General features: G+C 32.6%; 1 protein-coding gene across 1 annotated transcript; it reads left to right on the top strand.

The window, feature by feature from the left end:
* The first annotated feature begins 6817 nt into the window (after nucleotides 1–6817).
* LOC127725676 (hexokinase-2-like) lies at nucleotides 6818–33200 on the top strand. The gene is made up of 13 exons (XM_052232827.1): nucleotides 6818–6896; nucleotides 7067–7175; nucleotides 8313–8481; nucleotides 9324–9463; nucleotides 13684–13762; nucleotides 14441–14580; nucleotides 17302–17407; nucleotides 18624–18703; nucleotides 25616–25728; nucleotides 26294–26449; nucleotides 29637–29779; nucleotides 31492–31625; nucleotides 32120–33200. Exons 2-13 carry the CDS (start codon nucleotides 7113–7115, stop codon nucleotides 32189–32191), a joined length of 1395 nt encoding a protein of 464 aa, XP_052088787.1. The 5' UTR covers nucleotides 6818–6896; nucleotides 7067–7112; the 3' UTR covers nucleotides 32192–33200.
* Nucleotides 33201–72089: the final 38889 nt, after the last annotated feature.

Raw genomic sequence — 72089 nt, forward strand, 5'->3', positions numbered from 1 at the left:
ATTAATGTCGCTTTATAAAAAGGGTATTTATCATAAAGTTTCATTTCTTATATATTAAATATTAGTTTTCTTTGGGTTTTTTTTTAATGATTTAAAAAAATAAACATCTGTATTTGTTTATTTAAACATGAAGATTTTGTTTCTTTTCAATAATCAAAAATATATCTAACTTATGTTGTATTGAATTTATCAATAACTTGTCTTTGTTTTCTAATATTTTTTTTGTACAATTAAGATGGTACCAAACACCGTGACTAGAATTAATTTAGCTCGTTTAATTTTCATAAAATTTTGATAAAATATTTACTCTGACCCTTTGTCAAAAATATAAAAATTTCAAAAAACTTGAACCACACATTTTATCGGAAAAATTTCATTGGATATATAGCAGTTTGACAAACACTAATTTTGATCATTGAGAAGCTCTTATATTTCCTTAACAATAGAATGTGCTTAAAACGTTCAGCTGATTTTTACAGAGTTATCTCCCTGTAGTGTTATGTACCAGCTTAACTTGTTTTATTTTGGGAAAATGTTGTTTTGATTGGTGGGTTTTGTTTGGGTTGGGATTAAAAGATATTTTAAATATACAACTTATAACTGTTACAGTTACTTAATGTTTTAAAAATGTGTAAGGTCCTTGAGGTTCAGTCATCATGGCTTGGCTGTCACCAATTCATCAAAGACCAATCATTGCCTTGTTAACAGAGGCAGGACTTCACATGGTAATTTCTGGACTTTTGAATTTTAAATCAAAAGATAATTCTTACATTTCGGGTAGCTTGCCGTACAAAAGTAACATCTAGAATTTTTTAATACTTTGCAAAAAGTTTTTTTATGCCCCCGCCGTAGCGGAGGGGCATTAAGTTTTACCCTTGTCCGTTTGTATGTACGTCCATACGTCCCAAAGTTGGTTTCCGTTCTCTAACTTTAGTTTGGATCAACCAAATGTTATGAAACTTATACAAAATGCTTATTACCACAAAACACAGATCAATGTTGAATTTTGGTGGCGTCACTTTAACCATTCTAGCGTTATGGCCTTTTACAAATGGAAAAATTACTGAATTTTTTGTTTCCGTTCTCTAACTTTAGTTTGCATCAACCAAATGTTATGAAACTTATACACAATGCTTATTACTACAAAACACAGATCAATGTTGAATTTTGTTGGCGTCACTTTAACCATTCGTGAGTTATGCCCCTTTACAAATGGAAAAATTGCTGAATTTTTTGTTTCTGTTCTCTAACTTAAGTTTGCCTCACCCAAATGTTATGAAACTTATACACAATACTTATTACCACAAAACTCAGATCAAGTACAAATTTGGGTAGCGTCACTTTTAACGTTCTTCAGTTTTGTCCCTTTATAACTTTATATGATATGCAAGCAGGGGCATCATCTGTGTCCCATGGACACATTCCCCATTTATTTAATTCTGCTATTTGAGATAAATAAAAGGAAATGTAGGTCACTGGCATTTTAAGAGATAAATTTCTTTTATTCTTTCAGAATGTAAAAGAAGTAGTGTCGCTGATCCTTTTTTTGTTGTTGAAATTTTATTATTTATCAGTCTTTTATAAGCTTAAAAATCTAACATTTCAATGGGCTACTTTTACTACATATGCAAGGTCGGTAACTCTTGAAGATATGAAAAGTAGGAATTTGTTTGAAACTTTGTTATTTACATCTACCCTGTTATTAATGGTTGTCTCTGTTTTAATATTCGGTCTGAGAATGAATTTTCAATATCAAGCATACACATAAGTAAACAAAGAGCCTTTATAGATTGTATATTAATTTGTTTTATTTTGTTGCCTAACACACTCCTTATGTTAATTTATATTGTTATATATATTGTTATTGGATTTATGGAATAAAGTTAATTTTGTAAAAAGATGCTTCCTTGTTTTTTTTCTATCTGTGTGCACCTGATGTGTAGGAGAATTGTGGTATATAGTTCGATAGTTACCATAACAGATTGGTGAAATTTGTTTGCAGAGTAATTCTAATGAATGCATCACTATTACTGCTGTAGTATTTCATTCACATTTAATAGTTTACATTTGCTTGTTGTTGAATATAAAAATAAACAACTATCAACCAAAAGACCATAGGATAGGGATGTAACCAACTGAAGGCAACTATCAACCAAAAGACCATAGGATAGGGATGTAACCAACTGAAGGCAACTATCAACCAAAAGACCATAGGATAGGGATGTAACCAACTGAAGGTCACTGTTCAGCATTCAACAAGGAGCTAAATCCATTACTGTATTTTGACCTCAATTTTTTTAATGGTTTTGTGTTACTGACATATATGCTTTGTCTTCTTTTATTCATCTGACATTAGACAAATATAAGACATTTTTGAAGAATAAAAAATAGAACAGTTGTATGGATATGAGAATTCTTAGGTTCCTTTGCTTTTTCTGTGTTTTTTGCTGTGCATGAACTGATTTTATGTCATGGATGGATACCCCATATTCTTTCTTTTTCTATAAAACGTGTCAAGCAGGGCTTCCAAAACGGTCATATATTCCGGACTTGACCGAAACTTTCATAAAAAGACCGGCTGCTCTCAGCCTCAAACGGTCAAATAGAATTGGTGTGCCACATTTTGTTATTCAAGGCATTTTCATGAAACGGTCATTTCAATTTTTACCAACTATCGATCGATAAAAATGTCCGTTTGGGGCTTTGGGCATGTCCGTTTGGGCATTTTAGTTTATAATTGTGGCAATCTATTTCACAAAGATATTTCGGTCATAATTGGGTTTAATAAAACAGAAGCAGCATATTTCAGATACTTTGAAGTGTCTCAGTTAGTCTAATCCTCTGGGTACATAAATGTACGGCTTGGTCTTTAGCTTGTGTACATCAATAAAAAGTAGAAAAAACACGTTTTCTTTTATTTAAATAACAACAAGCTGTCAAACAATTATCCCTTGAATAAGTTATATTGAAGCCATAAATCATTCACTGATTACAGGTTTGTTACCTTTGATGAGGTGTCCTTAGCTTATCTTTATCAATAGAATTAATGATGCATAACAATGTACATAAAGGTAATCCGGTAAACGAGGTCAAACATGTAAGCGTGTATGGAACAACATCCTATTTAATTACGCTTTATAGATATTATTTTAAATGAGCATTCAGTTTTAAAAGTATCCTGATATTTAAAAGTTATTCTTCAAATAAGGATATTTATAAATGAATAAGTATGATATATATTATTTTATTTAACACAGTACATCGTGTTAAATACTGGGGTACTCTCAAGGGGAAAATTTACTAAAATATATAGGAAAAACCAATGGACAAATTTCAGTCAATAAATGATTTAACTTAGTTAAATGGTGCCGTGATCACTTCTAAATTATATCAAGAGAACAATGCCTGCTCCGAATTTATTCAGACAATTTCCGATGTTATAGAGAAAGAGGTGATGTCCGACGTAAAGTTAAGTCCCGCCGTGGGAATTATGATCGACTAAGGTGTAGTCTAGGTATTGACGCTTTAGATCAACTTATGAGGATAAGCTTAGTAGGTGTAGATGTTAAAGACTTTGACACAATGCATTTAGCAAGCTCATGAATGTAAAATCTTTAATTAGACTAAATGAACTCTAATCTTGTGCTGTGATCTGTGCTTCTTTTCAATGTGCTCATTGTAATATGTATTGCGTGTGTTTGTCAGCATTGTGCTCTTCTGACATTTTATTGTTGTTATATGCTTACATAAAATATCATGTTGTTATTCATTAAATTATTTATCAACTGAGTATGTTTTTATTTATTCCTTATTTTCTAAATCAGGTTGGGAAATTGTACAAAGAAAAATGTTATCACTGTTCAGTAGATTTTACACGGTTTAAAACAATATCCTTCATCGGGCCTCCTCAATGTTATCTATAAATACCGCATCAGTTGTAAAAGTCACGTAGTCAGGTAATCAATACACAAAAAGAAAAGTATCACGTGTATTGATGATCAAGTTGTACTGCAATTAAAGCCAACATCAACAGTTTCAAATAAGATGGCCTTAATTTACAAAGTGTTAAGTACTCACAGAGAGAAGATAGATTATATAAACAGAAACAAAAACATGAGAACAGTCAGGTACTGAAGCTGATTGATGCAATGATGGTTACTGTATTACGATACACAGAAAAATGACACAATACCGAGGATAATATTTTATTTATTTTTAGAATGAAGAAAACAAAACAGTTATAAATAATTTTATTGCATATAACACTACTAATTATTTAGACACATATATCAATTTCTGCATCCTCTCAGTTACATTTAAGTATACAGCTGATCATTGACCGTCAAAAATATTTCTTTGAAAAATGTCCGGCTGTCGTCAGGAAATTTTGGAAGCCCTGGACTGTCAAGATTATTTTTCAAAAATCTGTGCCAATGTCCATATTATGTATGACTTACTAGTTCAGAAAATCTTCTAAACCTGTCATCCTGAATGCAATAAAGCTAGGATCAAATCTGTCTCCAAAATATTTCTTTGGTGGTAATTGTGGAGGCATCCTGTCAAAATAAACAGAATAAAACTTGTTACAAAAGATATATGCTTGTTTTCTCAAGGGTTCAAACAAAGTTCCATGAAGATCAAATTTGATATGACAATAACAATAAAATTACTAAACATAAAAGTTTAGGACTATCATATCATTCAACTTAAATAAAATTTCTGCAGTCTGTGCAGCATTGCCAACAAAAAGCTGTTCTTATATTTCCATGGACCTATTTTAAATTATTTTCCAGAGTGGCAGTCATCTTTGAGTTCAGATCAATTGTAAAATTTAGGGTGTTCCTTCATCTGATTATCCCTACAGTATTGTAATTCAATCTTGAAAAAGCTTTTAGTGGGGATAATGACTTTGGGTGTGTTTTCCCTTTTTGCAGAATCATAAAATAGATATCAATGCATAATATCACTCTACACAAGGAGCAATTTCAATAAGAGATTACATAGTATTTACTTTTGCTTCAGGATCAGGAAAAAAAATACATTCCTGACAATTTGGTTTCATTTATCCAAGTGGCTCTGCAAACAAGCTATATATTGACATTTAACAAAAGTTTACAAATTAGACAGATGAAACGAAGGCACTGGTCACAAAGTAAAGAGAAAAAAGTCACATAGTGAGAAAGGGAACTCATTGTAAAATATGGAATTTCAGCTAGAATTACATACACTAAAGGGTGATGATTCTTCAGAGTTTTCCTCAGCCATTCAAACTCTGAGTATCTTCTTCTTGTGGTAGATGTACTCAAACAGAATGACTTATTAGATGTCTGTATTTGTTCTAAAAATATTTCAGGAAAGCATATAGTTGGTGCTTTATCCCTTTGTCTGCAGAGAGTGGAGTTCATGTTTAGGTTTACTATGATGATGGCTGTGTTTCTAGAGTTAACTTTACCCATTAACTGGAAACTTTTATGGTTCTGTGGTGATAAATATTACAAAAGATGGATTTTAATGTTCTTGTCATGTTGGTTCTACCATTCTTTTTGTTTTTATTTTTTTCCATATCTTTGGTGTTTCTGATAATAGTTAATGAAGACACATTTTATAACATGCATTAAATTTTATATGTGTTAATTTTGGTCCAACTGCAAAGGAAGGTAGATTAAGCAAATTTATACAATTTTACCAGACAATGATATGTTTATGTTTTGCATATGCGTCTTTTATAACTATATGTATAATTATTATTACAGCAATGGACAAATACCCATACAAAACTTATGTTGGTAGGTGTTTGCTTAATGTCTAGGTCAAATCTTTAATACAAATTCAGGATAAAACACATTATTCCATGCATGAATGACAGGAAAATATAGTGTATGAAATGATTAATCATTGATAACTCACCAGTAGAAATGTTTTCTGTAGTGATACCTGGAATGAAGTGTTCATATTGACTTCATCTAGGAATTGAATGCTTCTTTTTATAAAAGTATTGACCGAAGCACATTTTGTACGAAGTGCTATGTAAAAAAATGAAAATAACACGTTATAAATTTCATGCATCCGAGGCTGGATTTACCTTCATCAGGAATGCTCGAAGCCAAATATTTGAAAGCCAAGGATAAATGCATGATTGTGCTAGCTTAGAAGCTACATTTGTTTATACCAGTGAAGATATAAATATAACAGGATATACATTATTTATCTGATCAAACACCAGAGTAATGTACTTCTAATGTCTCATATGGTGTTATGTATTATGACTTGTGTTAATTTATCAGTTATTGTATTTGCATATATGTTTAACATGTCATTGTGATGATGAGCATTGTTTGCTTAAAGTATTGAAGAATTAAAAAAAAAATGTAGGTGGACTACAGTGCCTTAACACTCTGTTGTGTGTAAAATTAAAATTGGCATTTGTGGAGGACTGTTGAAAGTACAATTCGTTTTATATTGAAGGCTTTACTTTAATAATGTTTTTAATGAGAGGTTGCTTTTTTTCTTGTTAAAAACTATTTTGTATCAATAATATTCATAATAAGGAAACATTTTGAAAGCCAATGTTGAATTTTCCCCCAGTATTTTCAATTGAACAAACTTTTAGAAGGCTATATACAAATCATTGAGAATCAAACAATTTATCAAAAAAAATACATTCCCCCAACAAAAAATAAATGGAGTGCATAATCCATTTTACTGTTTGAGTATTAAAATTTCATTATTCAGAATTCTTGAGGTGTGCCTATATTGGCAAAAGTTATAAAGACACAGATACAGATAGCTCTTTATTTTGGAGGTAAGAATATTCATGTAAACAAATAGTACGGGAAATATTTCCCAGATAAGAAGTTTGAAGTTGGCTGATTTTTTGTTAGATTGGGTTGACAGTGGTATGTATTGAAAGAAAACCGTTCAATAGAAATATTTATTGATTTTGTTTATGCATTATCCCCCCAAAATGCTGAGTTTCGATGTAAGAATATAAATTTACTTATGTGAGCACTACATTTTGCATTTGCAAGATAATTTTGGCCTTGAACATTTTGTGTACTATTTTCAGGTTAACAACATACATAACTACTGTTGGAAAACTTGATAGAAATCAAATGGAATCGATTTTAAACAGACCAGGAATTCAAAAGATAAAGTCTCCTGATAAAAGGGAGAAGGTATATATATATATGATAACATCTTTTAGCTGTGCAGTTAGATTTATCTGTTAATATATTATTATATACTGGAAATGAACTCAATATTGAGCAAAAATGTTATCCAGGATTTAAGTGTGTGTCCCACTGTGTCAACTATTCGCTCGAGATAACTGACTTTAAACTTTTCCCTGTTTTACATTTAATTCCACTGTTTGAAAATGAGTTCCTAATTAAGAGGTTAAAAAATATAGTTTTTGGGGAAAAAGGAATGTTTGTAAAAGTCAGCATTTGCTCATTAAATTTCCAGTTTCTTTTAATGTGAAGTTCTTGACAGTCTGTTGTTATCTTAAATGTGATGTCTAATGGGAATGGCTATTTTATTCAATAATACAAGGCGCTGTTCTCCACTTCTTTGCCCAAGAGGTTTCCAACCAAGATCCATCATGGAGGTGACATTTCTCATATGCATATTTTTCGCACATGAACCTAAGCCGCCCTTTTATTGTATGCTCTTTATACGGTCAATATCTTTCTGCAAATATGGATGCCATACTCACGCAATACTGTGCAGGAGTAATCCAGCACTGAACGAACCAGACAGTTTTTTAATTTTTACCTAGTGTTATATGTTTTATATATTTGGACCTATTTAGCTCATTTGATGTTTTATTGTGTTAAACATTGACATATTCTGAATCAAAATATAATGTTGTTATCTTATCTTACATCATGTATATTAAGGCTTTCCTTGACCTAATTGCAAATAATTACTATGCCTAGGAAGGCTATATGAAATCTCAGCCAAATTGTTCACCCCTATACAGAGATGTGGTATGATTGCTAATGAGACAAATATCCACCAGATACCAAAGGACTTGGATCTAAACAACTATAGGACACTATATGGCCTTCAACAATGAGTAAAACCCATACTGATAGTAAGGTAAAAAAAAAGGCACGACAAAATTACCAACCTGAAGTTTTTTTATGGTGCTTTTTCAAAAAAACCTTTTACCCAAGGTTTACGATTACCCTCAAATGTTTTTGTTGAATAGTTGAGTGTCTTTCCTTTGTATATGAAATAAAATATACTCATAAAAATATTGACCGACATACATGTACAGTATATTTAAATTATATATGTTTGTTTTACAGGTTTGTGAAGCATTGGAAAGTTTAAGGTTTACGGAAAATGATGTTAAACAGATGATGAAAGTTTTTGAGGAACAGATTGATTATGCAAATAGTTTGAATGAAAAAGACAGGAAGAAATCAGATTTATTCTGGGAATGTACATATGTCAGTGACCTTGTGAAAGGAAATGGTAATATTACTGTCTATACAGTTTAGTAACTGTTGTACAATGTGGTTACCTGGTGCACATATGTCTGTGGTTATTTGGTCCATATTTACATTTTATGAATTTTTAAGCTGTCTTTCAGTTACACACAATATAACCAAGTAATTTTTTCAGTGACAACAGAGAAAAAACAAAGAAACAAAGAAAACACAGGTTGAATAGATTTACTGTGACAGCAACTCAGGTCAGGCGTTCCATTCATAATTTAACACAATATAACAAATATGAATGCAGATTGTCTTGATCTAGTCTGTCATTTGTATTTGAATGAATGGTACTGATAAAAATAATTGAATGGCTGTTGTGGTCACAGTCTCAATAGGATGGATTGTGAAATACATATTTACTATAGAGACCTAAAGGACAACTATATATTTATTTAAACACAAGTGAACCAACGCCTGGTAAATCTTCTGTCAGTAGATTCCATAAAGTGGATACCTTGGGTACATATTTATTTAATTGATAAAAAATTATTGGCAATTATGTCGAGTTTTCTGAGCAAATAGAAAAAATTGGGATGTAAAATCAGCTACCATGTATGAAGTTTGGATTATAAATCATTTATTTTTTAAAATTTATATAACACTGAGAACAAAGACCAGAATCCAAGTTTATCTATAGTCACAGTTAGTAGGGCATAAAAAGCAGAATAAAGCTCCTCTTGGAATCTATTACCTTTTTCGAACAAGGCTGTATAGACTAGTTATAGAAATACTAATGAATCAATGATTTATGGCACACATTACTGAATTGCTGTCCTTGAGTAGAACTAACTTTCAGGGTATTTTTTCAATCTTTTACAGAAAATGGTCGATATCTTGGATTAGATTTAGGGAGTACCAACTTCCGAGTAGTACTTGTTGATCTCCAAGATGGTGTAGCGAAAACTACGACAAAATATTATAATCTTACAGATGATCAACTTTCTGGACCTGCTGAACTGGTACTGTATTTGTATAAATATAATTTTGCTGTAAGAGTTTAAATGATAAAAGACTCAGGAATGTTATGAATTTATTTGAAAAGAAAAATGTTAAATACTGTATTATCTTCCAGACTGAATTTGTTAAGAAATCAATCATCATGATGATAAATCTGAAAATTGGAATTTTTTTATTAATTCCATTAATTAAACTGCTTGTATTGATGACCATTAATTTCTGTTTAAGATAAATCATATATTGTAGAAAATTGTAGAAATGGTTGTTTAATGAGGAGTGAATTATAAAATAAAAATTCTTCAATACAAAATTGTCTAAATAAAAAAGAAGATGTGGTATGAGTGCCAATGAGACAACTCTCCATCCAAGTCACAATGTATATAAAGTTAACAATTATAGGTCAAAGTAAGGCCTTCAACACAGAGCCTTGACTCACACCGAACAGCAAGCTATAAAGGGCCCCAAAATGACTAGTGTAAAACAATTCAAACAGGAAAACCAATGGTCTAATCTATATTAAAAACGAGAAAAACCTATGAACCACACCAACAAATGACAACCACTGAACAACAGACTCCTGACTTAGGACAGGTGCATAAAAATGTAGTGGGTTTAAATGTTTTAACCTGAGACAGTAAACCCAGTTTAAAAAATGTTTAAAATATTTGTCAATGATTTTGATGTAAATTTTACTGGATTTGATCATTAATCAAACATTAATTAGAGTTCAGGGTGAAATTTAAGTTATTAGTTAAATATTTGTGTATGATGGTATAATTTAAATCTAGAAAAAGGAGTAAGACACAATACAACATCTTCTTCTGGTATACAGTATTTTCTGACACAACATTTTTTTTTCCGTCAATCATAAACATTACAATATTAAAGATTATACAGTTGAGAAAAAGAAAAGAACATTTTTTATGGTGCCCTAGTTTATTTGCTGTCGAGTTTTCTAAGTACAGAAATCTGCATTTTGACATATTTTTCATGGTTCAGCAGTCAATATTAAGTTTTTGTCGGTTTCTCAAATAATATAAGAAATACCTCAACTATATTCGATCATGGATAGAATTATTGTTATTGTACATGTCCATCTGACAGGGTTTATCTGATGTTGACCACATTGTCATGTTTCATTGGTCAACATTAAGTTTTCATGATAAGGTTAGTTTCTCAAATCATTGATCTTAAACACTTTCAAAATAAGCTTCAGGTATGCAGGAGAGAAATTTCAGCTCGTGCATTTTGTTAGTTCTCTATCATGTTATCCTACAGAAGTCTTGATGGTCATGATGGTGCCATGTAGGTGCTAGGGGATGGTTGAGATTGACAGAAGTCTTGATGGTCATGATGGTGCCATGTAGGTGCTAGGGGATGGGTTGAGATTGACAGAAGTCTTGATGGTCATGATGGTGCCATGTAGGTGCTAGGGGATGGTTGAGATTGACACAAGTCTTGATGGTCATGATGGTGCCATGTAGGTGCTAGGGGATGGGTTGAGATTGACAGAAGTCTTGATGGTCATGATGGTGCCATGTAGGTGCTAGAGGATGGGTTGAGATTGACAGAAGTCTTGATGGTCATGATGGTGCCATGTAGGTGCTAGGGGATGGGTTGAGATTGACAGAAGTCTTGATGGTCATGATCATTATCACTGAACTAGTATATATATTTGTTTAGGGGCCAGCTGAGGGATGCCTCCGGGTGCAGGAATTTCTCGCTGCATTGAAGACCTGTTGGTGGCCTTCTGCTGTTGTCTCTTCTGTGGTCGGGTTGTTGTCTCTTTGACACATTCCCCATTTCCATTCTCAATTTTATGATGGTGCCATGTAGGTGCTAGGGGATGGGTTGAGATTGACAGAAGTCTTCATGGTCATGATGGTGCCATGTAGGTGCTAGGGGATGGGTTGAGATTGACAGAAGTCTTGATGGTCATGATGGTGCCATGTAGGTGCTAGGGGATGGGTTGAGATTGACAGAAGTCTTGATGGTCATGATGGTGCCATGTAGGTGCTAGGGGATGGGTTGAGATTGACAGAAGTCTTGATGGTCATGATGGTGCCATGTAGGTACTAAGGGATGGGTTGAGATTGACAGAAGTCTTGATGGTCATGATGGTGCCATGTAGGTGCTAGGGGATGGGTTGAGATTGACAGAAGTCTTGATGGTCATGATGGTGCCATGTAGGTGCTAGGGGATGGGTTGAGATTGACAGAAGTCTTGATGGTCATGATGGTGCCATGTAGGTGCTAGGGGATGGGTTGAGATTGACAGAAGTCTTGATGGTCATGATGGTGCCATGTAGGTGCTAGGGGATGGGTTGAGATTGACAGACGTCTTGATGGTCATGATGGTGCCATGTAGGTGCTAGGGGATGGGTTGAGATTGACAGAAGTCTTGATGGTCATGATGGTGCCATGTAGGTGCTAGGGGATGGGTTGAGATTGACAGAAGTCTTGATGGTCATGATGGTGCCATGTAGGTGCTAGGGGATGGGTTGAGATTGACAGAAGTCTTGATTGAGATTGACAGAAGTCTTGATGGTCATGATGGTGCCATGTAGGTGCTAGGGGATGGGTTGAGATTGTCAGAAGTCTTGATGGTCATGATGGTGCCATGTAGGTGCTAGGGGATGGGTTGAGATTGACAGAAGTCTTGATGGTCATGATCGTGCCATGTAGGTGCTAGGGGATGGGTTGAGATTGACAGAAGTCTTGATGGTCATGATGGTGCCATGTAGGTGCTAGGGGATGGTTGAGATTGACAGAAGTCTTGATGGTCATGATGGTGCCATGTAGGTGTTAGGGGATGGGTTGAGATTGACAGAAGTCTTGATGGTCATGATGGTGCCATGTAGGTGCTAGGGGATGGATTGAGATTGACAGAAGTCTTGATGGTCATGATGGTGCCATGTAGGTGCTAGGGGATGGGTTGAGATTGTCAGAAGTCTTGATGGTCATGATGGTGCCATGTAGGTGCTAGGGGATGGGTTGAGATTGACAGAAGTCTTGATGGTCATGATCGTGCCATGTAGGTGCTAGGGGATGGGTTGAGATTGACAGAAGTCTTGATGGTCATGATGGTGCCATGTAGGTGCTAGGGGATGGGTTGAGATTGACCTTGATGTAGGTTGGGAGCTTTTAGTTCTTGAATTCATCTCGCAACTGTTAAAAGAAGGAACAGCAATAAAAGCACTAGTTTTTATAACTTTATTATTTCATTGTGATTTTTGTTGAGCCAATTTTATCAATCCTAGATTCCGTCGGCGGCGTCAACATTTAGGTTCAGGCTATGGTTTAAGTTTTTTTTAGATATAATAACTTTGTCAAACCTACAAAGAATTTTATAAAATTTGGACAGAAGATCGTTTATGACCAAAAGACAGTATCCAGAGCAAAACGTTTTAATTATTTATTTTCATTTTTCCGTATTTAACTGATCAATGGTCTTAGTTTTTTTTACAGTTAACAAGTAGATACAGTCTGGGGTTAAAGTTTGTTACACATCAATTACTTTGTCAAACCTATATAGAGTTTTATGAAACTTTGGCAGAAGCTATTTGATGATTAAGAGATAATGTCTGAAGCAAACCTTTGAAAATATTTTTTTTTTTCATTTTAGTATTTTTCTGATAGACGGACTTTGTTTTTTACAGTTTTAAACATTTACAGACAGTTTGGAGTTAATTTTTTTTGACATGATAAATTTGTAAACCTTCATGGATTGTTGGACAAAAGCTACTCTTCAAGACCAAGAAAGAGCATCTAAAAGTTTGAATTTTTTAAAAATTCTGTATTTTACTGATAAATGGACTCACTTTTCAAGTCAACATTACACTTTTACACTGACAGCAACATCAGGACACAGGGTTCTGTGGAACCCCTTACAAATTTTTTAATAGAAATTAAGAAATGTATCTACCTCATGCATAGCTCTGATTCTTTGTCGGGTTTTACTAGACATTTTAATCCTTTGCAATTATCTGCTCTTTAGCATTTGTATTAGGTTTTGTATTTTTGGTCCTGAGCATGTATGAAGAGACATTAATTTTCGAAATGGGCAACTGGTACAGTAAAATTGGTACCATATAATATTATTATTGTCTGTGTTCATCCATCTCAATTTTTTTCTTTTTTCTTGATTTAAAGAGAGAATCTAATTAACCAGAAAAAAGTAATGTTGACATTATTCCATTCTATATGCTGTACCCTTCTTTCAGGTGTTTGATCACATTGCAGCTAGTATGGAAACTTTCATCACAGAGGAAAAGATAGAGAGTAAAACACCAATAGGTGTTGGTAAATATTAGTTAAATCCATATTTGTTTACCTTATTACTTATTTATAGTGTAAAACAGGAAATATGTATAAAGGTCTCACTGAAAATATTCAAAGAATTCCAGATGTCTTGATTGTTTATTCCTGCAGGTACATTTTGTACCTGTGTTTCATGATAAAATTTTGCATAAAACGATTTAACTAAAAATTATGTATTTGAAATACCAAAACAGCATACAATGAATCATACATTCTAATACAACATTTTTTGTACATTTTCATTTTTATTGGATAACACCACAAATTTCAGTGATTTATTTTATGATTTATGGTCTTAAATTGTGCATGCAAACCCAGACATTCTGTAACTGACTGTGAAATGTACAATTTAGCTGTGTTTTCTTTCAATTGCATTAGAATGTAGATAACAGATAGTTTTTGAGGATTTTTGAAAAGTTTTGATTTGATGATAACAAATAACTGTTTATTGGCTCTCTTTACATGTTGCCGGAAAGCTCAGTTTGCAAATATCAAATTGACCATTGATACCTGTAAATTTTCATGTACAGTATTCTTATTTCTTAATTACAAATGATGAAATCAAGTCAGTGGTGCAACTGACAATATTTTTCTTAAGCCTCAAACCAATTCTGAAAGTTTAACATTAGTTTAGCTATGTATTTCACATCTTCTTTTTAGGTTTCACATTTTCGTTTCCAACTGTTCAAAAAACATTAAAGAGGAGTATTCTGGTAACCTGGACAAAAAGGTTTAAATGTACCAGTGGACCTGGCCTTGATCCTTGTAATTTACTGGAAGAGGCCATTGAAAGGAGAGGGGTAAGATTTGGAAAATTATAATATTACAGGATTTTGATTAACTATCTTGAAGTATCTTCAAACCTCAAACAAATATCAGGTTGCCTATAATTGCTTACATCCACTTCATTTAAACTTTGGTGGATAGTTGTCTCATTGGCAATCATACCACATCTCCTTATGTTTATATCACTAAGTCACTAAGATTAAGCATAGGTAGAAAGAAACTAAACAGCAACTCAAAAAAGTTTTTTTGGGTAAAGATTGCATGAAATGCAATCAAAACCCTATGTTACTGACTTGATATCTATATCTTCCAAGGTTAATCACTACTTTTGATATGCATAAAATATAGTGCATTGCTCATAACATTCTATACATCCTATCCATCCTATCAATTTATCAATGAAATATATGATCAGATATTTATGTTACAAAATGATGTTAAACTTGGCATGAAAATTACATAACTTGTGCAAGGTGCAGGAATCTAATATCTGTGGTCTAAAAATATCAATGATGTCATTGTTTAAGTAATCTTTAAAATTGGAGTTATCATCCTTTGTCTGTAATTAAGTCTCCCAAACGAAGTTTGGGAAGACTTATTGGTTTTGCTCAGTTCTTATTATTATTATTATTCTTGCTCTTCCGCCACTTTTTTTAATGAACTTGTCCGCACCATTTCTCCAAAACCGCTTGTCAGATTTACTTAAGGTTTCACAATATGTTAGATTAACATGTCTAGTGGTGCAATCAGGATTTCGTTTGTGCATTGGGGTCTAAAAAGGGGTACTTTGAGGGGCCAAAAGAAGGGAGGGGTTTACTAAAGAACCCTATGGGATTTTTTTTTTTTTCTTCAAATGATTATAACTTGAAAACCGTTAGTGATAGACACAATCTTTATAATTGAAAATGTTCTACATGATAAAGCACATCTAATGAAATAAAGGGTTCGTCCCCAGGGGTCACCCCCACCCCCTGCCATTTGACAAAGTTGTATTATCTTGTAAGTGGTCATGATCCCCACCCCTAAACCATATATATTCTGGTTTTTCATGATAAAGCACATCAAATGAAATAAAGGGTAAGTCCCCAGGGGTCACCCCCACCCCCTGCCATTTGAGAAAGTTCTAATATCTTGTAAGTTGTTGAGATCCCCACCCCTAAACCATATATATTCTTGTTTGTCATGATACAGTCCATCAAATGAAAAAAAGGATTAGTCCCCAGGGGTCACCCCAACCCCCTGCCATTTGAGAAAGTTGTAATATCTTTCAAATGGTTGAGATCCCATCCCTAAACCATATATATTCCGGTTAGTCATGATACAGTCCATCAAATGAAAACAAGGATTAGTCCCCAGGGGTCACCCCCCATCCCCTGCCATTTGAAAAAATTCTAATATCTTGTAAATGGTTGAGATCCCCTCCCCTAAACCATATATATTCTTGTTTGTCATGATAAAGCACTTCAAATGAAATAAAGTGTAAGTCCCCAGGGGTCACCCCCATCCCCTGCCATTTGAGAAAGTTCATATATCTTGTAAATGGTGAGATCCCCTCCCCTAAACCATATATATTCTTGTTCGTCATGATAAAGCACATCAAATGAAATAAAGGGTAAGTCCCCAGGGGTCACCCCCACCCCCTGCCATTTGAGAAAGTTCTAATATCTTGTAAATGGTTGAGATCCCCTCCCCTAAACCATATATATTCCTGTTCGTCATGTCACAAAGATTCGAATGATATATAGGGTCAGTCCCCAGAGGTCCCCCCACCCCCAATGACCTAATATCTTGTAAATGGTCGAGATCCCCACCCCTAAACCATATATATTCTTATTCGTCATGCCAAGAAGATTTGAATGATATATAGGGTCAGTCCCTAGGGATCACCCCCACCCCCTGCCATTTGATAAAGTTCTAATATCTTGCAAATGGTTGAGATCCCCACCCCTAAACCATATATATTCCTGTTCGTCATGTCAAAAAGATTCGAATGATATATAGTGTCAGTCCCCAGGGGTCCCCCACCCCCAATGATCCAATATCTTGTAAATGGTCGAGATCCCCACCCGTAAACCATATATATTCTGGTTTGTCATGCCAAGATGATTTGAATGATATACAGGGTCAGTCCCCAGGCATTACTAATGCATATAAATTTACTGGACTTTGCACAATGTCAGGCGAACCTTGGAATGACAAATTATGGGAGCTTCGTTTGGGAGACTTCGTAACAGCATTCTGTTACAATCATTTCTTGTTGTAGTTAAATCAACAACAACCAATGCTTTATACAATGCAATGTTAATTTTCCATCCAACTGATAAATTAAAGAAATCTTTACCCTTCAGTGCTTACAAGCACTTTGATTTTTACCAGTAGCTGTTTCTGCAATAAGTTTGGAAAGCCAAAGATATGAAATTATTGAGAGCATGAAACTAAATAGGACATAAGTAAAACAGCCAAATCCTTTTAAGGTTAACCATACCTGAGGAAATTGTATCCTTGGTGTGAGCACAACTTACTTAAAAATTTACACATAAAAGTTATACTCTAAATCAGAAACAAGTTTAAATAAAGTCAGAACTTGATAGAAATAGTTAGAACATGTCCTCAGGTACTTGGCTTTTGTGTTGAAAGGCATAGGAACATTTATTATAGATTATTAGAATGCGTTTAACTTGACGAGGATAAAAAATAAATATTGCATACTGGTACTTTAATATTTTTATTTACAGGGATTATCAGTACCAGTCAATGTGATGGCCAGAATAAGTGACACCACAGGCACTTTAATGGCTGGAAGTTATTATGATAAAAAATGTGCAATAGGACTTATTTTAGGTGAGTTGCCTCCCTTAGATATTTTATCATAAGGGGAAGCTTATATCGCCAGTATTAACTTTGACAATTTTTCTACATTGAAAGGGCAGTAGCTGTCAAATTCCAGTTAACCAATTTGACTCTAATTCTCATATTTGATTTATAACATACTAAAATGTATGTCCAAGTTATAAAAAGTCTAAAATAAACAATTTACAATGCATGTACTTGATAATATGTATCAGCATTTCGTGTGTATTTTAGTCTAGACGCCATCTACTTAATCATCTAGATGTTCTATGAAGACTGCCAACGGTCATATAACCCGATATAGACATAAATATAGATATAAATAGATAGAGTTCATGTGCAATTGGGTTTTTTTCTAGGTCTGTTTGATTTCATATAATAGGTTACAAAATATGTTAATCATCGTTTTTACCTGTATAAGAACAAGTTTTAGTGGATCGAATTAGTCAACCAAATGGTTTACCCTTGTTTCACTTTCAATGTTGACATTCTTTTCCTTTTAATAACTGAACACGCCATGTTTATGAGTAATCTATCTCTAGCCAAGCGGTTAAATTGAAGGTCACATGAATAGGGATTCCATAAGGTCGAATTATTCATTTGTAAGTGAATAATTCATCAGTGATGTTTCTTAGCTTATTTTGACAAAATTGAACCAAAATGCCTGCTAAAATCGAATTATCATTTCACTATTTCACTTTCGTTAATGATTGAACAAAAAAAAAATCACATATTTTAATTTATTTTTTTTTATATCTCGTAGCTAATGCCCCTTTAATTAAAGGCTTATATGTCATTTTCTATAACTTTTTTTTTATTTAAATGCTGTCTCTTTAATGTTTATCCCCATTTCTACTGTATTCATAAATAGTTACTATGGTTTGGTGCAATTACATAGTGAAAATATATTAAGAAGTTAGTTATACATTCTTTAAAAAAAAAATTCCTGATGCAGTAAATTTTCTGTGTATAAGTTATTGGAGTTTATCTCCAGCCAGTTATTACAAAATCATATTTTCATCTTAATATCAAGCTGAAAATTTGAGCTAAACGTTTAACTTGATTTCCTGTTTAAGGAATATAAGCACTTGTAATTTAGTATTATAATTTTGGATCTGAATGATGATAAGAATTTGTATAATATTTAAGGGTCAGGATCAAATGCTTGTTATGTAGAACAATGATAAGAATTTGTATAATATTTAAGGGTCAGGATCAAATGCTTGTTATGTAGAACACTTGAAGAACTTCAGAAAACTAGATCCTAAGGAAGCCAAGTCAGATAAGGTAAAATACATGTGTATGGCTTTATGTACCCATACTTACTTTTAAGCATTTATATTTATTATTCTACTATATTGCTTTAACCTTGTCCGTCCGTCTGTTGTACTGTTCTTCCTTCCATCCATTCCTCCAACAAAAATTTTGTCACACTTTTCTCAGTTATTACTGAAAAAAATGACTTTATATTTGGTCAGCAGCTTAACAGGGATGAGTTGTAATCTATGAGCACTTTCCGAATCTGTTGGACACCAACTATCTGTTCACAGATAATTTGAACTTTTCAATATGTTGAATGAACTTAAAATTTTTCGTCACACTTTTCTCAAAATGAATGATTATCAATTTGGTCAGCAGCCTAACAGTGATGAGTTGAAACATGTGTGTGCCTTTTGGATGTGTTAAACTTCTACCCTCTGTTTTCTAATACTTTCAATTACAAGTGGGGGTATGCTTAGTACAAAAACACATGTATTCTAGTTAAAAGCTCCTGTCAGATTAAATTTTTAAGCAAATTAAAACTAATTTCTAAGGCATAATTAGTATTTCAAATGGCACTTTTTCATGGTTTTCATTTTTTGCACTGAAATGAAAAAATGGCTTTTTAAAATTCTTATGATACTGTTAGAGAGGAAGCCTGTTGTTACCATTTTAGTTCATCCTTGGACTTTGGTGAATGATATAAGTTTTCTTGCATAATGTTTCCATAGGTCCTTATTATCTGACAATATTTTATGTCTTTGAACTTAGGAATAATCAAGAATCCAGGTACAATTCTGTTTATTTCTATGAATTTATTATAAAGGAGTAGGCCCGGTAAGACCCCTTTTTTACAAAGTTGTTGAAAATGTAAACTTTTAGCTATTTACTGGAAAGTGGAATATTTTTGTTACATAAATATGGGCAGTTTTTATCCGACCGCAAAAAAAATTTGCGATCGTATATTGGTATGGCGTTGGCGTCGTCGTCGTCGTCGTCCGAAGACACACTGGTTTTCACACTCTAACTTTAGTTTAAGTGAATGGATCTCTATGAAATTTGAACATAAGGTTCAATACCACTAAAGGAAGGTTGGGATTGATTTTGGGGGTTATGGTACCAACAGTTAAGGAATTAGGGGCCAAAAAGGGGCCAAAAATAAGCATTTCTGTAACTTCCAGACATAACTTGTGTGTTAGTGTATGGATCTCTCTGACATTGTACCACAAGGTTCCATATCACAAAGGGAATGCTTGGATTGATTTTGGGGGTAATTGCCTCAAAATTTTAGGAATAAGGGGCCATAAAAGGGGCAAAAAACAAGCATTTTTATATGGACAAATACTTAAGTACAAAACATAATTTAAAGCAGTGTAAGGGAGATAAATCAAATACATCATTTAAATTACCTCCCTTACACTGCTTTTAAACTATGTATAAAGTAATGGTTAATGAACAATTAAGACAATTTAAAACAGTGTAAGGGAGGTAATCCACATACAACACTTTGATTACTTCCCTTACACTGCTTTTAAATTATGTTTTAAGAAATGCATATTTTTATAGGAAGACCAGTAAAAATATCTGCAAATGTTGCATCTTTTTTTTTTACAAAAAAATCCATATGAAAGATTTGACACCATATTTTAAATTCTATTATAAAATAAATTAAGTTAGCACTATGGTAAATTTAAATGGGTAATTATGGTTGCAAATTCCATTGGAAATTTGAATTGAGATTATGACCATATCTTGAGGGGGGGGTAAAAAGAAATTGTGGAAGGTCAATTTTTTCTCATTTCAGATTTCAGAAATTAAAAAGAATTATTCTTCAAATATTATTTTTTTTTCAAATTTCAAGAAGTAATCTTAAATTGCACAGTATGGCGCATTAGATTTGTAAAATCTTTGACCACATTTATTTATTTGTTATGCCAAATCTGACTGTGTATTAAGATTTTTAATTTTGGGTCCAGTTTTCAAATTGGTCTACATTAAGGTCCAAAGGGTCCAAAATTAAACTTAGTTTGATTTTAACAAAAATTGAATATATGGGGTTCTTTGATATGCTGAATCTAAACATGTATTTAGATTTTTGATTTTGGGCCCAGTTTTCAAGTTGGTCCAAATTGGGGTCCAAAATTAAACTTTGTTTGATTTCAACAAAAACTGAATATATGGGGTTCTTTGATATGCTGAATCTAACCATGTATTTAGATTTTTTATTTGTGGGCCCCACTATCAAATTGGTTCATATTGAGGTCAAAAGGGTCCAAAATAAACTTTGTTTTATTTCATCAAAAATTGAATTATTGGGGTTCTTTGATATGCCAAATCTAACCGTGTATTTAGATTTTTAATTTTGGGTCCCGTTTTTTAAATTGGTCTACATTAAGGTCCAAAGGGTCCAAAATTAAACTTAGTTTGATTTTAACAAAAATTGAATTCTTGGGGTTCTTTGATATGCTGAATCTAAACATGTGTTTAGATTTTTGATTATGGGTCCAGTTTTCAAGTTGGTCCAAGTTGGGGTCCAAAATTAAACTTTGTTTGATTTCAACAAAAATTGAATTCTTGGGGTTCTTTGATATGCTGAATCTAAACATGTGTTTAGATTTTTGATTATGGGTCCAGTTTTCAAGTTGGTCCAAGTTGGGGTCCAAAATTAAACTTTGTTTGATTTCAACAAAAATTGAATATATGGGGTTCTTTGATATGCTGAATCTAACCATGTATTTTGATTTTTGGGCCCGTTATCAAATTGGTCCACATTGAGGTCCAAAGGGTCCAAAATTAAACTTAGTTTGATTTTAACAAAAATTGAATATATGGGATTCTTTGATATGCTGAATCTAAACATTTATTTAGGTTTTTGATTTCGGGCCCAGTTTTCAAGTTGGTCCAAATTGGGGTCCAAAATTAAACTTTGTTTGATTTCAACAAAAATTGAATATATGGGGTTCTTTGATATGCTGAATCTAACCATGTATTTAGATTTTTTATTTGTGGGCCCCGCTATCAAATTGGTTCATATTGAGGTCAAAAGGGTCCAAAATTAAACTTTGTTTTATTTCATCAAAAATTGAATTATTGGGGTTCTTTGATATGCCAAATCTAACTATGTATTTAGATTTTTAATTTTGAATCCATTTTTCAGATTGGTCCACATTAAGGTCCAAAGGGTCCAAAATTAAACTTAGTTTGATTTTAACAAAAATTGAATATATGGGGTTCTTTGATATGCCAAATCTGACCGTGTATTTAGATTTTTAATTTTGGGTCCCGTTTTTTAAATTGGTCTACATTAAGGTCCAAAGGGTCCAAGATTAAACTTAGTTTGATCTTAACAAAAATTGAATTCTTGGGGTTCTTTGATATGCTGAATCTAAACATGTGTTTAGATTTTTGATTATGGGTCCAGTTTTCAAGTTGGTCCAAGTTGGGGTCCAAAATTAAACTTTGTTTGATTTCAACAAAAATTGAATATATGGGGTCCTTTGATATGCTGAATCTAACCATGTATTTTGATTTTTGGGCCTCATCATCAAATTGGTCCACATTGAGGTCAAAAGGGTCAAAATTAAACTTTGTTTGATTTCATCAAAAATTGAATACTTTGGATTCTTTGATGTGCTGAATCTAACCATGTATTTAGATTTTGGATATTGGACCATAATAGGTAAATTAAAAAATTATAAGTTTTTAGACCACATTCATTCTGTGTCAGAAACCTATGCTGTGTCAAATTTTTAATCACAATCTAAATTCAGAGCTGTATCAAGCTTGAATGTTGTGTCCATACTTGCCCCAACTGTTCAGGGTTCGACCTCTGCGGTCGTATCAAGCTGCGCCCGGCGGAGCATTTTATTTACACTACAATGGACATGCATCAGGTACTAGTATCATTATACGGCCGCAAAAAAATATTTGGGATAGTACAATGGTATGATGTCGTCGTCGTCTGCGTTGTCGTTGTCAGCGTCGTCGTCCGAAGACACACTGGTTTCTGGACAATAACTTTATTTTAAGTAAATGGATCTCTATGAAATTTTTTAAGAAGGTTCAATACCACAAAAGGAAAGTTGGGATTGATTTTGGGGATGATGGTCCCAACTGTTTAGGAATTAGGGGCCCAAAAGGGGCCGACACAAACATTTTTCTAGTTTAAGGATAATAACTTGTGTATAAGTATTTCGATTGCTCTGAAATTGTACAACAATGTTTAATACCACAAGTAGAAGGTTGGGATTCTTATTACGGGTTATGGGGCAAACAGTTTAGGAATTAAGGGTCTAAAAGAACAATGTTTGTAGTTTCCGGACAATAACTTGTGTGTAAGTGTATGGATCTCTCTGATATTGTACCATAAGGTTCCATATCACAAAGGGAAGGCTGGGATTGAGTTTGGGGGTAATTGCCTCAAACATGTAGGAATTAGGGGCCAAAAAAGGGCCAAAAACATGCATTATTCTAGTTTCCAAACAATAACTTGTGTTAGATGTGTATGGATCTCTCTGAAATTGTACTACAAGGTTCCATACTACAAAGGAAAGTTTCAAGAAGTAATCTTCAATTGCACAGTATTGCGCAATAGATTTGTAAGATCTTTTACCACATTAATTTTGTGTCAGAAACCTATATTATGTCAAAAATTTTATCACAATCAAAATTCAGACAGTATCAAGCTTGAATATTATATCCAAATTTGCCCCAGCTGTTCAGGGTTCGACCTCTGCGGTCGTATCAGGCTGCGCTCAGCAAAGCATTTTATTATTTCATGCAAAAATACTTAAATCTTCACAATTTTATCATTTGTGCTAATTTTAAGAAGGTTTTTGTGTAAAATGGAAGTAGCCGCATTTGAGCGTCAATATTGACCAAATCAGTTTAAATCTTTAACATAAACTAATTGAATTAACTGGTGTAGACACTTAAATGTTTAAAAAATGTCAAAAATCTTTCATCAGATGTACTTTGAATATTTAGTTTTATGGTAATATGGTTACAAAAAAAAAAAAAAAATTCCTGTTCATTTTATACAAAAAACCTGTTTTAAACATAAATGAGGGTCTGGATGGGGGCTTTCATTTCTGTATTCTTTAATTATTGGGGGCATTTTTCTTTATTTTTAAAAATAACGCTTTTTCTGTAAAATTCCTATGAAAATTATTTACTATTAGACTTATTTGTTATTACATGATTTCTTTATTCTATACATGGTTCATTTCTGTAATCAGTAATTTATTACCTTATTCTTTAGATTTCACAGTTTTTATGCCCCCGCCGTAGCGGAGGGGGCATTAAGTTTTACCCTTGTCCGTCTGTACGTACGTCCCAAAATTGGTTTCTGTTCTCTAACTTGAGTTTGCCTCAATCAAATGTTATGAAACTTATACACAATGCTTATTACCACAAAACACAGATCAAGTTTGAATTTTAGTGGCGTCACTTTAACCGTTCTAGAGTTATGCCCCTTTATAAATGGAAAAATTGCAAAATTTTTAATTTCTTCTAAATATCAAGTAATTTTTAAAATTGGAGTTATCTTCCTTTGTCCATGATTATAGTTGAATCAACTACAATCAATGCATTATACAATGCAATGTTTAATTTTGACTTCCACTGATAGATCAAGTTGAATTTGGGTAGTGTCACTTTAACCATTATTGAGTTATGCCCCTTTATAAATTGAACGATTACAAAATTTTTAGTTTCTATTCTGTAACTTAAGTTTGCCCCAACCAAGCATTATGAAACCAATACACAATATTCATTACCACAATACTAGATCAAGTACAAATTTTTTGTTTCCGTTTTCTAACTTTAGTTTGCCTCAACCAAATGTTATGAAACTTGTACACAATGCTTATTACTACATAATACAGATTAAGTACGAAATTTGGTGGCATCACTTTTACCATTCTTGAGTTATGTCCCTTTATTGAAATTGCTGAATTTTTCGTTTCCGTTCTCTAACTTTAGTTTGTCTCAACCAAATGTTATAAAACTTGTACACAACCGTTCTAGAGTTATGCGTGTTTACAAAAGAAAAATTGCTGAATTATTAGTTTCTGTTCTCTACTTAAGTTAGCCTCAACCAAATGTTATGAGACTTACACACAATGCTTATTACCACAAAACTCAGATCAAGTTCAAATTTGGGTAGCATCACTTTTACTGTTCTTCAGTTATGTCCCTTTATAACTATATGATATGCAAGCGGGGGCATCATCTGTGTCCACATGTGGACACTATCCACATTTATTTTTCTTTATTTTTTTCCCCTCATTTTTCTCAATTAAATTTTTTTGGCCATTATTCTCTATTCTGTAAACCCCATCCAGACCCTCATAACTATGGAATTATGTTTCCCAAAACCAGCACTTTTTATAACAGGAAATGAAGTATCCCCGAAAACCACAAATTTCGTGGAACTCTCACATTTTGACAAATCAGCAGATTTAATCATTTTCATTCACTGAAATGAATGCTTAAAAAAGTCTTTACTGCAGATACTAGTATGCCCAGTATGCATTTTGTCTACAAAGGTGCTAAAAGGTTGGTCTGAAATGACCATTTTGGTTGAAAACCATTTGAAAAGTCAAATCATGAAATTTGTTTATATCAAGTCATGTTTTAAAGCTAAAGTACTCTTATTACAATAGATTTAAGAAATGTTCAGACATTTTATACTTCCTGTAAAGATATGTATACTCTCAGGCAATTTAGTAATTAGTGGTTAGCAAATGTAAATAACAGCTACTGAACATCCTGAAAAAAAGACTGAACAGATGTGTATTCCCAAGAGAAGAGTCTGAAAATTTCTTAAATAATTAAACACATTTTTTTATTGCTTAAAAAATTTTATACTTAGTTTTTTATATGCTAAGAATCAACCAGTTTTAACTTGTTATAAATCTCTGACAAATATTGGAGTAGATATTGGTGAATTGTGAGTGGGGAGCTTTTGGAGACAATGGTTGTCTAGATTTCTGTAGAAATGAATTTGAAAGAGAAGTTGATCAGTATTCCAATTTTCCTGGATCTTATACGTAAGTTTACCATTCTGTTTTGTATACACGAAACATAAAATTTAAAAGCCATCAAATTTTAGTTTGAACTTATTTGATTTATTCTTGTCAATGTATTTTTCTATACCGTAAACTGAAGTGCCATAAATGTTTCCTTGGAGCAAACAATTATTTGTTGAGTTGTCTCTCACTTTGTAAAAGTTTTTGGAACATGATAGATTTTATGTTGTCATTCCAATCAGACATTTTATTGAATTTATAATGTGCACTATGCCATAATATACATTAATAACAATTTAAAAGGAATCTTAAAGGAATACTAAGAGTATGAATACAAAAGTAAAAGATCCTAGATCTTGGACATGTACAATTTTAGACTACCATGCCACAAAATTGTCACCCCAAAATTATATATCTTTTCATGTTTATTAGTGTTGTTGTGATTTAAATGATTTATCACAACTTTGTAATTGTCTTCCTTTTACACAATATATCTAAAATTTCTCACATTTTGAAAACAAAAATCTTCCCCTCGTTCTGTCTATTGATGACTTAGGAATGCATAGATATACACACTATTTTACAGGTTTGAAAAGTCTTTTGGAGGATTTTATTTAGGAGAAATGTTCCGTCTAGTTCTAGTTAAATTAACAAAGGCAGGTGTTTTATTTGATGATAAAGGATCAGATGAACTTATGACAAGATGGTTATGGAAGTCAAGGCAGGTTACTACAGTTGAAAAGTAAGCATGCACAATACATGTTTTAATTACAGCATAGGAATACATTTATGAGGTATAAGATAAATACAAGTCAATTTTATATTTCACCTATGCAAGATTAAGTGCCATTGATTAATCTAAGATATGCATGTTTAATCCAAAATATGCATGTTTAATCCAAAATATGCAAGTTTTTAAAAATTTATGCCCTCAATATAAAGGAAAATAGCAATGTTTGGTTTCTGGACAGTAACTTTAGCAAGCTTGAACCAAATCATTTTTAATTTCTGATTGTTTTTTATTTTACTGAAAACATGTCAAGTTCAATTTCTTACTGAATTCATAGTTATTATTCTTGAGTTATGCCCCTTCACACTGTCAAATATACATCAATTGATGGTTCAAGGTTTGTAAGTTTCTAGTTGATATATCATCCATAGCAGCTTACACAAGATGGTTCTTGTTCAGTATTTTGATGCAGTCACTGCCCAAAACCAGGATATTTTATACATATATAGACAATAACTGTTGAGTGTCTTTAAATATCAGCTGTATTTGTACGAGGCTAACAAACAGGTGTAATGCCAGCTTCAGCGAGCTATTACTCGTTTCGAGCCGAGTACAAATACAGCTGGTATTTAAAGACATTAAACAGTTATTATCTTTATCTTGCAATTAATTTTGTACATTTTTTTTTCCATCCCAATCGTTGAATTTGTTTTTGAAAGAAATCCACATGACTTAAATGGGGACCGCAATGAGGACCCCAAATTGAACTGTGACGTAAACAGTAATTTGACATAACTGCTCGCTCACACCAGAGGCAGGATACCAGGCGACTATATACGTCTAGTATACGTGTATCGCTTCGTGTTATCTGTACACCTGTATAAGTATAGTAGAAAGGTGTATTGCAGGATAAAAGAATGTAAAAATGCTTTAGTATAAAGCGCTTTGGTAATATTTATAAATTATCTGCTGACAGTACTTTGAATTTTTGGAAATATCAAGGATTTTCTACACCAGGGATAGATTACCTTAGCTGTATGTAAAATGCTTCTGTATAATGTACTTTTAGCTACCTCTCAATACCTGTGAACTTCCTTTCAGACAGTATAATATAATATTGTTTTTCATATATGGCATAATTTATTTTATTGAAAAGAGTTATCGTTATATACTGCTCAGTTAACTTAATTGAAAATAGTATTTAGTCATCATGTGTGAAAAATGATGTTAGAAATACAATTTTTTTATAAGACCGCAAAAAAATTTTTGGAATCATATGATGTTGTCGTCGTCTGCGTCGTCGTCCTAAGACACATTGGTTTTCCGGACAATAACTTTAGTTTAAGGGAATGGATCTCTATGAAATTTTGTAAGAAGGTTCAATACCACAAAAGGAAGATTGGGATTGATTTTGGGGATGATGGTCCCAACCGTTTAGGAATTAGGGGCCCAAAAGGGGCCCAAAACAAGCATTTTTCTAGTTTCAGGATAATAACTTGTGTATAAGTATTTCGATTGCTCTGAAATTGTACGACAATGTGTAATACCACAAGTAGAAGGTTGGGATTTATTTTAGGGGTTATGGGGCCAACAGTTTAGGAATTAAGGTCCAAAAAGGGGCCAAAAACAAGCATTTTTCTAGTTTACAGACAATAAGTTCTGTGTAAGTGTATGGATCTCTCTGACATGGTACCACAATGTTCCATATCACAAAGGGAAGGCTAGGATTGAGTTTGGGGTTAATTGCCCAAATATGTAGGAATAAGGGACCAAAAAAGGGCCAAAAACAAGCATTTTTCTAGTTTCCAGACAATAACTTGTGTTTAAGTGTATGGATCTCTCTGAAATTGTATTACAAGGTTCCAATTACTACAAAGGAAATGCTGGGATCGAGTTTTGGGGTTATTGCTCCAAGGGGGGTTTCAAAAAGTTAGGGGGGGGGGAGGGTTTCCAATTTTTTTAGAGGAATCATATTTTTTTTTCAAAATTTTTCAAATTTTGAATTTTTGAAAAGTTCAAGAAGAAATCTTCAAGTGCACAGTATTGCGCAATAGATTTGTAAGATGTTTGACCACATTTATTTTGTGTCAGAAATCTATATTATGTCAAAAATTTGATCACAATCCAAATTCAGACAGTATCAAGCTTGAATATTGTGTCCAAATTTGTACCAACTGTTCAGGGTTCGACCTCTGCGGTCGTATCAGGCTGCGCTCAGCGAAGCATTTTATTATTGAATCTAGTGAATTCTTTAACATGTCATATGAAAACAAGTCAGTGTTTTTTTTAGTAAATATTTTTTTTTAATCACCTTGATCTTCAGTTGTCATATTTTCATATCCATGAAGACAGTTTTGAAGCCATAACAGCAAGCAAGGTAATGAACAGGTCCAATTTTTTTTTTAGTTATGACAAAACATTTTCACTTTATTATGAAACATTAGAAGAACATGTCCAAAAGACATATTTGTTCAACTCAATAGACCACTTTCGAGTTTGTTGCATTTCCGTCAAAAACTTTGGTTTGAGTGAACATTATTAGTGCGTTTAGGGGCATCGTCATTTCCTTTGTATGTTGAGCGAGCGGTTGAAAAAATATGATGCTATATTGCACGAATTATTCGGCCAAATAAAATTCTTATAATTGATGATCAGCACTGCTGTAATTAGGGAATTGTGATTAAGTATCTACAGAACAAACATTATTTCTAGTTTATCCTGCATAATGACGATCACGAAGACACTTGATGAACTTTAATAGTGCAGGGATACAGGCAGTCCCCTCTATCTGGTATATGATGTCATAAAGGCACGCATAATTGTTGAACTTTTCTGGTGAAGGACATAACTCGAAAGTGGTCTATTAAAGTCCAGGCCTTATACAGGTCAAAAAGATGTCACAGCTTGCAAACTCAATAAAATACTTGACCTCCTAAATTATTAAAAAAAAAAGAAGACAACACTTGATAAATTTCATGCGTATGAAGCGCTTTTCTGGATTTACCTTCATCAAAATGCTCAAAATCGAATATTTTAAAAGCCAAGGATGTATAAGATCCGGTAACCATCATGAAAAAACAATGCCATTTCAAAATAGGTCATATACAAACATCATAATTTTATAGTAATGGCTCAATTTGAATTAAAAATCTGTATGCTAAGAAAAAGAAGTATCTTTTGATTGGTAGTTTTGTTTCAGAGATAATCCTGGTTCATCAGAAAATACCATGTCTGTTTTAAAAGAAATGAAACTGGATACCATTGCAACAGAAGAGGATGTTATACTGGTACAAGAGGCATGTTACCTAATGTCACAGAGAGCTGCATATATAGTAGCAACAGGTAACTTGCTCAAATGTTACTTTTGATTATTATAGTACTTCAAAAAAAAAAAAAATTTTTGTCTCGTTTTCAACAAAAGTCGAGGAAGAAGAGACAAAGGTATTGCTTTTAGGGTGTCGTCGTCTTCGTCTGGTGACATCAACAATTGTTTAGTTTTCTGCTTAAGTCAGTTTGATAGAAACTACATGTGATAGCTTAATGATATTTTCTTTAAAGTTGCATTACTATCAGTTTGACAACTATTTTGAGGTCCTGCCCCATAGCTCATGGTCCAGTGACTTTCAATTAATTACCAATTTTTAATGTTAAGTTTTTTACTTAATTTAGTTTGATAGGAACTTCTTATGATAGACAATGATATTTTCTATAAAGTTGCATTAGTATCAGTACATCTCAGTTTGACCATCATTTTGACGCGCTGCCTAGTAGGTGATGGTCCAGCAACTTTTAATTAAAGTTGCTGTCTATCAGATTGTCATTTTCTGAATTTTATGCTGACAGCAATGGGTGTTTATGTCTGAAATAAAGTCTGCTAAGATTTAACTTAGTTGTAAAGAAAAGTAAAAACGAGCAAATGTTTCAGAAAAGGTTTTAAAATCCATTATTCCACATCCATCATGCACAGAGAACACTCAAATGGAATTTTTTAATCCATATTTAGCTTTTGATGATATAAGAGGAAAATATTGCTTCACTCTAAAGTTTAAAGGACAGAATGTCAACAAAACTTTCAGAAATCTTATGATGCAAATAAATCAGTCAGGAGGGGAGTAAACATTGTTCAGAAAAAAAACTTAATGAATCACTTTTCAATGTGTTGATGGGCAAGAAGGCTAGAGATTAATTGATGTATATGTAGTGAAAGAAAGTCCTTACTATTAATATATTGATAAGCTAAAGTTTGAAAGAAACTGAACAATTGATTCACAAAAACAAAGTCATATAGCATTCAGTGCATTAAAGCAATTTACAATATCACAAAATTAGAACATCATCTTTACTGACATACACACCATAAGATATCCCTCTTGTCAAAGGGTGTATACTTCTACTATAACAGATAAAGAAAAATGAATAACATGTAAATTATGATTGCAGACACATTTATAGTAAATCAGAATTATGATACAGACGGACTGGTTATTATTAGTAAATTGGGAAAAAAAATTGAATTATATTTGAATCTGTCCAGAGTTTTATGCATAATTTTGATGGATCACAAGAAGTTTATTACAGTTATATAAATAATGATAAACGTATATGTTGATTCAAGATTGATTGATTCACAACCAGTTTATTACAGTTATAATAATGAAATACATGTTCAGTGCTGCCAAAAATTTGTGTTGAGTAGTTAAGGTGATTTGAAAAATGGAGGCGGAAGATACCAAAGGGAATGTCAAACTCAAAGTAGAAAACAAACTGATAAAGACATTGCAAAATACGAAAAACGATTCAAAGACTAACAACAGTCTACAAAATACAACGTAGAAAACTAAAGACTGAGCAACAACAACCCCACCAAAAACCAGGATTGACCTTTGGTGTTCTGAAAGGGTAGGCAGATCTTTTTCCTCATGTTGCTCATGTAAGAACAAACCTGGTTATAAGTCTGATTCAGTAAGTCACAGTTTAGGAAAAAAGGACAGGATTGTGGTTATAGCAAATTGTGATTTTAATCTCCAGAGTTAAATTGTCTGGTTTTATTTCAGCTCTAGCAGTTTTACTAAATCATATAAATGAACCAGAAGTTTCCATAGGCATTGATGGATCTTTGTATGAACATCATCCTCGTTTTCATGATCACATGACAACATTGTTACAGAAACTAGTTCCTAACACAAAGGTATGGTATAAAAAAATGTTAAGGAAAGTACATCAATTTGCTTTTTACTTAAATACTATTTTCAATACATTTTAACTTCATCTTCATAAATTTTAAACTCAAAGGTTTTTGGTTGCTTTGTTGTCATATGAATTACAGTTGATGTTGGTTTTGTGTCAAAGATACAGCAGCACAACAATGCAAAAACACAATAGGCATTGTTTTTGAATTATTTATAATTATATCTTATAAGAGATCGTGAAAGTGGCGGTCTGAAGGTTTTGACCACCAAAATTTTGAAAGGACCAACACAATTTTGGTATTTTCCAATAGAGGTAATAGTGAGGACCTGCAGATTTTTTTCCAAAACACCAGGAAAAAAAATATTTCGAGAACTCTGTCTTTTTTTTACATAGGTTTGTTTTTATATGTAAACAATTGTGAAAGTTTTTTCTGGGTATGCAATACATGTATTTTAATAAAAAAAATTACATGTGATTCTTTTTCTGTTGTAGTTTCGATTATTTCTGGTAAAAGATGGAAGCGGTCAAGGTGCTGCATTTGTAGCTGCTGTAGAATCTTCATAGTATTTGTTTTATTATATTGATTTTTATAATTAAGAAATATAGAAATATAACCATTTGAAGAGTGTAATATATTAAAGTGATGTCTTCCATTTTTCTTTATTATGCATGTTTATTCTACTTCTAAGGTGTGTTAAAATAAATAAGGGATGAAATCAGATGCAAAACCATAAATTTTATTTACCTATAAGAATGCACAAAATGTGAAAAATGGGGTGGGAAGACCTAAAGACAGAAATGAAATGCCTCAAATGTAAAAAGTATGGTAGTATCAGCACTATTCTCCGACACCATCACAGTTACCATGATATCACAATTACCATCTTTGAATGCCATCACTGCCCAGTGACCTTCACCAGGAAACATGCTGCAGGATAATACATCCTTATAAAAATTTAAAAAAAACAAGAAGAAATCAGAAATACACTTAAATGAAAAAAACCACAACACCAAAGGACTCAGCAAAAACAGTTGACAAATGGACAACACTGGTTTGTGCTTGCCCCAGTAGTGTTAACTGGGACCTGGGACCCAAATTCAGGAATAATGGCAACACCTAAATATACAATGTCAACTCCCACTAAAGCAGAAACTAAAGTCGACATACTGATACAAGATCTTTACATCAGTGAATCAAAGGTCTCAGATGGTGATATAATGTATATTAAAACCTCAGGACCACAGAAATATCATACGAACAGTTACTGTTACCTTGCCGAAGAATGTGAAGAATTAAATCCAGGTAACATTAACAACATGAAAGCAACTTCAAGTAGTGCATACTGATACAGGGAACCAGTGCATAGTAACAGTAACAAAATGATTTACATGTAGGGATGAACTTCCCAAAGAGGAATAAAACAGATAAGTACCTGTCAGTGGAATATAGTGCATTTTTCAAGATAAGAAAACGTTATAGATTTGATACCATTAACCTGCACTTCAGGAATTGTCCTGAAGACGATAATGTATTCAGTGAAACATGTCAATCAATAAAAGTTGTAGTTAACTTCAGTGGTGTTGTCAATTTTGGGGGATAAATTTATTTTGTGAGTACCACATTTTTTCTTTAGTCTGAATAGAAGACATTGAAGTGATTTAACATTGACAAACTATTTCTTTAAGCTAATATAAAGAAGATTAAACAGATCAAAACAGTTCTCCAATACAATGCAAAGATACAGAATATATCATTTTCAATGTAGACTTAAGTGTCAGACCAACAAAAAAAAAAGCATTGAAAATATATCACATAAGTATGATTAAAAGGAAATGTGTGAATCCTGTCAATGAGACAGCAACCTAATAACACAAATAAACAAAAGACAACTGGCGTGCAACATATAGTCTTCAACAATAGAGCAGTCTCTATACAATATGCCCAGCTCTAAAATATTCAGAGATCTGCCATTCACATTAAATTCTTTATATAACAAAAAATATTCAGATATGACACAAAACAACCACTGTTACAAGACTCCTGACTTAGGATACGCAAGTGGATATGTGATGGGGTTTTACTAGTTTCTTTTAGTTTTCAAACCTCACCCTTTTAATCTATACTAGTTGATTTACAAAAGGTACATATAAAAAACACGAATAACTAAAATAAGTTGATGTGTAATAAAGCAATCTTCTCGTAAGAAGGGCTTTGCTATTTGCACTGGTGGTATGCTGTCAATTATTATTAGGAGCAATTCTATCTCATGTTTTATATAAATCTTATTGTGTGGTTACGACTATTGAAACATATTCATCGTCATCTGTGAAACAGATATTTCATAAAGGTCAACCAACTCGTGATGGCAGCTGTAAACATTTTTGAAGGGTTGATTTCAACTTCACCACTTGAAACTCTTGGTTTAATAATTTCCTAGTAAGCAGCAACCCTCTATTTAGGAAATCGTGATAGTAAATGCAACTTCTGGAATATTGTATCAACTGGGAGATATATACTCTGTATGCATGCGCTACTGGAATGTTGCTACATAGATATGGAAATTTCAGAATTGGGAAGCTGAAATCATCTCTTTTGTCGTAGAGTTTTGTTCAATGACCCTCACTGTCAATATCTAGATGTTAGTCAAGATATGAGGCAGACTTAAATATCTGTTGTATCCTATATTTCAAGTTTAATGCGATAGATGCGTTCAAAATAATCACCAAACTTAAAATATTTAGTCAGAGGACATCATTTGTATATTGGAATGCGTAGCTAAAGATAATGCTAACTTCTTTTCATTCTTCCTGAAGAAGCCCCTGTATGAAATCAGACTCATAAGAATAAAGGAACAAGTTGGCAAGAAGAGGAGCACAGTTGATTCCATGGGAATGCCTATTGTTTGTTTAAAAAACACGTCCTACAAACGTAACAAATATGTTGCGATCAAGAAATCGAGCATCTTGATAATATCAGTTTAAGAGAATTTTTGGTTTGAATCCAGGTGTTTTTTTACAACGTACGATTTATCTCTTCCTAAGACAAGCTACTTGTATCTACGTCGGTCATAAGGTCCTCCTTTATTATGAAATAAAGGAGGACCAATTCTTTAATTTTTCTTTTAGTTTGAGATGGGAAATACTTGAGTAAAGGGTAGACAAGTCAAATACTTTATTACTATCACTACAAACCAGTAAAAGTCTGAAATGGCCTATATCTGTACTCGACTGTACTAATTTTTACTCGACCAGTCTGAATTGGTCTGAATTTTACTTAATATTACTCGACCCAGTCTTAACCATACTCGACTGTACTAATTTGTACTTGACCCTTATCTTTGCTATTGAAAATAGTCTTAACTATTACTCGACCAGTCTGAAACAGTCTTAACCCAGTCTGGACCAGTACTCGACCAGCTCTCGACCTATTTTTTCAGTCTGAACCATACTCGACCAAAGGTCTGAACAATACTCGACCAGTCTGAACCATACATGACCAAATAACCTCTTCTTTATAATTTTGATTGTTAAAATAACTTTCTCTTTAACTTACATGACAACAGCCACAATTAAATAAAGATATATATAAAAACATTTTTTTACATTCTTTAATAATACATGATTCTCTTAGATTTGGTAAATCGAGATAGTTAAATTATCTAATTTTAAAGTCTGAGTCTTGTTAAATAAAAGACTTTTTTTACCTGAAAACCACACCTATACTGAGGGTAATAAAACCTTATTAAAAATAAGGTGCTTTTTGTTTCGCATGTGTTTTTTTTTTAATCAAAACTTGATTTTCCTAAATTCCTATATAAAAACTAATGTAGGACAGAATGTCACAGGACAAAAAGTCACAATTCAGTTTTGAGATTATTTTTCTTTGAACAATAAATCACTTATTTTTAAAAAAACATTTTTGTATTTTCTTGAAACAATATCAATAATGATCAAATTATTGTTAAGAAAACAAAATGTTACAATGTATTGGTACTTAAATGGCTTTATGGTGCCAAGAAATATATCCTTTGCATGATTAAAATTTTATAAATCTTTATTTATCAAATTAAGTCTTATGAACAATTTCCTAAACTGTAAAATGAATATGTGTACATTTGTAATAAAAAGTAAACATTTCAAGATCTTTCTCATAAATATTCAAACAATTGTATACAAATTATTTGTGACTTTTTGTCCTATCAAATTTGTGACTTTCTGTCCTGTGACTTTTTGTCCTGTGACTTTCTGTACTTAGGTTTCATGGTTACATAAAATAGCTATATAACTATCTTTTTAATGAGGTAACAACAGCCAACAAAATCACTGACATTGTTTAACCTTATATCAGATATATATCTTTTCCTATTTATAATTTGGGATATATATATATTTTAAAAGGGATAAAAAATTAAAGAAATGAATAAAATTTTTCTTCTGATTAGGGGTAAACTATAAAGTAATACATCCTGCTTGACGCACACCGATTAAAAAGATCACACCTGGTCAGAGAGTAATAAATTTTAAATAACATCCATTGAAAATTACAACATCCTGTAAAACTTAAATAACAAGGCCTTTTGAATTCACTAGATAAGTAATACACGAGTTTAAGAAAAATATGGTTTTCTTTTTACCTGTAAAACGCCTGTACTGAGGTAATTAAACCATTAAACCTTATTAAACTGCTTCTTGTATGCCATGTCTTTAATTTTGACAAAACGGATTTAAATTTAATTAAAATAAATTTCTACTGCAACTTTGGAATACATTTCCTTTTTTAAAAGGTTATCAAGGATTGCTATGAAAGTTTTATTATTACTATTATATTAAATTTTTGGTTTTACAAAACAAAGGTGTCAATTTTAACATTTATTAAGTTGCTTTATATACTATTTTATATATATTTTGATAAAAAAAAATTGAATAACATTTAAGATATTTGAATAATGGTTGAAAGTTCTAGTATTTTTGATGTGCATAAATCAATGTGAACATGATATCATGTATATAAAAATTAATTTAACGAATTTAATTTATTACATGATATTTTTTTAATCCAACCAGAAATTTGATCACCTTGTTTTATTTTAATTTTAAATGTGATATACATTTTTTATATATATATATGAATAACAGTTCCTAAATTAATGAAAAAATAATATAGATAGATACAAAAAATAGGTCTAGGTTGGTTAAGACTTGGTCGAGTATGGTTCAGACTAGGTCGAGTATGGTTCAGACTAGGTCGAGCATGGTTCAGACTTGGTCGAGAATGGTTAAGACTATGTCGAGTATGGTTCAGACTCGTATAAAATGGTTAAGTACTGGTCGAGTACAAGTTCAGACTGTTTAGTATGGTTCAGACTACAGTCGAGTAATATCAAGTAAATTTCAGACCAATTCAGACTGGTCGAGTAAAAATCAGTTCAGTCGAGTACAAATATAGGCCATTTCAGACTTTTACTGGTTTGTAGTGTATTGCAAGAGAAAACAACATTATATTATGTGTACACTAACAGATCTTTGGAATTTTTAAGTATCCACATATGATTCACGCCACCCCTAGATGAAGCCCGTCTTTGGTTGCTGATACGGTTGATGTTAACAATTTAAAAGAGGATTCGTGGAGCACGGGGAAGACCGAGCAACATAACGTTATATGTAAGGACACTAATGTAATTTGGGTATCCAATACAGTGAAGGGAGATCCAGTTCTTCATCTTTGGTTGAGATTCCAAAGAAGAATAGAACAGACCTATGATTATTGAGGATTTCTTCCTTGGTAAGTGTTGGGGTATATTTTGAGTTTCCAAGTGAATTGTCAATTCCTAATTCCTTTTATATCAAGCAGTTTATGCAATGTGGTTTACAGAAAAACGATGTTGTTTGGTGCTTTATCTGATGGGAACAACAAAATATTTTTCATGGAGGTTGGATAGATACTTAGCACTTGTGGGTCTTTAAAGATCGATGTAACATGTGTGTGCATAGACCTATTCAGTTTTTTTTTAATCTTATTTGTATCAACGACCTCATAGCCTTACCCGATTCGGACAGTGTGTCAACGTCTTCTTTTTTCGCGTTTAGTCCATTACCTGGCATAATCCTCTACTGAATCCCTGAGTATTTTGAAGTTGTGATTTGTAAATTGATGAATTTAGGCTCACGATATATCGGGCCTTTGGATAACAAATTTTGCGAAAATTTCGCAGAGAAATATCATTGACAATGTTCAGGTCACCATTAATAACGTGGCCAACCGGATTATATATGAATGGGACACAGGTGCAATCGAGAGGTGTAGACTTGAATTCGTCATAATTTAGATCCTGCAATACGTGTTTATAATTGAAAATTTTAGTTGTAATTTGTTTGGTATAGGTATAAGAGATGATAGATACATACTAATCTTTAAAGTAGGGGGCATTTTCGAGTGAACTGATTTATGATGAAGGATATTGCCCAAGTTGATGGCATCGACACCTTTGTTGGCAAAGGAAAGTTTAAGAAAGAATCTTTTCTTCTTTTCATCTTTCCTAAATGGCTTTAAAATATCAACACTGCCCGGTGTACCCACCACAAAATGTGATTGCAATGGCACATTGTCACATCCAGGTATAAGATAAGGATTCTATCCACACACAGTGATTATTTCACCAAACGAAGCATAAGCAGCTTAAAACTATAAATATTTACTATATTACATTCGTCTCGGTAGATTTCGAATCTTCCTGGGTGTGCTCTCAGGTTAATTTTTACTATTTTTAACACCCATAGCTCCTTTGATTGGTGAACATTCACAATTGACGTGCAACTAGTGGGAGTATAGTTATTTGTGGATGAATGACATTCCTTGGTTTCAGATCTATTAACATTGTCTATTGCCAATAAGTCTACAGCTAGCTCAAGAGTACTATTTATCCCTACTTTCTAGGATCTGTGTGCCTAAGGATGATATATTTTCATACTCATACTGTGACCAAGAGTTACATCTGTAACACAAAACGGCAATATATGCACAATGTTTATCCAAGACCTGGGACCTAATATACTTTATATCATGTCTTATCTCTATTATAACATATCCTTTGCCTCGTCATATGACGTTTTAATTGTTCTTATTAATAATTTCATTTCAGTTAGTTAACATAAGTTTTACGGTACCAGTCATGAATATGCTGATAGATGCAATTTGTCTGCGCCTCAATTCACAAGAGACAGGTTTTCGGAGTCTTAATTCTTAACACATTTTATCCTAATGTGTCCTATTCTCTATTGTTACTGAGTTCGTACTGGGCAATGCATACATAGAAGAGGTGCTTACCCCGTCTGACTTCATTTGTAATTCATTCATATTCCACAGGTTTCATCTCTATAGACTGCATACGAGAGTAAACTATTGTTGCCTCTCATTTATTATCCAATTCATATTAAATATGCATAGAAATGTTTAGTCATAGAGATATCAGTGGCGGATCCAGAACTTTTCATAAGGGGGGCCCACTGACTGACCTAAGGGGGGCCCGCTCCAGTCATGCTTCAGTGATTCCCTATATAATCAACCAAATTTTTCCCACGAAAGGGGGGGGCCCGGGCCCCCGGGCCCCCAGGCCCCCCTGGATCCGCCTATGGATATATATCTGTTGTAAATACTTAACCTTCGTAAACTTTGAAATTTTAGAATTATACAAGCGTAGTCCGTTTTTTAATTTATAAAACGTTTAAAATGGTTTTAGTTTAATCATAATAAATTGATATGATTCATTTAACATCATCATTATCATACTGATGAAGGATATCTGTTATCCGAAATATTTATAGATACTCATATTTATTGTTTCCTTTTTAATATTGGTGTTGTTTTGTATATATACATGATGCACTTGACAGCCAATATAAATAGTTTATAGACTGGTTTTGAGTTATATAGTGAAAAAAGTAAAATCACAGTATAAGCATAATATTACAGAAAATGATATAGATTAACTTAAAATACACTTTTTAAAAAAACGTGTTTTGCTGATTTCTCGAATTGTGTACCGGTAATGATCCAAGAACTAACGTGAAACCCTTTCAAAAACACCGTCTTTCAATCAACTAAATAATTCGAAAATTCCATCATGGCTATACCTATGAAAAATTAATCTTATTGATTCAGAGATGTTTCAAAAAGTCAGATGAGCGATACTGGCTCTATGGAGTCTCTCAGTGGTATATGAGGGTCTGGATAAGGGTCATTCACTTTAAATTTTTAGCCTGTCCATTTTTCTGTATTCTTTATATTTTTTACCCATTTTTCTGTATTCTTTATATTTTAGCACCCCATTATTCTCTATTCTTTAATTGTTTGCCCTATTTTTCTCTATTTTTTTATTTTGCCATTTATTTTGTAATTTTACCCATTATTCTCTATTGTGTATCCCCATCCAGACCCTACTATATTGAAACTTCTGTTTTGTATTTAAAACTTTTCATTAATTTATTTCATCTTTATTGTATAGCAGTTTAATATGGCAGTTCAAAATATTGAGTAGGGTTCCTTTTTATGTTACGACGTCCTTTGTATTTTTTAAGTTTTCTCTCGTAACATAAATAGTAAATAATGTCCGGAACATAACAAGTTTCCGGGGACGTGGAGGATATATTTCTATGCATATGAGAAATTTTTCAAGTTCATTGTCACAATAATTTCATAATGTACCAGCACGTGTTTTAAAACGTGTTAAATTTGTAACGTTTTCCTCAAGGTTCGCCATGATTCTGTCATCTGACATACTTACCACATCATTTACAATTTCAGTCGTCAAAGACTGTATTTTGTTTTATGATAAAAGATTTCAGCAGACACATCACCCTCATAGATAGCTAGAAATCAACTTTTTCACTTCTATCAAAGATACTATATATTTGATTCAATACAATTTTGTGGAGTTTGAAGTGCCAATTTTACTGCACCAGAGCTGCATCTTGACAAATTATGTCTCTTCATTGATGCTCGAGGACAATATATCAAAGTTTGGTAATAATGCAATAATGACTGAAAACGACAAAAAGTGTAGTGAATTCCGGAAAAGGAATCCGAGCTATGCATAAGGAATATATATCCTTATATTCAAATAAATTCCTAAGTTTTATCACTGCAAATACTACAAACGTACTGAGATACTGGGCTGGTGATAGTATCCTTGGATACTAACAGTCCACTATCACAGGTACCAGTAGTAATAATAACAGTAAACAGTACCAATCTTACTGCACCAAATGAATATTTCGTCAAATAGCGTCTCTTCAGAGATGACCGTTTTGAAAAATGAACATCTAATACAAACGCTGAAGAGCAGATTGCTGATTTGACTGAAAAGGATCAACAATATAGCTTCAATATCACTCACAACCGAATGACTAATTTGTCGTGAAGGAATTGATTCAGATTTTTAACAATTTACTTTCACGGGAAAAATATTAAAGTTTAATCTTTGTTATTTAACAACTGCGTAAAAGCACACCTTCCCTGAAAAAAATTTAGTGCTTTTGGTGTCATTTTTTACTTAAACTTACCAACACATTTGCAAAAATGAAACTTTTGGTGAAAAAGAAATATATTTAGTCAATTTGAGCCAAAAATTTACTTGTCCATGAGTTTGCATTAAAAATTTTCCATAGTATACATATTTAAGATTTCCAGAAAACCAGGGGTTATTTTTAGTAGTAGTTGCCTTCCAAACGGTGATATTTCATTGCAAGACTTTAAACATTGGTTGAGAAAGGTGATACATATACAATTTAGGATATACCTGGTTTCTATGAAGTTCAACCTAAGATGAAATACTTAAAAAGCTGTGAATTTTTTTAAAAAAATAGTTGAATAGATAGGGATTTTGAATTAGCGGTCTGACACCTATTGTGTAATGTGAATTACAATCCGGCATGGTTTTGGTACCAGAAATGAAAGAAGTCCGGAGAATATATGGAATTCTACATACAAGTGTAGCTAGCCATAAAACCAGGTTAAATCCAATATTTTTTACATGAGGAAATGCCTATACCAAGTCAGGAAGGAATATGACAGTTGTTTTTCATTCGTTTGATGTGTTTGAGCTTTTGATTTTGCCCATTGGTAAGTGATTTTCCGTTGGAGTTCGGTATGTTTGTTATTTTGCTTTTTTCAATCGAAAAATAAACTGAACTACCAGTAAGGTTTGTAACTAACCATAGTAAATAATTGTTAGTTTTGTGAATTATATGATTTTAAGATTTATTATTGAAATAACTCAACACAGGAATTAAAGTCAGATAAAAGTAAAAGCAGAATATGTCCCGAGTTGGAAAAGTGTGACCATTTCTGCACGATAAAGGACACTTGCAACAACGCTTAGGGGCATCTGCTGGTGGCATATTCCAACGGTAAACTTCTGCACTTACAAAATTTTCCTTTTTCTGCAGCGGCGATTAAATTTTCCGCCTTCATCACATTCTTAATTTTTGATATGCCTGAAATATTCGTCACTCGATGATCGGAAGTTGGTCCCTAAACAACTAAAGCAGATAAAAAAACACACAAAGTTTTTGAACCATATAAAGCATCCAAAAACAGAAAAGTTTGTTTATATATTTACTTTTGTCAAAGGACAATTGCATGCATGATTATTTTAAAATCTTCCATTTATAAGTTGTAATCTTTAAAAAAAAAATATATAATAGTTAAGTTTTATTGTAGTCTTCCCACAATTTTTTTTTTTATTGTCTCAGAGAAATATCGGAGTTAAAATTATATATCTTTATGGTCGCCCCGACAGAGTATCAGTGGTGCTTGGTCAATGTGACATATATCTAAAAGTGTTAAACACCTTGAAATATATCTCTCGACTGGCTAACCGAAACCTCGGTAATAAGTAGAAAATCATCAAAGATACCAGACTTACACGTCTTTAATTTTAACTTAACAGAGTTAGCATTAGATTTTTGTAGCTGACAAATTAAAAAAGTCTTGCAACCGGGTCATCAATGGCTACACAATATTTACTGTTTTACATGTTTTATTCTAGTATGTAAGTATAAGATTGACATAGAAGTAATAAATAAATATTTTATTTTTTCTTTTGTTCTAAAAAGAGCAATTAGTTTTGATTGAACAGGAAAAGTGTCATTATCTCAAATTTTCAAGATGCAGTAATACTCTCAGAAGATGTTTTGTAGTTGTGGATTTGGAATGAAATCTTAATTGCGTCTATTTTTACTGTCGTCAAATTGATACCTTATCACTGCTTTTATGTGGCTATATGAATCTCTGTACTATCTTGTCTTTTTCTGATTTAATTGCCATAATCTGAACTTTTTGAAAATAAATGATAACACTTCTATGTAATATACCTACGAAAAATTGTTTTAAGGTTCAATATTTTTCATATACAGAAAAAATCAATCACTTTAAGATAAGATTCTGAGCAAATTACACTTTGTTCTACAACAGAAGAAAACAGAAATTTCATTCACTTCAATAAAAGATCCTGAATAAAGTACATTGTATACTACAATAGAAGAACTATTTTGAGTACAATTCGTTGTATTTCCATTACACTGATTCCCATCCATTCTATTCGCTTTATTACAAGAACATATAGCTCCCACATAAAATGTATAACATTCTAAGAGTACATGAAACCGCTTCTAAACGGCGACTTATCACAAGACAAATGCTTGATTAGACTTGGCAATATCGGCTTGATTATGTCCAAATGATTCCTACGACAAAAAGTAATCAACCATACGTTTGAACCAAATCTTAGGGTATTTCAATTATTTCCGTACAGGGCATTTCCTGCATAATCACATTCTGATATCATGCATTAGTGATTCATATAGTATTAAAGAGATGTGGGTTTCGACAGGGTTAAATTTGTAACAAATCTTAAAGAGGATAACTGTCCTCTCATCTTGTAGTGAAATGTCATTTACAACAATAGTTTTGTAGTGAAATTCGGTTAACTTATTCCACAGTCAAAAGTGAGGAATTCAACTTTCTGAACGTAAAATAAAATGCATATATCAATTTGATACGTTACGCTCCTACATGTTCACACTATACGAAAATCATGAACAGGGGTGTGCTCCTTACACAAAATAAAACCTGCTCCAACAGAGTTATGAGGTAGAACGACACTACATAAGTTTTACGGTCATCATCACGATACGACATGTTTGTGTCTCAATTCACTAGAGACATGTTTTCGGAGTCTTATATCTTTAGATACCAGAATAGTCGACTAATCTGTAGTTTTACCGCTGGTTCCTAACCAAGTCAAGAGATCAAATAAGTATGGCGCTTACCCTGTCGTCACACCAAGTCAAGAGATCAGATTAGTATGGCGCTTATCCTATCGTCACACTCAGTCAAGAGATCAGATGAGTATGGCGCTTACCCTGTCGTCAAACACAGTCAAGAGATCAGATGAGTATTGCGCTTACCCTGTCGTCACATCCAGTCAAGAGATCAGATGAGCAATGTGCTTACCCTGTCTGCATACCCAGTCATGAGATCAGATGAACATGGTGCTTACCCTGTCGGCACACCCAGTCAAGAGATCAGATAGGCATGGTGCTTACCCTGTCGGCACACCCAGTCAAGAGATCAGATGAGCATGGTACTTACTCTGTCGGCACACCCAGTCAAGAAATCAGATGAGCAAGGTGCTTACCCTGTCGGCACACTCAGTTATGAGATAAGATGAGCATGGTGCTTACCCTGTCGGCACAACCAGTCAAGAGATCACATGAGTATGGCGCTTACCCTGTCGACACACTCATGTCAAGAGATCAGATGAGCAAGGTGCTTACCCTGTTTGTACACCCAGTCAGGAGATCAGATAGGCATGGTGTTTACCCTGTCGGGATACCCAGTCAAGAGATCAGATGAGGATGGTACTTACCCTGTCGGCACACCCAGTCAAGCTTTTTTTACCTAGTTCAGATGAGCATGATGCTTACCCTGTCGGCACACCCAGTCAAGCTTGTTTACCTAGTTCAGATGAGCATGGTGCTTACCCTGTCGGCACACCCAGTCAAGAGATCAGATGAGCATGATGCTTACCCTGTCGGCAACCCAGTCAAGAGATCAGATGAGCATGGTGCTTACCCTGTCGGCACACCCAGTCAAGAGATCAGTTGAGCATGGTGCATACCCTGTCGGCACACCTTGTCCAGCTTTTTTGAGTGCATGCGATTCCCTCAATTTTTTTTGTTACCTTCATTTTTCTTAATAGTTATAGGAAATTTTAATATCGTCATCGATAAACACCTGTTGCCTATTTCTAAAGATCGTGGACTGCAAAAACATGTTTTAACACATAGGGGGTGATCGAGTGGGATGTGAAGAAGAAAAAGATGGGTGCAGTTATCCAAAACTCAAAGGTTTTCCTATCCCAAAGTATAGATTGCCGTTTATCAATTTATGAATTATAATAATCAACTCCCTCATGCAAAGTTGACATTACATGGATTTGGCTGTTTTTATGTCCTTTTCATTATATAGTTCTTCAGTTGTTTCAATTCTTATACATCCTGGCTTTCAAATATTCGGCTTTGAGCGTTCCTGATGAAGGTAAATCCTGAAAAACGCTTCGAACGCATCAAATTTATGAAGTCTTGCTTTCTTTTTTTATTATGATTTTATATAGTATTTTGTATTTTGGTTTCGCCCATCCTGTCTACACAATGAGTTATTGACTTGGCTTGAGTCAAATGGACTAATAAGTAAAATTGACCTAAAAATTTAACTAATGGAATACTAGTCCGCAATAGTTTAACTTAAATACCCATCTCAAATTTTGGCCTAAACAAACATTAGCTCTAGCTGAAAAAATAATAATATCAAGACACTAATCATTTCAAAATTAAATCATCTGTTTTTAACATTACAAGCACCACGGTATACTACTCTTAAACAACTTATTAGTACAATTTACTAGTATTCATTTATTTTGGAAAACAAGCCTGACTAGATTAAAAGAGATATATTATGTCAGGATCATAAATTTGGGGGGCTGACAATTCTAGACATTGAAAAATATATCAAAGGGCTAAACCTAACATGGGTTTGACGGTTGTTAAAAATCAATAAAAAAAACTTTAAAAGCTAATAGAAAACACAGAAAATATTAATATTGAAAACCTAGTATTGTTAGGGCCACCAAACAGATGTAAAAATCCCTTTTGGAAAAATGTGATTAAAGCATGGACAGAATTGCAAAATAAACTTGTACCAAAAAAAACGAATCTGTTTTCTATAAAGACTGGGCTGATAAAGGGATCTTGTTGATACATGATCTGCTAGATAATGAGGGTAAATTAATGTCTTTTGAGCAATGCCAAAATAGTTATAAAATAAATTTATTATGGGGTAATATAAGCAATAAAATCATATCAAAAATTCCTCATAAATAATATCTCTGTAGACAGTCTATGTTAAATTCATGGACCAATTCTTCCAAATAATGTAAAAACTTTTTTTTATCAAATAAAGGCTCAAAGGATATGTTAATGTTTTATTAGAAAAAATAGCACAAGGCTTAACTGTGAAGATAAATGGTCTCTAAGATTAAATAGTAATTTTGATAGGAAAAAAGTGCACAATATGTCTTTTTAAACCACAAAAAGCTCAAAACTTGAGTGGTTCCAATATAGAATAATACACAAAATCATAGGCACAAATGAATTTGTATTCAAAACTAAGATATAACAAACAGGTAAATGTACTTTCTGCAATGAAAATATTCAAGTAAGTAAGTAATGACTTTATTGAAAGAGGGTGACTCAATTAGCATTCACTAATCTACCTTGAGGCCCTCAAGATATTGAGCACATTTTTTTGGACATGCTATAAAATATCAGATTAATGGATTAAACTCATTGATTGGATTTATTACTAAACACAAATAATAATTCCATAAAATTTGGATATCAGTTTGTTTTTTTTTAAATTTAGGAACGACAGGAAATAATAGGGTAAAAAACTTAATACTCCTGACAAAATTCTATATTTATAGAACAAAACTTTGTGAAAATCAAGTAAATTTTAAAGGACTAAAAAACTACCTAAAAAATCTCTAATACTAGAAAGGAATATATTATCAAAAGTGAACCTTTTCATATGGCAAATATCTGATGGAATCCCTGATTTCCAATACTAGAATAATTGTTATTATAATATACTAGGTACTTTGTATTCAATACTTAGTCTCACTTTACATGTTTTTTTACCTTATCCACATCACCATATATGTTATAAATTTAATATTGTTATATGTTTGTTGTTGTGTCTATGTTTATATCTGCATTTATGTTTCTCATACTTGTACAAATATAATCCAAATGAAAAGAAACATCCTTGTGAGCTGTATTGAATCCTGTAAGTAGGACATATATTTTTGCTGTTGCAAAAATTGCAAATTTCTGTGATTTTTATTTATTGAATTTTTTTTTACTTCATTTCTTATTTCATAAATACTGATCATTCTTTATTGGTATATATATTATTTGGATATATTATAATTTCATAATTTAGAAATGTATATATTTCAGAATTAAGATAACTAATAAGTACTAACCAAATTATTATATACTACCAATTGTTAACGATACTGGGATATGGCGTAGCTAGGTTCTAGGTGAGCGCTCAGCAAGGGTACAGCTTGAGGTCAGCTCCGAGGATTTAGCAAAAACAAAGAACAATTTTTATGCTGGATTTTTTTTTTTTAAGAATAGAATTGTATGAAATGGCAGGGTCTACCTCGAACAGACAAGGTGGTTGGATTGATTTATTGACGACAATCTATTCATTTTCCAGTGTAATGCAACGCTGGTAATTTGCCTATTGCGTAGACTAGAGTACTAGACTGAAACTTTTAATTTTATTTAATTAGATGTTATGTCACAGAATTTTACAGAAATGATAATTTGGACGAAACACAGAGAGAAACAGTATTCGAATTAACTATTTTCCCGGAAAAGCTCATATGATCCGAGCTTGTGAAGATATAATATATTTTCATTTTCCTTGTCGAAATACAAAAACAAAATAATGAAACAATCCCATTGAGGTAAAAACTATAACTTTCCTTTCAAATTAGATGTCATACGAGTACAGGCGATAAAAAGACCAGCATTAGTTGAGCGTTGAGGAGGCAGCATCCAAAAAAAAAAAAAAATCTCAAAAGATACCTTACTTAGAATTTAGTACGCTAGACATGCGCTCTGGCTACAGAAGGCTCATCAGTCGGGACGTACTTTCATCATCATACCATTTGGGTGTATATGTTCAGTATGTCAGAGGCAACAGTTCGCATTTTACTTGATTAATAATAATTATATTATATGTCATATACTAGCATCAAAGGTGGTTAGAAGTTCTCTCACGATTTTCAGAAACAAAATAATTCTTAATTAAACTCTGCGGTTTCCATTCTGACAGGTTATAATTAAGATACAATAATTACCAAATCTCAAGTAGGTGTATTCTCTTTGTACATGAAAGACTCGTGACCTCGCTCAGTATTTAAATGGAATGTAGATCAAATTGTTTGTTTATGATTTATCTCAACATTAACACAAAATCTTACAACTACCCAATGACCGATTGTACACTGAAAATATAGTCTACAAAAAAATTGTCCGCATGTAAATGTTCATACGGAATAACTTGCGATAAAAGTACTATATTGATATTTATACAAATGCAGAAAGAAACGTTCAAGAATAAATGAACTTGTATCAAGCTAATCAAGATCATCGACTCTTCCTATACAAGTTGTAACGATGACGTCAATACATTAATAAAGAAATAAAACAAACGCTTAATTGATATCTAGAAAATCAAAATGTATATTTATTTTCATGATTTTCTAAGAAATTTTTAATTATCTTTAAGGATACTAAATATTATTGTTGAAATAAATGATTTTTAAAGGAAATAAAATGCTTAATTTTAAGGAAATAAATTGTTTAATATATAAGTGTCCGTCGTGCGTATGTATCTACGCGATGTTGTCACTTTATACTTAATATAAATAACTTCGAAATCCAATTCATTGTTAAGCGAAAGTGCCACGCTCTCGGCATCTTAAAGAACACTTGAAACAAACTCTAAAATGGAATGTATAATTTATACAAGTAAGAGGTTTAGCTAGCTATAAAAGCAGATTTAAGGTAGATTCATGGTATACCGCCATCTTGGATTGTACAATCGCAGTACACAATCGGTCTAGTTATTTGCTCAAATGTACAAATTTGGAGACAGATTTGCAATTCATTGGGTAGACTGTTTATTTATATAAGGAAAACTTGGTGATTCTTTGTTTTATTCAAAATATTTAAACAAATATCAAATTTTGCGTTTTTAAAATCATTTTTTTTCAACTCAGCCATTTTAGGGGAGATAACTCTTTTAGTAAAAAATTATACTAGAATGATAGGGAAAATTTTAATTTTTACTTGTAGCAAGAAAACAAGTTCGGTGACACCATTTTTTCTTTTTATTTTCTTAAAACATATTATAAAACCTATCTTCTCACAATTTATTTCAAAATTCTATCTCATAGATTTCTTTTTATGCACACAAATGTGTTTTTTCATGAACAATCTAACCAAATTTAGGCAATTTTCAACGACTCATAGCTTGAAAAATAGCACGGTGACCCATACTTTATATTATATTTTTGAAAAAATCATAGTAAAATCTTCATTTTGACAAAGTATAAGAAAATTCTATCTCAAGAAATATATACCTATGATCTACCTTAATCCACAATTTTCTTCGTAAGGAAATGCCTGTACCAAGTCTCGAATATAACAGTTGTTTTCCATTCGTTTGATATGTTTAAGCTTTTGATTTTGCCATTTGATAAGGGACTTTCCGTTTTGAATTTTCCTTTGAGTGCGATCGGTATTTTTGGTATCTTACTTTTTTATATTACTTTTTTACTAAGTTCGAAACAAATAAAAATGCATGTCACTATCCAGCATGTCATCATTTTCCAATGGCAATCCAAACCCACCTTTTGTCGCAGTCCACTCTATTTGCAGAGCCTACATAATACAGTCCTTGTAAATTTCCACTCATCCAGAGTATGCACGAAACATTTATCACTGGATGTTATGTAAGCAATAATCAATCAATCTGTAATATTTGTACAGTATTTATCTATAAGTAGGATATGAACCTTAATCAATTAACGCATATGATCTTTGAAAATTTCTTCGGTAAAAATATTAATTTTATAATCAATAAATAGATTGTAACAAAACATTATTATTTTACAGCTTTGAACATTAGTTGTCCTACATTCTGTTGATACTTATTTTATGACATTGCACAAGATCATGTCTTTCCCTGACTGTTTATGACGTCTTAACACTGAATCCATTAAGCTGATGGTACAGAGGTGAGATTCGGACAAAAGAGTGTTTGTCAGTATTGATTTCATTTTGTTTACCCTTGTTTTTATATTTCATCATTTTGATCTTTATCGATACTATATATACTGTGTGTACTTTCAACTACAAAAACATTTTTGTTGGCGTTTTTATTAAATTTATTTGGACGTAAACCACCAAAGATCAAATGAAGTGTATGAAAGCAATTATAGGCAACCGTACAGCCTTCAAAAATGAGAAAAACCCTAATCGGCCTTAAAAGGCCCAAACACAAAAAGTATGCAACAATTCAATTGAAAAAAGCGATGGCATAATTTACAACAAAACAACAGGTGTGGATATATAAAATTTAAGTGTATTTTGTTTTTCAGAAAGATAAAATCTTTTTTTGGATTTTGAAAGGTAAGTCTGTACTTCGAGTAGTTTTTGAGGTGTAAGTACACCCATTTTTGTAAATTTGTTATGATGAACCTTAATGGACTGGAATGAGATTAAATATATATACGTAGAGTTCTTTTCAACAGTTTTAGCGTTAATCAGTTGTAGTTGTTGATTGAAATATGATGGGATATTCTGTATATCCAGAGATATATATATGTTGTGTACAAGTTATTTTGTACAAATTATAATTTGTATTTTGACTTTGTACAAATTGTAATTTGTACAAAAAGTGCCTGTACAAATTATAATTTGTACAAAATTTGACTAAAATTCACTTATAAACTTGTACAATAATTTATAGTATGGATTTTGTTATAAAAAAGCATACACACTGTAAATTTTTATTCAATGACCACACAATACACCTTATTTACAAAATACAAAAAACAATTTTTTATCATTTGTTTAAGCATGTCAGTGAATTATGGCATCGGAAATTGCACAATATCTTTTGCTTTTTACCACTACATTAAGAGGTGCTGTAGCCCCCCTCCCTTTTGCATTTACATGAAAAAAAACGCTGACCACCAGTTTTTTTAATACTCTTTGACTGCTTCACGTACAGCGAAAGTTGAAGCTCATGAACCGTTACTGCGAATAAAGATGTGATTTTAACAGCTTCAATTTGATTTCTCGACAAATATCCTTTTAAAATTCCGACAGCTGTTCCAATGCGGTACCCAAATTCTCCAGATTCAGTAATTAGACCTAAGATATATCGAGGATCAGTTGGAGCATGATCATACTGAGGAATTGGTATAATGACATTATCCCCCACAGCAAGTTCTGATAATTTCCGTCTCGCTTTTTTTTTGGTTAGATATTCGGCTTTGATCTGTTGGTCAGACAGCGCACGCTTCCTGACACGTATGATTTGGTGATTCAACGTGAGTGTCATCCTGATTGTCACTCGGGCAAGTTTCTAATATACAATCAGAATTGTCACTGGGGCCAAATTCTATTATACTAAGAGCATTGTGGCATGCATGTTCATTTCGTGTCTCCATCTTGGTATTTTGTATTTTGTAAATAAGGTTTATTGTGTAGTCATTGAATAAAATTTCGATAGTGTGTATGATTTTCAATGCTTTTTTATTACAAAATCCATACTTGAAATTATTGTACACGTTATAAGTGAATTTTAGTCAAATTTTGTACAAATTGTAATTTGTACAAGCACTTTTTGTACAAATTACAATTTCTACAAAGTCAAAATACAAATTGTAATTTGTACAATTTTTTTGTACAAATTATAATTTGTACAATTTTTTTGTACAAATTATAATTTGTACAAAAGATAACTTGTACACAGCATATACACACATATATATATATATATATATATATATATATATATATATATATATGTGTTTTTTTTATATCGACTTCAGTTCTGACGAGACTAAAGTTACCTTAATGACGGGACTAACTTAGTGTACAAACTTGACGTCAAATGTTGATACTGTAGAAGAAGAATAATTTAGATTACAGTAAAACAATCCAGAACAATTTAACTCCAATAAAATTGCAAAGGTCAATGGAAGAATTTCCCGCGCAAATGCCATGTGTCAAACGGGGTAAACCAAAAACATTTTTAGGGGTGTGTTGTCGTTCACATTCGGATCAATTTACACAGTTGAATAAAATATAAATGTCAACTTTATATATAATGGTTTTGAATTAAGTTACTTTATCAAAAAAATGATTTATTTCGCGCAAACAACGCTAAATAATATACATTAAATCGACTCTGAATCTAAAAACTCCTAAAATAAAATGGTATGTGGAATCGTCCGAAACAGGTTTTCCCAACATTGATAAAGGTAAAATACGTAGATTCAACATTGTGCACAAAGAAATAAGATAAGAGATAAAGCTCTATGTAAATTGAAAACCAAAAAGCACATGAATTGAATCATCGCTTATTAAATTTGCTTGCATAAGAACCTTGAAGTTGGAACTACGAACGATTATGTGTATCCTGTCAACCCCTAAAAAATAATACTGTCTACTTCCGCGCGCGGTGAACTGAATTTTTAATATATTGTTATAGAGTATGTTAACTATAAATCTTATTGTCGATAAACTTCAAAATCCAATTCTTTGTTTACGAATGTGCCAAGCTCTCGGCATCTTAAAGAACCAATGAAAAAAAAAACTCTAAAATTGAATATATAATTACAATACAATTGAGAGATTTAGGTAGCTATAAAACCAGGTTTAATCCACCATTTTCTACATAAGGAAATGCATGTACCAAGTCAGGAATATGACAGTTGTTTGCCATTCGTTTAATTCGTTTAAGCTTTGCCATTTGAAAAGGGACTTTCCGTATTGAATTTTCCTTGGAGCGCGGTATCTTTGTTATTATACTATTTTTATATTACTTTTACTAAGTTCGAAACAAAAAAAGATACGTGTCATTATCCAGCATGTCTTCATTTTTCCAGTTGCAGTCCATACATGCCTTTTAATCGAATCCACCCTATTCGCAGAGCCTACTTAATACAGTCCTTGTTAATTTTCACTCATCCAGAGTATGCACGAAATTTTTGTCCCTGTATTTTAAGTAAGCTATAATCAATCAATCTGTAATATTTGTACGATATTTATCTATAAGAAGAATATGAACCTTAACTAATTAACACATATGATCTTTGAAAGGTTTATCCAACATTTGATAATTATAGACTAAAACAACAATAGGGATTAGGGGTCCTCGTAAGGCTTGGCATCTTGATATTAACCTGTAATTCACCCGTTTCAATTTCTTAACTAAAATATTGTTGAAATGGCTATTTTTTAAAGATTTATTGTAAAATATTAACAAAACATACATTTTTTTAAACAATTGGTTTTTCATTTTTTTTTTTAAGATAGTTTCCCCAGATGTTAAAAGTCGATGTAAAGTGATGTAAATTTTAATTTCACTTTGTTTTCATATTTTGTTCTTTATTTTCCATGATAATGTAATATTGATTACAATGTTGCGATCTTGAATAAAAATAAACATTTCACATTCTAAATGCTTATGAATTTATAAAAGTTTGAGTCATTAAGCTTATATAAAAGTATCAAATGCTGCTTATTATCAAAAATTGAAAACAACACGTTTAATAATTTTATGCGTCCGAAGCGCTTATCAAAGAGGTAGTATATTTGAATTTCTTAGTCAGCTTGCATTAATTGTCCAAAGCTGACAAATCGAGAAGACTTATATTGTCCCTTTTTCGTGGAAAAAGTGAACAGGTATACAACTGACTCTTCCGTCTGCTTAAGGCAGCATGCCAGGAACATTGACTTCGGCTCTTATGATATACAGACAGAACAACCAGGTAGACGATATATGGTTCTTCGCACTAGAAGACAACATCTTTCGACGACTTTATACGTACATACAACTTCGTTGCTGTGTAACGTTTTAACTTTGGATATCTACATGTAACACAAAATCAAAAACACATCAAGTAACAGGATGAATTACTAAAATGAAGTACAGTCAGTGAGCATTTCGATTTTTCATGTTATTTTCAATAAAAAGTTTTCAAAAAGATCTTTTGAGATTATTTCTTTATCAATTTTTATGAAATTTTCACAGTTGGGGAAATGTTTGAATTTTCCTTGTTTATTTATGGAATCCTTTTGTTGAATGGCTTTTTAGTTTTGCAATTCAAACACGGATAAAAATAATTACGTAACATTTACTGGTTATATTCAACCAAAAATATATATGAAAATCAAATTACTGTAAAAGAAAAAAATATAGATATGTTTTAATGTTTTAATATATATCTTCAAAATATACCCCTTTTTACAATATTTTAGTTAAGAACTGATACATGTGAATTACAGGTAAATATCAAGATGTCAGTCCTTAAGAGGACCCCATAATCCCTAATGTTGTTTTAGTCTAATTATCAAATGTTGGATAAACGTGAATAAACCCTTTGGTAAAACAATGATTTTGTAATCAATAAATATAATATAACTTAATATTATTGCTATACAGCTTTGAACATTTGTTGTCCAATATTCTGTTGATACTTGTATTTTGACATTGCATAAGATCATGTCACTAAATCTATTAAAGCAGATGGATCCAGAGGTGTGATTCAGATTTAAGAGTTTTTGACAGTGTTGTTTTCATTTTGTTTACCATTGTATTTAAATTTTACTTAGTTTGTACTTTATCGAGAAAATGTATATGTACTTTCAACTAAAAAAACATTTTGTTGGCGTCTTTGTTAGATATATTTGTATATTTGTTTGAATTTTAGTCAGTTGTGTTGCTTGTCTGTGATAAAATGAGAATGGAAACGGGGAATGTGTCAAAGAGACAACAACCCGACCAAAGAGCAGAAATGTGATGTATGTTTACACATTTTGTCCTTTTATCCCCTTTTATGTATGTTTCGGTTGCTCATCCAATTTTCTCAATATAACAGAACTGTAAACAATTATCATACAAGTGGGAGGTTTAGCAAGCTATAAAACCAGGTTTAACCCACCATGTCCGTCGGAAAACGCCTGTACCAAGTCAGGAATATGACAGTTGTTTTTCATTCGTTTCGTTGGTTGGTAAAGTCTAACTTTTGATTATGTCAGTTTTTAGCGACACACTCTTTTTGAATTAACCTTGGAGTTCGGTATTTTTGTAAATACCTTTTTTTCTTCATTAAATGTGTACTCAATGATATTTTTTTGTCAGTTGTTATTGGTTTTGAATTAACTTTCAGTTAATGCGAGTAATCGCAGATCGGTACATTTTGTAGTAATTTATTTTTTCTTTGGATTTTTTATTCGTGTGTGCTTTGTGTCGATCTGATGAGTCAAGCCTTTTTTAACTGATTTTTGTAATTTGTGCTTATGTTGTGCTGTTACACCACTGTCCAAGGTAAGAGGAGGGTTGGACACCCGCAAACATGTTTAACCCTGCCATATTACTCTATGTGCCTTTCCCAAGACTGTTCTTCAGTGGTTGTCGTTTGTTGTTGAATATTATACCTATTTTTTTTCGTTAATTTATCTTTACATAAATCAGATCTATAGTTTTCTCGTTTGATCTGTTTTAAATTTGTCATGTCGGGGCCTTTTCTAGCTTGCAATGTGGTATGGGTTTGCTCATTGTTAAGACCGCAAGGCTATAGTTGCTACCTTCTACGCCAATTGGTCTCTGATGGAAAGTTTTCTCATTGGCAACCATACCACATCTTTTTATTTTAATATTATCTTGATTAATATCTGTGCCTTAGGGGGAAAATTCGATGCATTAAACTAACGTGTACTTTTAGAAAAATGTCATTCTAAATATGGTTTAGCTGTTTATCTAACAAAATGATACTTTTTTAATAAGAAAAGATAATACATTTTCGAGGTGTCATGAGCGTCATCTCTGCTCTTTGCTAGAGTTTGACATTTTTTCGCCCTTCTCTGTATGTGGTAACCCTTCATGTCTTTCTTTGGGTTTTCCAATTCACAATCGGCTTGCTATTTTTATCAAGCAAAGTGACTTTTCTTTTAATTAGAAAAGAATATATTAAGTGTATGAGATTTCTTCACTTGGCTAAAATTTGGCATTCTTTCGCCCTTCTCTGTATATGGTAACCCTTCATGTCTTTCTTCTTCGGGTTTTCCAATTCACAATTGGCTTTTAAAATTTGATTTTTTACATATTTATTGTAAAGTATCTTGATATTTACCTGTGCAGCCGGCCAAAATAAATATGCGAATTCGCAAAATTTGATCAACTATTGCTGGCGCGAAAAGATAAGGCGACTGACTATAAAGGTAAGGTCGCTAAATATTCAAATTATTTTAAACCTCAAAGATTGTTCCGCTTTTTGATGTCTTTGTTCCTTCATCGATTTATAAATTATTTGCTTAAGAAAAAAAATTAAGGTTTTGCTAAATAATATCTGCCATCTCAACAAACTTCAAGTCATTAATTTGTCCCCCAAAATTATATTCTAATACTTTATAAAGGTGATAAAAAATAGTAAGATGTTGATAAACTTGAATTTAAAAAAAGGAAAATGTGGTATGAATGCCAATGAAACATCTATTCACTCAAGACCAAATGAAGTAAATATAGGCAAGTAGAGGTCAGCCTTCAACATGAGCAAAACCCATACCGTATAGTAAGCTATAAAAGGCCACAGCAGGACAAAGCGTGAAGCAATTCAAACGAGAAAACCAACGGTCTGTTGTACAAAACAATAAACGAAAAAACAAATATGACAAACATCAACCAACTACAACAACTGAACTACAGGCTCCTGCCTTGGTACATGCACTTACAGAATGTGGTCGTGCTAAACATGCTTGCGAGCGCTCAACCATCCCATAATCTGGTACATTATGTTATTGTACAACATAAGAACAAACTTTAAAAAAAACAGTTGAAATTGGCTTGACTCGTTTTGTCTCTTTGGTTCCTTTTGTTCCTTACTTTACATGGTCTCTCTGGTATCTGGTTTAGTCTTTGAACAATTGAATTTGCAATGATAAATTGATCATGAATTAGCCAATAGATAGCTAATTTGTTTTTTCTATTACAAAAAATAAATAATTTGCTTTATTAAATTCAAGCCTCATTTTACATTTTGTAATTGATAGCTCTATTGTGAGCAGACATGGTATATTATTAATTCCGAAGAATTCACACAATAAAATTTCCATTTTAAGTAAGTTGAATCAATAAGTAACAATATGGATAAAGTCCAATTTTCTTTTGAAGTTAATGATAGGGAATGAACACCAAATTGAGTGCACCGACAACAACAGAATCACTACTGGAATTACCATATTCAATAGTATTATTCTGATACTTTAGCGAGGTGAGAAAATCAGATATTCTGCAACTCAATTTTGAACATGCTAGCTGAACTTTTGACAGATGTCAAGCACGTTGGAAATTGATGAAAATCAGACTATTTACCTGACAGCCCTTTGAAAAATATATAAATGATTGAGCTGGCTTAGTAGTTATCTGTCAATCAATTTGAATATAAAATTCTAGACAATACTGAATGTAATGATAAACTGTAGTGACGCCACAGAGGGAAATCCTTTTATAATTGATTTTGATTATTCCAGCTCTCCGTGTTCAGCTTGTAGTAAAAAATTTAGAGGCGAATAAAAGGTAAAAACATATACCGGAACCTTGGTGTCACATTTAAGAAAGTAGACCTTATGACTATGAAATGATTGAATAGTGTCTTTAAGTGCGTTTATATTTGGCACCTGGTTTTTTTTCTTGGTTTTTTTTTGTTTTTTTGGTAGTTCAAAATAATTTTTTTTTTTATCATTATATTGTTAAAGGGGCTACTACGAATTAGACAAAAAAAAATCACTTATAAAAGCGGAATATAGAAATAATATTTTGCTATTTGCAGTCAGTTTGGTCAAAGTTCGACAAAATGAGCTAAAACAACATGTAATTTATGCCAGTATCGATTCATATGATCATCGGCAGTCTTCAGAGGTCATCCCGATCGATATTTAGATGTCGGCTAGAATTTTTGGTTTTAATGCTCTTCAACTTCGTATTTGAATTTGCCTGCCAACTATTTCAATACGAGTGTCAGTGGTGAGTCTTATTTAGACGAAATGCGTGTTTGGCGTTCCAAATTATGATCCTGGTATCTTTGATAATTTTTTTAGCATGCATAGAACGGTATAATGAATGTCGCTGACAGACACTTTTACATCGAAAGAAGGACGAATAAGAACATTTCCGAAAGTAAGGTTGTATTGATATTTGAACAAACAGGCTTCAAACATTTATATTTACTGCTTGATTTGTTTGATCTTTTAATTTGGTTGGGAAACTGAATTTAAAAGTTGTTAAAAAAAACTCATCAAAATACCAGGTTTATAATTTTGTACGCCAGACGCGCGTTTCGTCCACAAAAGACTAACCGATAATGCTCGAATCCAAAAAGTTAAAATGCAAAATCAAGTACGAAGTTGAAAAGCATTTAGGACCGAAATTCTCAAGCGGTTTTGACAAATACAGCTAAAATGATCTTTTCACAGGGTAGTCTTATTTAGAGTTTTTAATTGTTTTAAAAAAGGGACGAAAGATACCAGAGGGACAGTCAAACTCATAGATCGAAAACAAACTGACAACGCCATGGCCAAAAATAAAAAGACAAACAGACAAATAATAGTACAGATGACACAACATAGAAAACCAAAGACTAAGCAACACGAACCCCACAAAAACTGGGGGTGATCTCAGGTGCTCCGGAAGGGTAAGCAGATCCTGCTCCACATGTGGCACCCGTCGTGTTACTTATGATATTACAAATCCGGTAAATAGTCTAATTCAGTAAGTCACATTCGTGAAAAGGGAGGGTATTGTAGTTACGACATAAGGAACATATCCGATATCATCTATGAAATGTTACCCCACGTTTGTCTTACATTATTAATGCCACAACTTTTACAGTAACCTGATTATTGACAAAAGTAGCTGTCGGTGACAAACTCGTGATGTCACTTGTTTTGTCAACAACCTGAAAATATGACATTACAATAGCATACTTATAGACCTGTTGGAGTACATAAAATGACAGAAAAAAATTGTTAAGACTATTTTTTTAAAAAGTGACCTGAAAAGATTTTCATCCATAGTTAAACAAAACAACACTTTCTTACTCAGAAGACGTTGCGCTCGCTCATGTTCATACTATACGGATATGAGTCTGACCAATACGATGTGACTGTGTTTCAACCCGCTAGCGACATGTTTTATCAGTATTAGATCTTGAGATACCAGAATATTCGTCTGATATGTTTTTTTATCATATTCCTGATTGTGACATTTTGATTGAGTGTGGATTCGCATTAAGGATGAAACATGCATAGCTGGAGACGTTTAACCTGTCGACACACCCGGTCTCTCCTTTTGGAGTTTATACGATTGCCCCAGTTTTTGTTTGTTACCTTGATTTGTATCTAATTGATTTATGAGATTTGAACATCAGTAATCTACAGTTGCCTTATTTAAGATTTTGATGCAAGAATATTTCTTACACTGTGAGTGACTACAAGTATTTATATGATGGTCGTTAGGTCAGACTCTTAACATTAGAAATCCAAAATTATACTATAGATGGATATAAGTACTTTTATATCATACACGGGATTTTTAAAAATCAGATCGTATTACCGGTATTTCATTTCGAAAAGTTCAAAACTGACAGAGACCATTTGTTGTATCGAATATTCATCTTTCTACATGATGTTTGTATTTATCTTTTATCAGTATCGTTGCTCAAATCTTTAGTCTTGTATAATTGTGATCCCGTTTCCATATTTACGTCATTTCCAGATGATCTGCTCTTCTTAGTTTTCTGGTTTGTAACTTTACTCAGTGATAAACGTACAATAAAAACTTATATCTCGGAGAGAAATCTAGAAATCCTGGGAATATATCCTCTTTATTAAATGAGCAGTGTTGTATTGCTGTTCTGAGGGTTTTCAGAAAATGTTGTAAAGATAATGAATGCCCTTGTTATACGTGGATTTGCATATCAGTCTTGTATATATTCACTGCTTCGGTTTAGACATATCTGTTTGTTAACAGTGTAATAGCTATGTTTAAAGAATCAAAAACAAAAAAAGAAATAAGGGATTATATCCTTCTCCCATATGTGTTTAAGAGGGTTGTTATGTTTACGTCATCTCTTTCTCGATCCATTTGTTTATATATTGCTATTTTTCTCTTTACAAAATAGATGCTGAAAAATTTGTTAACATTGATTTATGATTTATGCATTTATATCTTTTGACTTAGAAATTGTTAGTTGCGGAAGGTATTAACAAACATGAACTCCAGACTTCAAACTGACCAGTACCTTCGGCTTAAGATTTTTAGTCCCAGAAGATGTCACCAAACATGAAGCCAAGCTTCGATACTGGCCAATACCTTTTGTTGTATGTTTTTCTTAATTTTGTATAAATATGTGTTAAATAGACATTGAGGTAAAAATGTCAATTTTACCAATTCTATGACATCATAATTACATTACAAATGGTCTTTTACTCTAAATTGTCCAAATTATATCATCGTATTCATGTATCCATAAAATTTCACTATTTGAAGGCTCGAGGAATATAACTACATTTGCTATATCTGGCGTCAAATAATGCCTCTTACCTTATTATTTAGTGTATTTTGATTTGGACTTAAGGTGATAAATGCGTATCGAATATACATTGAAACTTACTTTTAGAATGGTTTTGTTTAGTTTCCTAGCGAGCAACACCAACACAGATGTCCATTTTGATCAATGTTGTTCAAAATACAACTGACGTTGCAATTTCAATATTGTGACGTCAATCACGTGCAACCAATATTTTATTCGAATTAATAATAATAATAATAATAATAATAATGATAATAATAATAATAATAATAAATTCTTTATTTAAAGAGGGTAAACACAGTAAGTTACAATTACTAATCTTCCCTGAGGCCCTCATATACAATACAAGAAAAAAATAATAATAAGAAATAAAAAAATAATAATAATGAATTAGAACATGGGTTTGTTTCCAAAGCGAAAGAAGAATGTCATATTAGAATCTGCATTAAAACAAACCAAGGATTCTCTAGTGGTTGTTTATGTCATATCTAAAGGTTTTTTGTTAAATAGAAAATTTAGTGTTGATGTCAGAAATTTAAAAGTTTCTGTTTGATTTTTTAATAAATATCAAATATTTTCCCTTCAATACAATGAGAACTTAAGGTTTATCGATCCATTCAGTTGTTACTAGGATGTCTGGTTTAGATGGTTTAGATGGCAAAACAGAACACTGTACTTGATTTTTTATGGATATAAGAGTATTTCTGTTATTTAAAACCATGATCCTGACAGACAGAATCGGGCTTCATGCCACTCTAGAGATTCCGCTTTAGTCAATCGCCTGACGTCATAAAATTAGTGTCATTGGGTTAAAGTGCAGGCATGTGTTTTTCTTCAAAAGACAAACAAATAAAATAGATAACCAAATTAAAGGACAAAACAATGAATATGTTTATTAGTGTGATGATTTAAAATTACTTTAAAATATATAGTCTTTTTAAATGTATTTTCCTGAAACTTATAACTAAAATAAGTAAAATAAAGGTTTAGGTTTTCTTTTCAATTGATAACTGAGTGTTAGCAAATGGGGTATAAGTAAATTACTGAAATATTTTCCAGTGCATTATTTTATTATATTTATTAAACTATCTTGAAGTTTAATATATTTCAAAAAAGGTTATTCATCAGGGAGATGCTATGAAAAGAGCCCGATTATTTTGCTATAAAATAATAGCAAAATATTGAAATGATATAAATCTTTTAAAGTTATATTCACAAAAATAAAGGAGAAATTGGGTATACTCGTAAATGACTAAGTAATGGAACAAATGAAAACATCCAATTCAAGAACATCGATAGATGGTTGATAGTTCTTTGCTTGACGACATCCAGTACAAATATCACATTTATATTCTAATCGAGAACAAAATTAACAATCAATGCAAAAAATTAAACTCTGATGTTATAATGAAGAAAATATATATATACTATGCCTTAAGACCAGTTTTAAGATAAATGCTATTATTTCTTTTTAACGAGAAAGTTTTCTTTGTTGAGCAATTTGCTGTAAATAATAATCTACACGGATAAATGTATATTTGTAAAGATAATGTACTTTTATTTAATGTTGAATATCTTATGTATACTCAGGAAGAATTGTTTTGGTTAATTAGGCTATCCTCTTGAAATTAAAATTGTTTATTTATTCGTATATTTTTTATTAGACAACATATCAAAATATAACTAACACTCAGGACAGGAGCATTAGTATTTTGCGGGTTAACCTTTTGTAGTAATCTGCCGGTCCCCTTTTTAATATTCACCAGTGTTATGAGAAACAAAATACATAAGAGAGAACATTCATCAAGAAACCAGGCTGATAATTATAGTAAAGTAAAAATCAGTAAACACAAACACTCTACTCTATACCATTGATATGATAGACTTAGGTACCAGAAAAGCAATACTAATTAGATGGATATTGTAACAATGAACTCTCTCTGTAACTGAAAGCAAGTCACATCAAAAGCTAACCAAACCTTTAAGTGTTTATATTTCACAACTCGTTCGCTATGCCCGTGTCTGTTATGTCGTTTTTGATTTTAACGAACGTAATCTATGTATTACTGGTAAATTATTAAGCCAGGGATTTCGTTACCACAAATTACTTAAAACCTTTACTAACTTCTTCCACAGATATAAAGATTTGGTTTTGAAATTTGGTTGTACCCGTAGAAAACTTATTTCAAACGGGATTGCACATCCTCATTTTTACGGTAATATTGTTTACCGTGCCCGGAAATTTAAAAACGATCCTGGTAAACTTATCGATCCTTTAAATAAACTTATTCTAAAAGGTTACCAATTCAACACTGTAATTAGATCATTAAATATTGTTTTTATTGGTACTAATATTGATTTTGTTATCAGTAAATTAAAAGCAAACTAAATATTATTGTTATATACATATACACATTCATGGATCTACAATCTGTCGATATCTGTATCTTGGCATCGCACAAGGTCATGTTTTTCTCTGACTGTTTATGACGTCTTTACACTAAATCCATTGGAAGTTGGATGTGTACGTATTGATAATTTAGTCTTAGATGCATGATTTTTTTCATTAGTTGTTAGGGGCTTTGAACTAGCTGTCAGTAACTGCGAGTACTCTCAGATCTGTACTTGGTGTCTTTTTGTTGTTTGGATGTACAAGTACCCGGCCACGTCCACTTGTATTTGTAGTATTTGTATTTTTATACATCTGATGAGTTAAGCCTCTTTCAACTGATTTTTATAGTTCGTTCTTATGTTGTACTGTTACACCACTGTCCCAGGTTAGGGGGAGGGTTTGGATCCCGCTACCATGTTTAACCCCGCCACATTCTGTATGTATGTGCCTGTCCCAAGTCAGGAGCCTGCAATTCAGTGGTTGTCGTTTGTTGATGTGTTACATATCTGTTATTCGTTCATTTTTTGTACATAAACTAGGCCGTTAGTTTTCTCGTTTGAATTGTTTTACATTGTTATTTCGGGGCCTTTTATAGCTGACTGTGCGGTATGGGTTTTGCTCATTGTTGAAGGCCGTACGGTGACCTATAGTTGTTAATTTCTGTGTCATTTGGTCTCTTGTGGAGAGTTGTCTCATTGGCAATCATACCACATCTTCTTTTTTTATCTTTAACAGACTTATTCGGAAGGGATATAGGTTACGATACTGTTGTCAAGTCATTAAAGATGGCATTTTTTGGAATTTATATTGATTCACTCATTGGGTCTTTGCATCGGAAATAAACACATTTATTGTAAAACCAGTCGTTGGCATGATACGGGTTACGTTTTCCTCGTATAATTTATGATGACATGATACTTAACTCCTAACGGGAGGGATTGTGCTTGATTTTCATATGATGAAGACATAATCTTTTGATAAGTTTCATTGAGGTTAGTAACTGCTAGTAGTCCATTGTTAAACTATGTTGATCATTGCTTTTTTTTTCATTTTTGCGCCTGTCACAAGTCAGGTACCTCTAGCCTTTGTCAGTCTTGAGTGTTTTTTAATTTTGGTTCATTTATATGTTTCAGAGTTTAGTGTGGCGTCCATTTCGCTGGACTAATATACATTATTGTTTAGGGGCCAGCTGAAGCACGTCTCCGGGTGCGCAATTTTCCCGCTGCGTTGAAGACCCATTGGTGGCCTTGTGTTGTTTTAGAAAAGATACCGTCCTAAACTCTGCTATCATCCGCTGTACTTTCGCAATGATAAAGGAAGACATGATATTGTGCAAACACAAAGTAAATCTGCAAAAAGGAATGAAAGTGTCACACAGAAAATAAAAGTGTCACAAAAATGAAAGTATCACACGGAATATGAAAGTGTCATATGTCACACCAAAAATAAAAGTGTCACACAGAAAATGAAAGTGTCACACGGAAAATAACAGTGTCTCATAGAAAATTAAAGTATCACAAAAATGAAAGTGTCACAAACAAAATTAAAAAAATCTATTCAAATTTGTTTCAAACTGAAGATGAGTTGGATATTAACCAAACCATAGCGTAATAAGCAATGATTTACCAACAGATACATGATGGTATTTTCATCGAACTAGTACTAAAAATTGAAAACAACACTTTATAAGATGACGACGGATATTTTCCAATTGTCGTAACCACAATCCCTTCCTCTTTTTCCCGAATGTGACCTCCCGAATTAGACTTATCACCGGGTTTGTACTTACATGAGCAACACGACGGGTGCCAACTGTGCAATAGGATCTGCCTACTCTTTCGAAGCACCTGAGATTCCCCCCCCCCCCCCCCCCCCCCAATTTTTGGTGGGGGTGTTGCTCAGTCTTTTGTTTTCTATGTTGTGTTTTGTGTACTGTTTTTTTTCCATGTCAGTTTATTTTCGACTTATGAGTTTTAATGTCCCTATGGTATCTTTCGCTTCTCCTTTATAAATACTATATACCGAAGCGCATATCTGAATTTTACTTTCATCAGGGACGTTCAAAGCCAGAAAATTTGAAGCCCAGGGATGCATAGAAACACGTTCAGAACTATATGACAAAAAGGGACCTTATAGATAATATCCAAATTCATCTAAGATCAACTTTGCCTGAGAGGGTTGGAACCTTAGTTACTTTATAATTTTAAATTTACCAGCAGAGGCTTGAAATAAGTATGTTATAAATCATGACAGTATACCGAAGCACTGACTGCTGAGCTGATTATACCCACCGGTACTAGTAGTCCACCAGCAGTGGTATCGAGCCAGTGATCGAAAATGAAAATAACTCTTTATATTTTCAAATTTTATTGGTAAACATATGAAAACAAAATAATTGTCGCTTTTTATCATTAATGTTTTATTCTTACATTTGCATGTTCAAATATAGCCTGTATGTGGTGATTTGTAGTAAAAATAACCATTTTAGTAAATCAGCGATTTTGTTTTATAAACTGCATATCGTTAAATAAGGCAATTTTTTACGGAAATGAGACCATACGATTTTCTTACGGCATGTTTAAAAAATACGTTAAATATTTATTCTTTCATTTAAAAACATTTCCAGGTGTGTGTTCTTTGGGTGCATTAAACCCCTTAACTAAGCGTCTTTTCAGATTTCGCCGCTCTACTATTACAAATGGTATGCATCCGAAGAGCTTTTTTGAATTTACCTTCATCGGTAACCTCAAAGCCAAAAATTTGAAGCCATTAGATGTAGAAGTAAAGAAACACATTAAGAGCTCTATGACCAAAAGGGGCCTAAAGATAATAGCATATAATTTATCTAATATTCAACTTTGTCATTTTATCAACGTAGGCTTGAAAAAGATATGTTATAAATCATGTCAGTACCGGAGCACTGACTACTGAGCTGATGATAACGTAATTACGCAATTACGTATACTATGCCTTCAGGTAGAATAGGTGTGAATACATGCATCCTGTAATTACATCTACCAAGATTTGTTAGATGACAGCTTATTTATTTGGTCGTTCAGTTCAGCTGGAGAGTCAGATAAGATATTTAAAACTGCATGCGAGTGCGACGCTATATTTATACTTGACGTCGATATCAATGGGCGGCTTACATAATTGAAAATTATTGAAAGGCTTCAACCCTCGCTCGCGGTAAAATCTACAAAAAAAGTAGCCTTATTTCTAAAAGGCAAGTGAAATATTTGTTATAAACGTACTATTTCAACAACACAAGCCTAATTACCTAAATCATATGTGACATTATTGAAAGCAGAAAATAGTTCTAGTGTGGAGCTTGGCAACAATTTTACTATTGTAACTTTTTCACACTATTTAGTAATGTTATCATTAAAAAGCAAGGCTAGCGAAAAACTTTATCATGTATTCACAATGTATTAGATAATATTATAACATTTAAGGAGAATCACCAGGAAGTGGCCATTCATTGGTACTAGTACGTAAACAGACACTTGTCAACATGTACCAACCAAAAGATGAATCAAACAGAAATAACTGAATGAATAAGCCAAAATGTGTATTATTAACCCCTTAACCCTTTGAGAATATGCTATAAGAACTTCATCAGTCATATTATGTCATATGTTATAGAAACTGAAAAAAAACGACAAAGACTTGGAAGATATTGTTTGTATCTCAATACTTAAAGTTTGTCAAAGTTGTCTAAGTGCAAACAGCTCGGCTAAGATTGGTATTTTTCCAGTTTATAGATTTGGTCCAAAAATAAGGTTTGAAACATTAAATTATCTATCTTTATAATACTTATTGATATCCATCATTCTATTCCCCATCCAAATAAAAAAAATATGTTGTGTGTATCTATATGATAAATGACGTAAGTCTATGTATATAATCAAATAATATCACTGAATTTGGAGAATAGAAAATTTGTTACCAAAACAGACCTTAGGTACTTTTTAGCTTCAAATATGCATATGAACTGCTTCATTTCCCTTAATTTTCAGTAATGCTTCCAAGACATAGAATCTTTAAAAACTGTATACCTTGCTGCACGAGCTTTATTGAATTATCTTCGCCAGGCTGATTTATGGTGGATATTACTGACAATAACAGCATATGATATGTATCTACCATGTCTCTTTCCTCGGTTAAGGTTAATCCAATAGTTCTCTAAGGAACCCTTGTAACAACTTTTTGAAGGGTCCGTAGGTAACCTTTTGCTAGTCAATATTTCAGCTTTTATCCATCATACAGTCATAACTAGTGGTAGGCTAAATTTCCTGCAATACGTTGCAGAATATAGATTTTATATTACTTGCAGTTGTTAATTTTATTTTCTTACTTATTATGCATGCAATATTTGGCACTGGACGACGTTAAGCAAGCGTCAATCAATCAATCAATTTAACCAACGACATGGATTCGAATCACCAGGATGTTAGATTCTTCCAGGTGTTACATTTTCCTTCTCAATACTTTTTATCATTTTCGTTTTCTTGTAATTTGTAGATGTTAAAAGTATATATGATTATGAATTATAGCCTTTGCTAAGGGTGGCTTCTCTTCTTTCGTTATTTAAGGTTTGTTGTCTTACAAAAGCAGAATGGGGGACTTCCACTATATGCATCTCTAGTTTCAAAGTCCCTTTATTCTTATCATATGTTTCATTCAGGTTTTAAGATTTAAAACATTGATAATCTGTGATTGTCTGTCTTTTCTATTTTCTTTCATTCCATGTCTCTGATTCATCTCCCCGTCTTCACCAATTTGCTCCAAGATCTTGTATTCAGCTTCGATCTTATCTTGTGAGATTATCATATGATTCATCCTCCCCACTCAAGTTTTTTTTACGTTATAAATTTTCTCAAACGTTTCCTTACATGGTGATCTCTTATTCAAATTGTCTTTATTACCCACTTCAACGTGTGATTTGACTCTACCGGCTTAAGTTCGGTTGCAAAGATCAGAGGTCTAGATGGGCTATGGGCTGTAATTCCCTTTCTTGCTTACTGCTCACGTGTTACAGAATATCAAAGAGCCTTTTTAAATCCTTCAAAGATACTCTTATACTTTTTCCTTCGTCCTTCCTCTATCTTTCTATCAACAATAAGCAGCTTTAGTTCTGATGGCAATAGTACTGGGCAATTCAGATTTTTTTATTACTATAATATATATATATATATATATATAAATACAAGTCTAAATTGAAAACAACGTTCAAACCTATGATTGCGTTACATAAAAACCGCAATTTTTATACGTGTGCATGCAAAACAAATTTCTTGGTAGAGGGGTCTAAATACAGCACAAACAACATTTTCCAAAAGACCAAAAAAGTGAAAAAGTATATTTTAACAAAACGCATTTGACTAGCAGGTCGAACAACTGATGTTCTTAAACCCTGCTGACTGCCATTGGCGATTGCCAAATAAACGGATCACCAGATGTAAAAATGGATCTTATTATTAATTTATTACCAAACAGAAAACAATAAACTTGCGGAAAAGATGGTATACCGCAAACATCAGGTACAAAAATTTGTACACCATATCCGGATTTCGACAATTAATGTCTCCTCAGTGATGTTAGGAATCGAAACGGTATTTGGAAGGCCATATAATTTACCTCAATTTAGGATAGATTCTTGAATTTTGAAAAGAGTCGAAATAGGATGAACGGATCATATAAACCCGAAGGCAAATATAATACAAGACCAAACGAAAAAATATAAACAAGTCTAAATTGAAAACAACGTTCAAACCTATGATTGCGTTGGATAAAAACCGCAATTTTTATACGTGTGCATGCAAAACAAATTTCTTGGTAGAGGGGTCTAAATATAAGCACAAACAACATTTTCCAAAAGACCAAAAAAGTGAAAAAGTATATTTTAACAAAACGCATTTGACTAGCAGGTCAAACAACTGATGTTCTTAAATCCTGCTGACTGCCATTGGCGATTGCCAAATAAACGGATCACCAGATGTAAAAATGGATCTTATTATTAATTTATTACCAAACAGAAAACAATAAACTTGCGGAAAAGATGGTATACCGCAAACATCAGGTGCAAAAATTTGTACACCATATCCGGATTTCGACAATTAATGTCTCTTCAGTGATGTTAGGAATCGAAACGGTATTTGGAAGGCCATATAATTTACCTCAATTTAGGATAGATTCTTGAATTTTGAAAAGAGTCGAAATAGGATGAACGGATCATATAAACCCGAAGGCAAATATAATACAAGCCCAAACGAAAAAATATAAATACAAGTCTAAATTGAAAACAACGTTCAAACCTATGATTGCGTTGGATAAAAGTCGCAATTTTTATACGTGTGCATGCAAAACAAATTTCTTGGTAGAGGGGTCATAATACAGCACAAACAACATTTTCCAAAAGACCAAAAAAGTGAAAAAGTATATTTTAACAAAACGCATTTGACTAGCAGGTCGAACAACTGATGTTCTTAAACCCTGCTGACTGCCATTGGCGATTGCCAAATAAACGGATCACCAGATGTAAAAATGGATCTTATTATTAATTTATTACCAAACAGAAAACAATAAACTTGCGGAAAAGATGGTATACCGCAAACATCAGGTGCAAAAATGTGTACACCATATCCGGATTTCGACAATTAATGTCTCTTCAGTGATGTTAGGAATCGAAACGGTATTTGGAAGGCCATATAATTTACCTCAATTTAGGATAGATTCTTGAATTTTGAAAAGAGTCGAAATAGGATGAATGGATCATATAAACCCGAAGACAAATATAATACAAGCCCAAACGAAAAAATATAAACAAGTCTAAATTGAAAACAACGTTCAAACCTATGAATACGTTGGATAAAAACCGCAATTTTTATACGTGTGCATGCAAAACAAATTTCTTGGTAAAGGGGTCTAAATACAGCACAAACAACATTTTCCAAAAGACCAAAAAAGTGAAAAAGTATATTTTAACAAAACGCATTTGACTAGCAGGTCGAACAACGGATGTTCTTAAACCCTGCTGACTGCCATTGGCGATTGCAAAATAAACGGATCACCAGATGTAACAAAATGGATCTTAACTATAATTGTAATACCAAACAGAAAACAATAAACTTGCGGAAAAGATGGTATACCGCAAACAATATATACGCCTAAAAGTTTACATATCAACACCAATATTAAAAAGGGAAACATTTAGAATAAGTGTCTATAAATATTTCGGATAAATAAAAGCAACAGTAGTATAGCGCTGTTCCATAATCATAAATCGATATAGCGAAAACAAATCCGGGTTACAAACTAAAACCGAGGGAAAAAACCTCAACTATAAGAGGAAAACAACGGAACAACAGAAACACTGAATTGCAACAGAAACAAACGCCAACATACATAGAAACGGACTATTTGATAACAACTGCCATATTCCTGACTTGGTATATGATATTTTAAGAAAAAATGGTGGGTTGAACCTGGTTTTATGGCTAGCCAAACCTCCCGCTTATATGGCAATGTTATGATTACCGCTAAAATGGCAACATTCCGTGACAGGAATACAGTACAAATAAACGCAAGGACAGAGAAATATATAAATAAATAATATAATAGTACATTACAACATGTAAACCGCAGAACAACAACGGACACCTCCCATGAATTTACGACAGCACACCAGGACACCACAAACGAAGTATAAATTGCGCGTCACATGAATGGATCAATGCCACAAAAAGTGACGTATTTTTTTTGACGTTTATAATATCACAGGTAAATTTCTAAAAATAAAATAGATTTGTTTTATTAATAGACACGTACAAAAATATAGAATTGGGATTGAGTTTGTAATGGTGTTATTTTATGTATTTTCTAACCATGTTGGTTTTTCTTCTAAATCAAAACTGTGTATAAACAAAAAAATCCTGTGCATGTAGTTGCTGTTAACTTAAAATTATATAAATGAAAAAGCTGAATTTTTTATCTTAACTTTTACATACATATAGAAAATAAACATAAAATAACTGTAATATAAGGCAAGATTATGTAAGACCAAACAGTAAACACACTTGAAAACATAAAACAAAAACACTGTAGACGAACCACAAGTAACTCGACTATACTGACAAATAAGACATATGTGAAATGTACCGAAAATATAGAATTCAAACCACAAACGATAAGACATAACACAATATCCAAGAGGACTTACAAAAGAAACATCATAATTAGATACATGAATGTTGGATGTATAAATACCGAGACACGTCGTATAGCAATGCGAATTCACACTCAGCAAAATAGACATATTCGTGAATAGATCACGCTCGGTACTTTGCAGACCAGACGACGTAGATGATAAACCACAATCTTAGACGTGGTAACAATGTCGTTAGTTAGTTAGTTTAGACACAAACACATCGTATAGATCAACCAATTCGTGATGGTGTCCATAAAATTTACAGAGTACCATTTCTAATCTTTCCTCCTCATAACTATGTTGGGGCAGTTTCTGCGTTAGCACACTCCTGTATATGAAGTCCGTATAGTGTGAACATGCACGAGCATAACGTATCAATTGAGATATGTAAACACCATACGATGGGGCAGAGGGTATGTTAGTGCTGAGAAATGGGAAATTGATAATTGGGAAGTTGAAATCATCCCGTTTGTCATAGGTTATAGTGTGAAGTCGTCCATCTGTGTCAATATTGAGGAAAAGATCAAGGTATGAAGCAATCCTTCTAGTATCAGTAGTGTCCTTAATTTCAAGTTCACTGGGATATATGAGATGCAAGTACTGACTGAAATATGGGTTATTCAGTGATAGGACATCATCAATATATCTGAAAGTAAAATTAAAGAATTTGCAAGGTGCGTTTTCTTTCTGTCTTTTAGAAGGTTCTGAATGAATTCTGCTTCATACGAGTACAAAAACAAATCGGCCAGTAAAGGTGCACAATTAGTACCCATTTGGAATACCGACTGTTTGTTGAAATATCAATCCTCCAAACTCAACAAATATATTGTCGATCAAAAA

The sequence above is a fragment of the Mytilus californianus genome, unplaced genomic scaffold, assembly GCF_021869535.1.
Source record: "Mytilus californianus isolate M0D057914Y unplaced genomic scaffold, xbMytCali1.0.p SCAF_15, whole genome shotgun sequence".
Classification (NCBI taxonomy): Eukaryota; Metazoa; Mollusca; class Bivalvia; order Mytilida; family Mytilidae; genus Mytilus; species Mytilus californianus.

Bases quoted from the DNA above. Each gene is read 5' to 3' on its own strand.
- LOC127725676 (XM_052232827.1), top strand. From the start codon at position 7,113: ATGGAATCGATTTTAAACAGACCAGGAATTCAAAAGATAAAGTCTCCT. The intron at 13,763-14,440 runs GTAAATATTAGT...TCTTCTTTTTAG, and splicing joins TAAAACACCAATAGGTGTTG to GTTTCACATTTTCGTTTCCA. The intron at 14,581-17,301 runs GTAAGATTTGGA...TTTTATTTACAG, and splicing joins AGGCCATTGAAAGGAGAGGG to GGATTATCAGTACCAGTCAA.